We start from the raw sequence: 72,089 nt of genomic DNA on the forward strand, positions 1-72,089 counted from the left end.
GTATAGGCTACGGTGCGCCATTAGTATGCCTCCCAGGGGCCATGTATACCCAGGTGCTTTGGCATACTAATGGCGCACGACCACGAGATGCGCCATTAGTAACCGCGGCATACTAATGGCGCACTGCCCAGTGATGCGCCATTAGTATGCTTTGTCATACTAATGGCGCACTGTCATGTGATGCGCCATTAGTATGAATATTAGGTTTCTTTTTTATTTTTTATTTTCTGTTTTTTGCACAGGTTACAAAATGTATAATTTGACAAAATATAGACAGCACACATCAACAACAGATTCATCGAATACAATAGAAGATTAGTCTTTGAATACAATTCATCATATTAGTCTCCGAATACAATTCATCATATTAGTCTCCGAATTGAAAAGACCGAACAAAGATAGAACATTATATTACAAGTCTCGAGACCGCGAGTAGCGAGTTTGTCTTCACATTACAAGTCGATATCGATCATCTAAACTACCATCACATAGAAGAGAGCTGCGGTCATCACGATGAGCATCATCACGATGAAACTCGTCTTCATCCGGTTCCTCCAACGCTCCCTCCCCTCTCCCGCTAGATAGCGGGCGTATCTAGATTCGGCCTCGGCCCTAGTGGTGTACCCTTTGTAACTGTTACCGCTGAATCGGTGAACCTGTCTCCGACACTCCTCCCAGTCATCGTAGACTCCGGGAACCTTACCCTTGTACACGACATACGTCGGCATCGCTATGCACTAGCCAAACGAAACGTTAGTACCAATTCACAGACAATACATAAGCAATATATAAGTATGCAACAGAACGATCGGAAGAGAAAAGCAAGACATTAATAGCATCGATTACATCTAAGTTGAACGACTCTCGAAACCAAAGAGACATACTACAAGTTCATTAAAGTTTAATTACAACATGAGCCAATCGATGTTTCAGAACTAGACACAGCATCACTGCTTTCGACTCGACTCAAGGGACCGGAGCGTGGATGAAGCCGCCGTCTATCGTGGGAGTCATGAAATAACGGTCGTTGTCAGCCTGCATTTGTAGCATTGTGTCGATGTCACTGTTGGACGGTTGATTGTTGAGGTAGAACTGCCCCGAGGTACGAAGGACATCTTGATGGATGATTTCCGCAAACTCCGACTGGATGCGAAAGAATTCTTGTCGGAGGTCCGCGTCCTGGATTGCCGACACGCTCTTTGCCCAATCTTTGAGTTTACTCGGTAGCAGAAGTTGATGATGGTCCCGTACGATCGCCCGCATGTGATGGATGGCGTAGTAGGCACCCTTCTGACCGCCAGGCGGCTGCTTGACGCAGCAGAACGTCGTATTGTGGGAGAACACGTGCTTGCCGTACTTACGAATAGGCCTGGTGAAGGTGCCTCCAGATTTGGCGTAGCCGGGGAGAACATCATCAAGAACCTTCTTGACATTTGTGTAGTCTACGTTCGACTGACGGTCCGGGTCGAAATACGTGGCCATGGAATATTTGGGGCTTAGGAGGATGAGCGTGCAACGTGTGTCACTGCAGAAAACACGGAATGTTAAAAGAAAAACGATCGAAATGTAAGAATTCATATGTTACGGGCCGGTTGAGGGGAGGACTTACTCGGGAAAGTAAGGCACGAGGAAGTTATCCTTATCTTGGTTTGCCAGAATGACGCCTTCGAGGTAAGAACTCGCGACTTGCCGGTCCCCAGCGCTGCCCAAGATCTTGGCACGCATGTAGAAGGGGTCGACTATCACGATGTCCGGGGTCTTGTCGCGAATGATCCGCATCTCCATACTCAGCGAAAATAGCCGAACGAAGGTGTAGTGCAGCGGATGAAGGTTCAACATAGCGTGGATGTCATCAAAACGCAGGACGATCGTACGCCCGATGGAGTTATCCACAAAGCCCTTGCCCTCTGGCACCTTGGCCGCGAAAACTGGGTATGCCACATCCTTCTCCCTGAGACGCCGCTTCTCCAAAGAAAGAACACTGTCATGCAGACTCCGCATAGCACCGGTTGCAGCATTGAGCATATTTGTCGGTAGCATCGCCCTACCCGCCACATGCACCCTCCTCGAGATATCCTGCGGTGAAGGTGGCCCGTCCTGAGCACGGATCGTACTCTGTGCCGGCTGGCTCGCACCCTTCTTAGTCTTTCTTTTGCGTGCCTTCTTCTTCTCCTGTAATGGGACCGAGTTTTGCTCACAGACCGCCTTCTTGAGTGTGTTGGGGCTGATAATATTTCGCACCTCGCCTATCTGAGGCTCGGTGAAGTCGGCAGCTGGAGGCGTCTCCTGAGAGCTGAACGCCAGACGGCGCCTGTTGCAACTTGGCTTCTCCGCGGTACGAGCTAGATCGCACACGTCTTTTGTTGGGTTTGGTTCTTGAGAAGGAGGCCCCATGAAGTCGCCATCGTACCCATGATCGGCAAAGTACTGATCGACGTTGCCAAATGTATCATCGTCGTCGTCGTCGTCGTTCTGATCCTGTGCCATATGCATGTTTGGATCCAGTGGCATAGGGATGTCCGGCACCGTTGCGGCGGTCTTGCCATGGGGCCGACTTGGCGCCGGCACGACTGGCGGTGTTGTCTTTGGGGTGGTGTCCCCCGCCCCCAAACGAATCTGGCTCTTCGGCCAAAGCAGGGGCCAGCTCAAGCATGCGCTGAGGGTCATCACGTCATCATCGTCGGCCCCGACGGGTCGAATCGGAGGTAACAACTCGTCGCAGCCTGGCAGCACCCGAACCAGTTGAACCCTAAACAAGTTGGGTGGCATCTGGGTACCGTGGAACAAGGGGTTGCCCGGTTGAACTATTTTGCCCTTGGCGACATCGACCAACTCGTTGTTCACGAAGTGGAGGAGAGTGCACGGAACGTCGGCGGCGCCCTGCGAAAACATGTAGGGCGTCAGGGATGCCCAGTCAAAGGCAAGGAGATGAAGTCCTCGGCCGAGAGAGGCTTAATTAGTTACCGTGATGATGGCGTCGAGCTCGGCTAATGTAGAGGCACCGCCAACGGCGGGCGTGCAGTTGACGGAGGGGCCGCTTGCTGCAGAGGTGCCGGCCGGCGTACACCCGGGTGCATTAAGCTCCCGTGCCGGCGTCGGAGACACCAATGCCGCCTCCGCCGGAGGCACCAATGGCCCCGCCATCGCATTATGCGAGTTGCTAGCCGTGAAGCTAGGAATCGGGGGCGGCCCCTGTTGGCCGCCCGCAATCCACGCACTCAACCCCGAGATCAAGGTAGGCACAATGGCGGTGATCGTCGCTCCGAGTCGTTGTTCCACTTGCTCTTGGACAATCTCCGGAATCCGCGCCACCTGTGCCTTGAGTTCTTGAACCTCTCGCGCCTGGCTTTCCGAGCTGGTCTTTTTCTCCTTCCGCACACCAGCGGTATAGTATGACCCCCATTTTGTCGACAAGCCTTTGCCGGCCACACGACCAGCTGACGTCGGCTTACTGAGCTTATCCTTGTTCTTCATTACATTCAACCCCCTATTTAGAGTGGTGTCCCAAGGGTTGCTCTTAGTCGACCCCGCGCTACTGCTTTCAGTCGCCTGCGGAAGGAATGTGAACCATTTAGAAATTTGGCTTCATTAATTAGAATGCAACCATATGGAGCTAATTACGCGGGGGTGTATTCCTTACCAGAACAAGCTCAAGCTGCCTGGTCTTCGGATCCGTGGTAAGCTCCTTTGTTTTCGGGTCCTTCTTGTACCGGGCCCTGACAAAGTTCCTGGTCTGCTTGTCACCGTATTTATCGAAGAGGGGCGGTAGGCCTTGCTCGGCACGGTCCGCCTCCTCCTTGTCCCATATAGGCTCCGCCACTCTGTAACCGCCGGGACCGAGTGTGTGTTCCCCTATGTTCAGCTCCCGCATTTGTTTCCCCCACTCACTTGATTGGGAGTTTGCGGTGCTCGAGCAATTGATCTTGAAGTCGTTGTAGTCATCTTCGGTGATCGAAGGATTTTTCTCCTTGATCTTCTGATAACTCTCACCTTTCTCGATCATTCTTTTCACATTGCTTTTCCAAGTAGACAGGGCCTTGCTCATCTTCGTGAGGGCAGCATTGTTCACTTTATTCCCTTTGAGGCTTGTGTTTGCAAATTCAGCGGGGAACTTGTATCGTTCGTGCAGCTTCGTGAAGAGGAGGTTGCGCAAATTCCCTCTGTCAGGATGCCTCAGGTTCTCGGTGTTGATCGAGACGGTGCTCCGGACAATGCACCCGAGCTGAAGCGAGTACCCCTTGACTATTCGTTCGGGCGCCGTTGGATTCCCGTTGGAGTCCACTTCAGTAACTTCCTCCTTGAGGGTGCGGAGCACGGTCGGGCGCCGGTCCTTCCGTTGCCTCTTCGGTTGGCTGCCATCTGTGCGTGCGCCGCCATCATCAGTGGTGGCATCCTCGGCGGCACCATCAGTGGTGGCATCAGTGTGGTCATCCTCGGCGGCACCATCAGTGGTCTCAGGATCGGTGGGGAAGGCGGCGGCCTCATACAAGTGAGGTTGTTCCTCCATCTCCTGGGACAGCTCCCAGAATGCCTTGCCGCCCGAACCCCCGGCCTCATCGTTGTGGGCCATGTTTCTCTCTAAATAGAAACAAAGCTTGGTCAAAAAGTTGGTTATTGTCAACGAACAAGATCATGGTCTCATCATTTAGGGTTTGTCGACACCGAGGCATCCTAAAATCTAAGCTTTTATCATTGAGGGTTTTTCGACGCCGAGGCACCCTAAAAGCCTAAGCTTTCATCATTTCGGTTTTTATCGACACCGAGGCACCCTAAAAGCCATGCATTAGTCACAAGTACGCCGGGGCACTTGATCCTACTTAATTAACTACTACGATACCCCGGCCCATGCATTAGTCACAAGTACCCCATATGTCCTATTTTTAGCAAAGTCATGCTAAAATTCACGGAAAATTTCAGCATGACCTTTGCTGAAAATAGGACATATGGAGTACCCGAATTTGCCGGAACGGAAGTTAATCGACATTCCGGCAAACTCAAGGGCCTCTCGGGGTACCTGCAAAATCATTATCCCAGGTGGACATGGATGCAATGTCACATGTCACATGGATCCCACACCCACAGGAGCTGGTGAAGCTTCATGTGTATTTCACGAAAACCAGCCTGACTAAAGAGCTTTATGTAGAAAACAAATCACTCCACCAGCTCACACAGGATCATCCCTCTAAGCAATTACTCAAAATGGGCACTAGCTGCAAAATGAACATTTTACAATCTGAACTTTTTTGTAACTGATGTTTTTTGTAACCCCTAATCCCATAATGTCACATACCTGACGTTTATGGGAGAAGTATGTCACATACCTGACAAATACTCCCTCCATCCCATAATGCAAGACATTTCGACACACTGTCAAAAAAATGTATCACATTACAGGACGGAGGAGCATTGGTCACAACCCCTTTAATCTCTCTCGTCTACTTTTTCTAAAACCTAACAGAGTGCATCCTAAACTTAGGAAAAAACAAAGGCACAAATAATTCTGCAAGACATTACAAATAATTCAAGAATTTGAGAATAATCAGAGGAAATTAATCAACTTGTAAACTGATAAAGAATAATATATTGAGAATATCGACTCGACACGCTTTTGACAAAATCATCAGAGGTGCATTGCTTATAGGAAGTTATTAATACAGAACAAGAAACCAAAATCTTCCTCCTCTCATGCTGCCGTTACAAATAATGTCATTGTCCAACAGGTTCTGAGTTTTAGAACAATCAAGCCAATGCCAATAGGAACAAATAGATTTTAGCTACTAGAAACACGATAGTCACGGGCTTGTCCTGAACCTTAACAACAGTACAAAAACTCCATGCCATGGACAACCGCACTTCTGAAGATGCAAAAATGTAACGCAATGTTCCACATGAGCAGAGAACAGCAGCTCGACGTTGACTGAATTAGAAAAATTTTCTTTTGGGCTTAGATTATCATTTGCATCAGATTCAGTGACATTAACAGAGAGCAACATTAAAACAACCATTCATGCTTCTGGTCATAAGAATTTGGATTTTATACTCTACTAGCTAAACACAGATGCAAGATCCAGTAGTTCAAGAGTTGAAACAACAAACCATAAAGAGTTCAGGAATCAGTAGTCTACGAATTGTGATTTGATTAAATGGCAGCCGCTGAGCCGACACCAATCATCTCTGAAATAAGTACACACCACTCACACTGTTTGTGCACTGCTGCCATTGTATGAAAATCAGTTGTCTTAACCAGTACAACAATTTCTCTCAACCAATATTGCTTTTTAATTGCATTATCACGTCAAAGACATTATACCGGAGCAGATGCAGGTGAGCATATACAAAATAGAAACTTGAAGTATAGAAAAACTATAATATCATTCGTATTTTTTATCCCTCGGTGATTACTATTAGCGATGCTATTTTCATACAAAGTATAGAGCACAAAGACGCTGACAACTTGTTCTGAACCTTGCACAGGCTGACAACGGCTCTAGCTAGCACAGGAAATGGCCATGATCTTGTTCTTGGAACGAATTTATTCACTGATGAATCACCATGAATCTCCATAATCCATCGAACCCTAGCCTAGTTTACCGAAAAAAATCAATCTGGCCATGACAGGGGACGAACCAGCCGCATACCTTGCTGCGAGAGCTGGAATCGACGATGTCGACGACAGGTTGAGGACGAGGATGGCCGCCTTCTCCACTCGTTCGCACGCCGGCCGCGCTTCCGCTCCCTGGTTCGGGGCGGCGGGGCGACGGACGGTGGTGTCGGGGCGGCGGGGCGACGGTGGTGTGGGGGCGGCGTCGAGGGCGGCGGGGCGACGGTGGCGTCGGGGCGGGGTTGAGGGCGGCGGGGCGACGGTGGTGTCGGGGCGGCGCTGGGGCGGCGGGGCGACGGTGGCGTCGAGGGCGGCGGGGTGACGGTGGTGTCGGGGCGGGGCGACGGTGGCGTCGAGGGCGGCGGGGCGACGGTGGTGTCGGGGCGGGGCGACGGTGGAGTCGGGAGAGGAGATCGGGGAAGGGGATCGCAGGCGAGGGCGAGGGAGAGAGAGGGGATCGGTACGAAGTAGGGGCGCCACAATACTAATGGCGCACCACCCCTCGGTGCGCCATAAGTACATACATACTAATGGCGCATCAGGGTGAGGTGCGCCATTAGTATTTTTTTTATTTCTGCTCGAGCCAACAGTTATCTACCACCTGACCTGATACATGTCAAGTCTTCTCTACTAGCTCGATTGGTTAGCAGCTAGTTCTCACACTAGGAGGTCTTGGGTTCGATTCCCAGGCTCCACAATTTTTTTTATGCATTTAAAATACTGTTTGATACTTATTTGTGTTTAAATATGTTCAAACTTGTTTAAATCATAACAGTAATATTTTTTTATAAGACAGTAATAATTTTTTAAAAAATATCATCAAACAGTAATGCCGGTGGAGCGGGGGAGGGTGCGGGGGGTGCGGGGGGTCGGCGGCGGCGGTTGAGTAGGGGAGGGGTGCGGGGGGTCGGCGGCGGCGGTTGAGTAGGGGAGGGGTGCGGGGGGTCGGCGGCGGCGGTTGAGTAGGGGAGGGGTGCGGGGGGTCGGCGGCGGCGGTTGAGTAGGGGAGGGGTGCGGGGGGTCGGCGGCGGCGGTTGAGTAGGGGAATCGAGAGGGTGCGGGCGGTCGGCGGCGGCGGCCGGTGGACCGGATCTGGGGTGCGGGGGGTCGGCGGCGGCGGTTGAGTAGGGGAATCGAGAGGGTGCGGGCGGTCGGCGGCGGCGGCCGGTGGACCGGATCTGGCGAGGTGGGATAGCGATCGAGATGGAGGAGGATCGAGATCGAGTGTCCATGAAATTAAAAAATATTCATGATAGTTCAAAAAGTGCCCATGAAATATAATCGAGAAATGAAGTCTACGATTTAAATACAATCGATCTTAGCTAGCTATCTGTTCACAATCTTCTTGCCCTTCTTTTTCGCAAATGGAGTTCTTCTATGGAACGGACGTCCTTTAGGTAGGGTGGTCCTGCTTCTTCTTGTGGTGTATGCTGCTACTTCATCATCGTCGTCATGTTCGATCCTCGGGTCGCCGTACTTGTCGAAGTCTTGCTCATTGGCTACTCCATCCATTCCGATGATCTTCCTTTTGCCTCTCCTCACGACAACACGACTGGGCTTTGGCGGGTCGGTAATGAAGAAGCATTGGTCCACTTGGGAAGCCAGTACCCATGGCTCATTTTTCGCGGTGACGTTTGCGCCCGCGGTCTTGGATTTGGCTTCGGGTATAACCATGGTGGTGAAATACCGGTCTTCTTTTATGACGTTCTTGGCCCATCTGACACGGAACATCGGGACCTTCTCTCCAGCGTAGCTCAGCTCCCAGATCTCCTCGATCCTTCCGTAGTATCTGTCCTTGTCGTTACCGGTGTAGGATTCCATCGTTACCCCGGAGTTCTGATAACCATCGCTCTTCATGTCCTTGGCCTCGGTGTAGAATGTGTAGCCGTTGATATCGTACGCCTCATAGGTCATCAGGTTGTGCTCGGCGCCCTGTGACAAGGCGAATATGAGTTGTTCTTCCGCGGAAGAATCCTCATGTAAAGGGTACGACAGAAGCTTCTGCTTGAACCAACGCGTGAAACATGAGTTGTGCTCTTTGAGTATATCTCCGTCCGTCCTCTGTTGGCCTCGGTCATTGTACGTCTTCTTAATAAAGGTTTTGTGCTCTACCACCCAAGGATCGACCACGTCTATGTGTTGTAGCGCGACTAGGTTTGCTCTTTCAAAGTCGGCGAGTCGACCCTCGAAGTCGACATGCATTTCGCGGCGACCCTCACGGTGACCCCATCCAGCGAGCCTGCCGAGGTGCCTGTTGACGGGCAGACCAACGGGGTTCTCGATGCCTAGATAATTCGTGCAGTAGGAGATGCACTCTTCGGTCAGAAAGCCCCTGGCTATGCTTCCCTCTGGACGTGACATGTTGCGAACGTATCCTTTGATGACACCATTCATCCTTTCGAACGGCATCATGCTGTGCAGGAACGTCGGCCCGAGTTGGATGATATCCTCCACTATATGGACCAGCAGATGCACCATAACGTCGAAGAATGCGGGCGGGAAGTACATCTCAAGCTCGCATAGTATCACCACGATCTCTTCCTGTAGCCTTCTGAGTTGCCTCACGCCAATCGACTTCCGAGAGATGACGTCGAAGAAGTTGCATAGGCCAAATAGCGTTTCACGGACGTGCGCGTCCATGATCCCACGGATTGCAACTGGAAGTATCTGCGTCATCAGCACGTGACAGTCGTGAGACTTCATCCCGCTGAACTTCTGCTTCGCTGGGTCTAGGTATCTGCTTATCTTCCCCGCGTAACCGTAAGGAAGTTTTACTCCTAGGAGGCAGGTGAAAAACTGCTCGATCTCCTCCTGACTTAGAGTGAAGCACGCGGGAGGGTAGTCATTTCCGGTCTTCTTGGCCTTTTTGCCTTTGCGACGACTTTCTGTGTCCTGCTTCGCCTCATCATCATCATCATCATCATCATCATCATCATATAGCGTGAAGCTCCTGCCTGATGCCCATTGATTTCAAGTCTGCCCTTGCTTTCGGCCCATCTTTGGTCCTCTCTGGCATGTTGAGCAGGGTACCAAGCAGACTCTCGCACACGTTCTTCGTGATATGCATGACATCAAGGCTGTGAGGCACACGGTGGATCTTCCAGTACGGCAAGTCCCAGAAAACAGACCTCGTTTTCCATACCTTCAGCAGCGGCTCTGGCGCCTTTTGCTTCTTTCCCGGCAGTGGGCAGTCTTTCCAATTTTTCAACAGCTTGTCTATTTCCTCGCCGCTCCTCGTACACGGGCGTTTTCGGGGTTCGGTTTCACCATCGAACAGATCCTTGCGTTTCCTCCACGGGTCATCGTCGCGAAGCCACCTTCGATGTCCCATGAACACGGTTTTCGAAGACCCGGGATCTCTATCTAGCTGGCGATACGTTGTGTCATCCATGCACCTTACGCATCCAGAAAATCCGTGGACTACCTGCCCCGCAAGATATCCGTAACCGAGATAGTCGTGCACCGTCGTGAGCAGTGCGGCTCTCATAGGGAAATATTCTTTCTCTGCGGCGTCCCACGTATTGGCTGGCGTTTTCCACAGCGTGTCAATCTCCTCTTTCAGCAGCCCCAGATACAGATTGATGTCGTTCCCTGGTTGTTTCGGCCCTTCAATTAGCATACTCATGTGAATGTACTTCCTCTTCATGCACAACCAGGGGGGAAGGTTGTACATCCACACAAACACAGGCCAGGTGCTATGTGTGCTTCTCTGGCTGCCAAACGGATTGACTCCATCGGTGCTCGCGCCCAGCACGATGTTCCTTCTATCGTTCCCAAATTCTGGGTATTCGAAGTTCAACGCTTGCCACTGGCTCGCATCCTTAGGGTGACTCAGCATCTTGTCTTTTTTATCTATCTCCGGATCATTTGCGTCATCTTCTCGCTTCTTCTCCTCCCTATCCGCGTGCCAACGCAGGAGCTTTGCTACCTTAGGGTCCGCGAAATACCGCTGCAGACGAGGAGTGATCGGAAAGTACCACACCACTTTTCGAGGAGCTTTCTTCCTCTTCTTGTATCGAGTGACACCGCACACCGGACATATGGTAGACTCCGCGTGCTCGTCCCGATAAATGATGCAATTGTTCATGCACACATGGTATTTCACGTGCGGTAAATCCAGAGGACACACGATTTTCTTCGCCTCCTCCAAACTGGTCGGGCACTTGTTCCCCTTGGGAAGACGTTCGTGCCAGAATGACATGTTCTCGTCGAAGCATGCGTCGGTCATTTTGTGTTTTACCTTCATCTCCAGAGCCATGAGCGTTACTTTCAGGCGGGTATCCTCGGGCCTGCATCCTTCATACAATGGAGTAACCGCGTCTAACTCAAGTTGATCCATCTTGGCTTTCTCTCGGGCGGCAGCTCTTGCGTTATCCGTCTGCTTGAGAAGCAGCTCTTGAATATGAGGGTCCTGCACCCAGCCCATCGATGGTCCAGCTTCGTCTGCTCCGCCAGCATCATCATCATGTCCTGCATCTTCTTCTACATGATGACTGTGTACAGCATCACCGTCGTGATCATCTCCTGGGGATTCTTCGTCTTCTCGCCCGCCCGAGCAGCGGTGGTTGTCTTGCTGCCCTTCCTCATTTCTTGCCCGGCCCCCATGGACGACTTCGTAGTCATCTTCATCACCTTGCCACCGATAGCCATCCATGAAACCACGCAAGAGCAGGTGGTCCCGCACCTGCCCGGAATCCGGGTCCGCAATAAGGCTATTCAGCTTGCATCTTCGACACGGACATCTTATCTCCGTCTCGTTCTTTTGAAGCATCTCGGCCTTCGCGGACCTCAAAAACCTATTCACGATGCCTTCGGTCATCGTGCGGACCATGGTCGCCTGCGGGGTAGAGCAAAACGATATTTTAGAACCAAGAAAAAATTTGGCATGACTTTCCCTAAAAATAGGACCAAAAAGAATGCTTAATGCCAAAATTCTCGCCGAAACGGAAATGAATCAACATTCCGGCAAAATATTGGCAACTATCGCATTTCAAATACCGGTACACCTCCAAACACAAACACATATGCAAAACCACAAACATATGCAACACCACGAACATACATAGATCTAGCTAGGCCATAAAAAGTGCATGTGCACATTGTTGTAGGGAGAACAACATAAATATAGCTTCCGCCCTTACTTACCTAGCAAAACAAGGTAACTTAACCACTTAATTTGAATGAATTTATGGTGGAAATGAGGTGAAAAAGAGGAGGCACCCGAGACAAGGAGGAGGCGGTGGAGAGAATGAAGTGGGGAGAAAGTGAGTGTGGGAGGAGAGGCTGTCCAAAATATCTTGTTGCTGCCCACTTACTAATGGCGCACCAACCACAAATGCGCCATTAGTAATCCAGGTTACTAATGGCGCACCCCCTGGTGGTGCGCCATTAGTAGTTTTGCAAAAAAAAACATACTAATGGCGCACTACACCACGGTGCGCCATTACTAGTTTAAACTAGTAATGGCACCGCGTGCGAGTGCGCCATTAGTAGTTTTGCAAAAAAAGGAATAAAAAAATAATAATAAAAGAACATTAGTGGCGCACTCTCTGGCAGGTGCGCCATTACTAGTTACAACTAGTAATGGCGCACTGCCTGTGGATGCGCCATTAGTATGTTTGGACAGGCGCACTAGTTCAAATTTTTTTTTTGATACTAATGGCGCACCGTGTGCCAGGTGCGCCATTAGTAGTTTCAACTCTAATGGCGCATCAGAAGGTGGTGCGCCATTAGTATATACTAATGGCGCACCCCTTGTCTGGTGCGCCATTAGTGTCAATCCCATCTATAGCCATTTTTCTAGTAGTGCCTTCCACAGCTGGGTCCATGAGTTTTTGTCAGCAATTAGAATGGCATGGTCAATGTTCAAGCCAATCTTCTCTTTGTGTTTTGATAGCACGAATCAATCTGTATGCTGACCTTACCGAAAAGATACCTCGAATATCGTAATGCCAAGCCTAGAAGTCCTCCTGTTGCCTGGTGCTGAGTGGTATATTAAGAATGACCTCAACATTAGCAGGGATGAAATGATTAGTTAGGGCTTGCTTGTTCCATGACTGGGTGACAGGATTAATAAGGTCTGATACCATCATCATAGGGTCCATTGAACGGGCACAAATGGGGCTCAACTTATAGTCCCTCGACAACCAGTTATCATGCCAAACATTAGTGCTTGCACCGGTGCCGATTCTCTTGATAAGCCCCAAGGACAGAATGTCCCGCCCCTCCAAAAGAGAACGCAAGACCTGGGAAGGGGCATTTCCTAATGTGGCATTCAACAAATCTATATTTGGGTAGTACCGAGCTTTAAGAACTCGAGCACTCAGGGATTCCGCTTACTGCATTAACCTCCAAGCTTGACGGGCAAGTAGAGCCAAGTTGAACAGCTCGATATCTCGGAAACCCAGGCCACCCATAAACTTCGGTTTTGACATCGTTCTCCACGACACCATGCTGTCCTCTTCTCGCCGTTTTTACCCCCCCCCCCACCAGAATTTCCGGATCAAACTATTGATGTGCTCGCATAAACCCCGAGGTAGTTTAAAACATGCCATCGAATATGTTGGGATGGCTTGGGCTACATATTTGATAAGGACCTCTTTCTCTCCAGCTGACAGACACTTCTCCATCCAACCTTGAACCCGTTTCCAGATTCTGTCTTTTAAGTATTTGAAAGATCCTTCTTTTGCTCTGCCTACATCCGAAGGCAATCCCAAATATTTCTCAGTTAGCGACTTGTTGTGTACGTCGAGGATAATCTTGATCACAACCTTTGTTGAGTCTGCTACCCCCTTGCTGAAAAAAATCGAAGATTTGTCCACATTTATCCTCTGACCGGATGCATCACAATAAGCTCTAAGGAGCCCATTAACACGTGTAGAAGACGTCTCGTTAGCCTCAAAAAAGAGTAGATTGTCATCGGCAAAGAGGAGGTGATTAACCAACAAGGCTTCCGATGCCACTGCTATTCCCTGAACACCATTTTGGGACTTCAACAAGCAAGAAAGTCCCTCCGCTGCAAGCAGGAATAAATATGGCGAGATCGGGTCTCCCTGCCGCAGCCCACGTGAAGGCCTGAAACCATCCAAACTACCACCATTAAACAAAACAGAGAAATAAACCGAAGTCACACACCTCATAATAGTCTCCGTGAATCTGGGGCTGAAACCCAATTTGATCATAACCGCTTTCAGATATGGCCACTCCAAGCGATCATATGCTTTCATCATATCAAGCTTAAGCGCACAAAACCTATTACCCTTCACCCTCCTAGTTTTCATATAGTGCAAACACTCATAGGCCGTGATAAAGTTGTCTGTAATAAGTCGTCCAGGGAACAAAAGCAGACTGCTCTTCAGAGATGATGTCGGGGAGAATTAACTTCATCCGGTTAGCTAAGACCTTCGACGCAATCTTGTAGATTACGTTGCAAAGGCTTATAGGCCGAAATTGTCCTAAAACTTTTGGACTGGACATCTTGGGAATTAATACGATGAACGTGTTGTTTATCTCCTTCGGGGAATCAGCTCCATCAAGCACTCGGATGATCATCCTTGTAACCTCGTCACCATACAAATACCAATTGTCGTGGAATTAACACGTCAGATGTCCTCATGAAAGGACTTAGTCGTGGAGCCATCGCTACGGGTTAGCTTGAAAGGGTTAATTCGGACAAGGGACACGGGAGTTTTACACTAGTTTGGCCCCTTCACTGAAGGTAAAAGCCTACGTCTAGTTGTGATGGGATTGATTGGGTTTCGATGACCAGGGAGCAAATACGCTTTGCCTGAGTCTCGAGTTGTTGTTCGTCGTCCCCTGAACCGCCGCCGGGTCGTCCCTTTATATACACAGGTTGACGCCCGGCTGGTCTACAGAGTCCCAAGGCCGACTCATACAAGTGTCCGCCTCGGTCTCTCCTTTCCTAACTTACAGTACAAGTTACATAACCATGGCGGTTTAATACTGTGGGCCCTAATCCGCCTTTGGCCTCCGGGCCTCTAAGCTCCATTAGTAAAGCGTCATCTTCTAGGTCTTCGTGGGCTTTAATGTAGCTGAGGGCGAACCGGCCCCTCCTGGGCGGTTTAAACCCAGTAATTATATCCCCAACATTAGGCCCCAGATTGATTTGAACCTGTTCATGTCAATCCTTAATACTTAAAGAATTTTTACGAACATCTCATTACATTTCTAGTAAACCGCCGTAATATCTTCTCCTGCAACTTTTGTTGAACCGCCGCCGTGACATCATCCTCTGGACACAGCAACGGGTCACCATGACGTCATCTATATAAAAGATTAAAAAGATTCCCTTCATTTAATGGTATCCCGGAAATCTAGGCGACAACTACGCCCTCGTTCGCCGCTTCAGGCTCCTCGATCCCCGTGCCTGCCACTTATCCATTTTCCTTTATAAATAGGCTTGGGGGCCCTTTCTTTCTTCCCCTTCCATGATTCTTCTTCCTCCTCGTGACTCCCAAGCTCTGAAGCTCTGCCGCGGCCCTCAACCTTCGAGTACTGCATCACCACTGGCCGCTGCATCAACCTGACTATACCAGAGATCTTCCGCTTTTCCTCCGCTATCCCCGCGCATCCGGTAAGTTTCTCCCTCTCAACCCTAGATCTATACTGTGGGTTCCTGTATTCATCCGTGTTCATAGCTGTTCGTCTCGGTTTCTTCATACCCGCTTCTGCCATAGTTTCTTTGCTCTAACTGTAGCATAAATCTCGCGCGGCAGTTGCTTCGCATCCAGTTTTAGCACTAGTAGATCTTCTTTCTCTGTTCAAAATCCTTAGTGGAGCGCACAAACTTCTCTGTTCTTTTTTAACGCCTTTATAGATCACAGAAATTTTTTCTTACTGAAGCATTGGTAGATCCAAATAAATTTCATCGTTGTGTGAAACCTGTTTCTATCAACACTTAGCAAATTTTCATCTCTGTCTCCTCCACCTAAGGGCGGTTTAACTCTTTAGTAGATGGTAATCCGCCATACATCATTAGCCCTCACTTAAACCGCCGTCTGGTCTTGAACAATAAACTCCGGTTTAACTCACTTGTATGCTTTCATCAGTTTCCCCGATTTAACCCCGATTGGTACACACCAACCATTTGTCGTAAACCGGCCTTATTTTTCCTTTTACAGTTTGTTTCCAAAATGGCCAAGCAATTCACCTCTTGCAACTGGGTTCCGTCCCGGATCACGGAGACGCAAATCAACGGATATGTTGTAACGGGCGCTTTGGCTCCAAAAAATGTCCTTCACTGGCGAGTTCCTGGCCCTGAGTGCCCTCCTGAGCCTCAAGATGGAGAGGTTATTGTTTTTGTGCAGCACCTAGACCGGGGTTTCAGCCCTCCCGGATCAAAAAATTCCCGGGATGTCGTCGCTAGTTTTCAACTCCATCCACAAGATATTGGACCAAATTCCATATCAAATATATGCAACTTTCAAGTATTTTGCGAAGTTTACCTTCAAGAGGAACCATCCATTGAGCTCTTCCGGGACTTTTTCCATTTAAACCGCCGGACTGAGTTTTCTGATGGTCCTAACACAGAACTTGGTGGGGTATCAATCCAGAAGAGGAAAGAAGTCGACTTCCCACATGCAGCACACCACAACCATCCCAAAGACTGGAACCAAACTTGGTTTTACTGTCAGAACACTGCCCTTGCTGGAGAAAATCCCTTGCTGGGTTACCGCCCTCACCGGCTTACCAACAGCCACCCTTTACCTCGATGATTAACTGCCAAAGAACGGCAAGCTTATGCACCTCAAATCGCGAAGCTCCGGGCCTTCTTGGCTAACGGTTTAACTGGTGTTGATCGTGTTCACTGCTGGGTCAAATGGCACATCCTGCCCTTAAGTCGCCGCTCCGGATTAATGCATGAGTATACCGGCGACACCAAGGACCCTCAACGGTTTAATGAAATAGAAATGACTGACGATGAAGTCACTGAATCTGTGAAGATGTTAGACATAACCATCACCGCCTGCAGCCAAACCGGGCTAGCCCCCTTTTACACCACCAACAAACCACCAGCGGTAAAGATTTTAACTCTGTGCTTTCTTTGATCCATTTCCGCTTTTAACCATGTGCTAATACTCTGTTTTAATTTCACAAGCTACCGGCTCTTTCTGGAAGAGGAAAGCCCAAGACAAACCGGCTAGGGCTCCCCGTGTGAAGACCAAAGCTACAAAAAGAGCTGGCAAGAAGAAAACCGCCGAGTCTTCTAATCCGCCAGAAGATATTGACAAGTCGGATCAAGAGGTAGAACTTGACTCCCTTGGTTCCTTTTTCATACACCTTATTGACAATGACTATTCCCAGGATGACGCGGAGGCCAGCCATGCGGACCATGTTGATGTAATCTCTCTTTCCTCCGATTCAGATATTATGCCGGTTCAAAGATTTCGCCATGCAGTTCAGAAAGTAAAATGCTCTCACCCTCTTGCTTACTTGGATCCGCAATTTTCTTTGAAGACCCAGCAAACTGAAGGGCGTCGCACAACCCGACACAGTGGCCAACAGGTCACTTCTTCCGGTTTACCGGATACGCCAACCCGGAAATGTCGTCCAGAGGTGACTTGTTCTCCTGAAAAACTTTATCCTTTGAAGGGTTTCTTCCGATGCCCACTCAATCCGTCTGATCCGAATTATCAGGCATCTTCCAATTCATCTGGCGGTTCATCAACCACTCAGTTGCCTCCCCTCAAGACCGTCGCTGGGTAAGCGTATTGCTTTTTGATTTGTTCTCTTCATGCGTCGGTTTATTATATTATTCCTTACTTTTGATGCTGTAGCGCCAAGGCCCGATTGAGCAAGAAAGCTAAGACCAGCGGTCCTACTGACGATGTTGATCCGGAGAAGACCCCAGAAAATGCTGGTGAAAATCTTGATATTGGCATAGATGACTCTGCTCCACAAGACCCAGCTACTGACGCTAATCCGCCGGAGGCTGATCCGGTTACACATGTTGATACATCAAGTCCACATGCCACACCTCCAAGTCCAGTTGTTGATCCGCGGACTTCAGCTGCTGATCCGCCAAGCCCTGCTGCCAATCCGCCAAGCCCTGCCAAAGATAATATCAATCCAACGAGCCCAGCCAAAGATGATAATGATGTTGTTGTTACTGGCACTGCTTATACCGCCCCGGGCAATCCAGTTGTTTTGTCAAAACATTCCGCCAAGGATGAATTTGCTTTTATGGGCAAGGGGAAGGGGAAGACCAACTTGTCAAGCTATGCTGATCTGTCTGCTCACGATCTTCATTCCGGTTCCTTGAACCGCCTCTTCACAAGCCGGGATTATGAGGCCGGTTTGGTAAATCTGTTGAAGGAACGCTATGAGGTAAACCCTTTTATCCTTATTCTGTACCTTCATTGTATTGTAGCCCCAAGGGCCGGTTTGTCTTGCAAAGATAAACCGGGACTTCTATATACTGTACTTTGTTGATTTTCCTTGTGTATTTTTTGATCAAACACACATTAGCCCCCAAGTGCCAAGATTAAAACTTGTATTAATCCTTGAGACTTCAAACAATCAGTAGAAAAAAAGCCATCCGCATTAGTCCCCAAGTGCCAAGTGTATAACTGGTTATATGCTTGGGACTTTCGATAAGATATTGACATGCTCTTCTGACTGTTGCAGACTGAGATAAAACAACAAGCCCTCAAATTGCCGATCTTCAAGAGAATATAAAATCCCAACAAGCAGAAACTTCCAAGGCTAAGGATGAGTTGAAAACCGCTTTAACCACCATGAAGCAACTCAAAGAATGGTTCAAGACTGAGCATGTCAACTGGGATACTAAAAAGGCTGCATTGCTGAAGCGGGCTGAAGACGCCGAGTCGGCTCTTAAACCGGTGGCGGAAGAGCTTACTGGATTGAAACGCCAAGTGAATGCCATGACCTCTGCAATATTTGGTAAGTACTTTTTGCCAAGGCTTCTTGAATGACCATCTTTGAAATTTGCCGGTTTAACATAAAATCCTTAAATCGCTGTAGGTGGCCGCATTACGCATCTGGGCTCTGATATGCGATGAAGCTGAAGGCAACATATACTCTGATTGAACAGTTGTATACCGGTGCCCAACGGGTTATCTACGCAACCTCATATGACAATTCGGCCCCAACATTGATCAAGGACACTCTAGTCAGGTTACCGTCGCGTGCTGGGATTGCTTGGACGTCTGAATGGTTCAGGCTCGGTTTATCCATCTCAGAGTAAGGATGGGAAAGAGGCAGCTGATTTGGACTTGAACGAATGAACGGGGCCGTAAAAGCTGAGGTACAAGGGTGGCTGGGGAGGTCCAGCTGATGCTAATATGATCGTCGAGGAAAAACATGAGGAACAAGAACCAGCCGACGCTACAATCGAGTTGAAGTTCAGACGTGTGGTCGTACCAACTCAGATGTACTTTTTTCTTGTGTGACTAGGTCTCATTCAACTAAGATTTAACCAAGTCCCAGTCAAGTGGCATAACATGCAAGTGAGAAAAAAAAACTGAATTCCTTTTGCAACTAACATCCCACGGAGATAGCGTCGACTGACTTTGTTAAGTCTCAGTCCACTGAGACTTAGCAAGACTGTTCTTTTTTATTTTGGCAATGCTCTACGCCGGTCCACCAACAGAGCATTGGGCCAGTCCATCATGGATCGTTGGATGGTCTTGCATGAAGCTGTTAGATCGAGATCTTTTCTTTCGTCCACTCGTTCTCCTTGCATGCACCTCTTATCCTCAAAAAAACAAAAATCCTCATACCGAAGCTTTCGTCACGCTGCGTCCTCGCCCGACCTCGCCGCTGATGCAGCTCGTGTCCCCCTCGCAGCAAGCTTGTGCTGGTTTGCCACATGCCCACAACACAGTGCCCACCGGCTAGCTCGCAGCACCGTCGTGGCCACTCGCACCACTTGTGGAGGTCTTCGTTATTTCTTCCCACTGTCTCGCCCGCACGTCTCAGCCATGGACTCCAGATCCAAACAACATCTCTGTCATTGGACGGTTGCAGCCCAAAACAGCACACCTCTCTGCCTGCCGCTGCTCATTGGCTCGCTGCAACGCTCACTACCGATGCTGTACGTGGGTGCAATAACGTATGTGTGCATTGTCGGCTCATCCCTCGATTCCATCTGGTCTTTCTATCGCTTGTTGAAGCGTTTTCCATTTGTGATTGAAGTTTTTTTGTGAACGGTTGTAGCTTTCTTTCCTTTCACGGTGCTTCGGTTGAAGCTTTCTCTATCACTGGTTGAAACTTTTTCATCTATGGTTGAAGCTTTTTATGTGAACGGTTACATCTTTTTTTCGTTTCGCAGTGCCCAGTTGAAGCTTACTCTATGACTGGTTGAAACTTTTTTCATCTACTATTTACGCTTTTTTTGTCAATGGTGGCAATTTTTTTCCATTGCGTAGCGCCCGGTTGAAGTTTTTTCTGTCAACGGTCGCAACAACCCGCAACCACGATTACAGCTTGCCATAGTGCAACTCGTCAGAAGGCTGAGGTCGCCGTTTGTATCAACACGTGACCACAGTTCCAGCTCGCCGCGGTGACCGTCATTGCTCGCCGCCATGGGACGTGCAGCTAGGTCGGACACTGGTAGTCGCACCTAGGGTTGTCTGGTTGCAGCAACCCGCGACAGAAGGCTAAGGTCACGACTGTATCAACACGCGACCACGGTTCCAGCTCGCCATGGTAACCTTCGCCGCTTGCTGCCGTGCGAGATGCAGCTTCATCGGACGCCAGTCGCAGCACCTAGGGTTGTCCGGTTGCAGTGCCGGTTCATCCTTCTTGCACGACCGTGGCGATCGGCTCCGGTCGCATTCGCAGCAGTACGTACAGAGGACGTGAGAACGGGACATGGGGCATGTAGCACTACACTCCCATCGCGGGAGATGTGGATGAGAGATATAATAAATAAATAAGTTTTTTTAGGGTAACTAGGGATTTTATTCAAAGTTCACGACATTCGGAATACAAGCAATCTATGGCAAAACCCCTAGCCACACATGGCGGCCCACCGCAAGAGACGCATCTCCCTTAGCTAGCGAGTGGGCCTCAAAATTATTGTCTCTACTCTTGAAACGGAACTCAACAGAAGAAAAATCATTGCTACTAGTTTGAATCTCTCTAAGGATAGGAGCATAAGAGGGAGAGCCTGCATATTTGATGTTTGAAATCACTTCTGCACAATCTGAGGCAATGGCAAGATCTTGCAGATTCAAATCCCGGGCTAGGGCTAGTGCCTCGCTGCACACTTGTGCCTCCAAACCAGCCGGGTCGGTGAGGCCGTCAAAAACCATCGCTGAAGCACCCAAAAATTTCCCAAATTTTTCACGGCATACTACTCCCGCTGCACCCTTGTCTTCTAACGTTGACAGGCCCCCATCATAGTTGAATTTTGCAGCCTCGCCCAGAGGCGGTAGCCACACTTTTGCATTTGGCCGAACCGCTCGTGCTTCACTTGCGCTGGGTCTGTGCGAGTTAGCTATGTCTAGCTCATGGTGGAAAGTGGGCTCTGATATTCATTCTCATGGATAGCCTTCCTCTTAGCCCACCATATCGCCCACATGATCACTAAAATTCGAGCTAGGTCTTGTTGATTTGTTGTCTCAAAAAGCCAGAACAGCCAAAGCCTTACATCTTTGTTTTGGTTTGAGATCACATGCTCGAGCAGCTCATCGTCCTCCAAAGCCCAAACACATCTTGCCATGCGGCAACTTAGTAGCGAATGGTGCCAAGTGTCCTCCTCCGCTCCACAGATAGAGCAAGATGGAGAATCTGCCATATGCCTTTCATGTCTAACCAAGGCTGTTGGAATTGATGTATGCGCCAAACGCCACACAAAAACTCGGATTTTTGAAGGAACCTTCACCTTCCACAGCTGGGTCCATGAGTTTTTGTCAGCAATTAGAATGGCATGGTCAATGTTCAAGCCAATCTTCTCTTTGTGTTTTGATAGCACAAATCAATCTGTATGCTGACCTTACCGAAAAGATACCTCAATTATCGTAATGCCAAGCCTAGAAGTCCTCCTGTTGCCTGGTGCTGAGTGGTATATCAAGAATGACCTCAATATCAGCAGGGATGAAATGATTTGTTAGGGCTTGCTTGTTCCATGACTGCGTGACAGGATTAATAAGGTCTGGTACCATCATCGTAGGGTCCATTGAATGGGCACAAATGGGCCTCAACTTATAGTCCCTCGGCAGCCATTTATCATGCCAAACATTAGTGCTTGCACCGGTGCCGATTCTCTTGATAAGCCCCAAGGACAGAATGTCCCGCCCCTCCAAAAGAGAACGCCAGACCTGGGAAGGGGCATTTCCTAATGTGGCATTCAACAAATCTATATTTGGGTAGTATGAGCTTTAAGAACTCGAGCACTCAGGGATTCCGCTTGCTGCATTAACCTCCAAGCTTGACGGGCAAGTAGAGCCAAGTTGAACAGCTCAATATCTCGGAAACCCAGGCCACCCATAAACTTTGGTTTTGACATCGTTCTCCACGACATCATGCTGTCCTCTTCTCGCCGTTTTTACCCCCCCCCCCCACCAGAATTTCCGGATCAAACTATTGATGTGCTCGCATAAACCCCAAGGTAGTTTAAAACATGCTATCGAATATGTTGGGATGGCTTGGGCTACATATTTGATAAGGACCTCTTTCCCTCCAGCTGACAGACACTTCTCCATCCAACCTTGAACCCGTTTCCAGATTCTGTCTTTCAAGTATTTGAAAGATCCTTCTTTTGCTCTGCCTACATCTGAAGGCAATCCCAAATATTTCTCAGTTAGCGACTCGTTGTGTACGTCGAGGATAATCTTGATCACAACCTTTGTCGAGTCTGCTACCCCCTTGCTGAAAAAATCGAAGATTTGTCCACATTTATCCTCTGACCGGATGCATCACAATAAGCTCTAAGGAGCCCATTAACACGTGTAGAAGACGTCTCGTTAGCCTAAAAAAAGAGTAGATTGTCATCGGCAAAGAGGAGGTGATTAACCAGCAGGGCTTCCGATGCCACTGCTATTCCCTGAACACCATTTTGGGACTTCAACAAGCAAGAAAGTTCCTCGCTGCAAGCAGGAATAAATATGGCGAGATCGGGTCTCCCTGCCGCAGCCCACGTGAAGGCCTGAAACCATCCAAACTACCACCATTAAACAAAACGGAGAAATAAACCGAAGTCACACACCTCATAATAGTCTCCGTGAATCTGGGGCTGAAACCCAATTTGATCATAACCGCTTTCAGATATGGCCACTCCAAGCGATCATATGCTTTCATCATATCAAGCTTAAGCGCACAAAACCTATTACCCTTCACCCTCCTGGTTTTCATATAGTGCAAACACTCATAGGCCGTGATAAAGTTGTCTGTAATGAGTCGTCTAGGGACAAAAGCAGACTGCTCTTCAGAGATGATGCCGGGGAGAATTAACTTCATCCGGTTAGCTAAGACCTTCGACGCAATCTTGTAGATTACGTTGCAAAGGCTTATAGGCCGAAATTGTCCTAACACTTTTGGACTGGCGATCTTGGGAATTAATACGATTAACGTGTTGTTTATCTCCTTCGGGGAATCGGCTCCATCAAGCACTCGGATGATCATCCTTGTAACCTCATCACCATACAAATCCCAATTATCGTAGAATTAACACGTCAGATGTCCTCACGAAAGGACTTAGTCGTGGAGCCATCGCTACGGGTTTGCTTGAAGGGGTTAAACCAGACAAGGGACATGGGAGTTTTATACTAGTTTGGCCCCTTCGAGGAAGGTAAAAGTCTACGTCTAGTTATGATGAGATTGATTGGGTTTCGATGACCAGGGAGCAAATACGCTTTGCCTGAGTCTCGAGTTGTTGTTCGTCGTCCCCTGAACCGCCGCCGGGTCGTCCCTTTATATACACAGGTTGACGCCCGGCCGGTCTACAGAGTCCCGAGGCCGACTCATAAAAGTGTCTGGCTCGGTCTCTCCTTTCCTAACTTACAGTACAAGTTACATAACCATGGCGGTTTAATACTGTGGGCCCTAATCCGCCTTTGGGCTCCGGGCCTCTAAGCTTTATTAGTAAAGCGTCATCTTCTGGGTCTTCGTGGGCTTCAATGTAGCTGAGGGTGAACCGGCCCCTCCTGGGCAGTTTACACCCAGTAATTATATCCCCAACATTAGGCCCCAGATTGATTTGAACCTGTTCATGTCAATCCTTAATACTTAAAGAATTTTTACGAACATCTCCTTACATTTCTAGTAAACCGCCGTAATATCTTCTCCTGCAACTTTTGTTGAACCGCCGCCGTGACGTCATCCTCTGGACACAGCAACGGGTCACCATGACGTCATCTATGTAAAAGATTAAAAAGATTCCCTTCATTTAATGGTATCCTGGAAATCGAGGCGACAACTATGCCCTCGTTCGCCGCTTCAGGCTCCTCGATCCCCGCGCCTGCCACTTATCCATTTTCCTTTATAAATAGGCTTGGGGGCCCTTTCTTTCTTCCCCTTCCGTGATTCTTCTTCCTCCTCGTGACTCCCAAGCTCTGAAGCTCCGCCTCCGCCCTCAACCTTCGAGTACTGCATCACCACTGGCCGCTGCATCAACCTGACTATACCAGAGATCTTCAGCTTTTCCTCCGCTATCCCTGCGCATCCGGTAAGTTTCTCCCTCTCAACCCTAGATCTGTACTGAGGGTTCCTGTATTCATCCGTGTTCATAGCTGTTCGTCTCGGTTTCTTCATACCCGCTTCTGCCATAGTTTCTTTGCTCTAACTGTAGCATAAATCTCGCGCGGTAGTTGCTCCGCATCCAATTTTAGCACTAGTAGATCTTTTTTCTTTGTTCAGAATCCTTAGTGGAGCGCACAAACTTCTCTGTTCTTTTTTAACGCCCTTATAGATCGCAAATTTTTTTTCTTACTGAAGCATTGGTAGATCCAAATAAATTTCATCGTTGTGTGAAACCTGTTTCTGTCAACACTTAGCAAATTTTCATCTCTGGCTCCTCCACCTAAGGGCGGTTTAACTCTTTAGTAGCTGGTAATCCGCCATACACCATTAGCCCTCACTTAAACCACAGTCTGGTCTTGAATAATAAACTCCGGTTTAACTCACTTGTATGCTTTCATCAGTTTCCCCGATTTAACCCCGATTGGTACACACCAACCATTTGTCGTAAACCGGCCTTATTTTTCCTTTTACAGTTTGTTTCCAAAATGGCCAAGCAATTCGCCTCTTGCAACTGGGTTCCGTCCCGGATCACGGAGACGCAAATCAACGGATATGTTGTAACGGGCGCTTTGGCTCCAAAAAATGTCCTTCACTGGCGAGTTCCTGGCCCTGAGTGCCCTGCTGAGCCTCAAGATGGAGAGGTTATTGTTTTTATGTAGCACCTAGACCAGGGTTTCAGCCCTCCAAGATCAAAAAAATTTCGGGATGTCCTCGCTAGTTTTCAACTCCATCCACAAGATATTGGACCAAATTCCATATCAAATATATGCAACTTTCAAGTATTTTGCGAAGTTTACCTTCAAGAGGAACCATCCATTGAGCTCTTCCGGGACTTTTTCCATTTAAACCGCCGGACTGAGTTTTCTGATGGTCCTAACACGGAATTTGGTGGGATATCAATCCAGAAGAGGAAAGAAGTCTACTTCCCACATGCAGCACACCACAGCCATCCCAAAGACTGGAACCAAACTTGGTTTTACTATCAGAACACTGCCCCTGCTGGAGAAAATCCCTTGCCGGGTTACCGCCCTCACCGGCTTATCAACGGCCACCCTTTACCTCGATGATTAACTGCCAAAGAACGGCAAGCTTATGCACCTCAAATCGCCAAGCTCCAGGCCCTCTTGGCTAACGGTTTAACCAGTGTTGATCTTGTTCGCTGCTGGGTCAAATGGCGCATCCTGCCCTTAAGTCGCCGCTCCGGATTAATGCATGAGTATACCGGCGACGCCAAGGACCCTCAACGGTTTAATGAAATAGAAATGACTGACGATGAAGTCGCTGAATCTGTGAAGAAGATGTTAGACATAACCATCACCGCCTGCAGCCAAACCGGGCTGGCCCCCTTTTACGCCGCCAACAAACCACCAGCGGTAAAGATTTTAACTCTGTGCTTTCTTTGATCCGTTTCCGCTTTTAACCATGTGCTAATACTCTGTTTTAATTTCACAGGCTACCAGCTCTTTCTGGAAGAGGAAAGCCCAAGACAAACCGGCTAGGGCTCCCCGTGTGAAGACCAAAGCTACAAAAAGAGCTGGCAAGAAGAAAACCACCGAGTCTTCTGAACTGCCAAAAGATATTGACGAGTCGGATCAAGAGGTAGAACTTGACTCCCTTGGTTCCTTTTTCATACACCTTATTGACAATGACTATTCCCAGGATGACGCGGAGGCCAGCCGTGTGGACCATGTTGAGGTAATCTCTCTTTCCTCCGATTCAGATATTGTGCCGGTTCAAAGATTTCGCCATGCAGTTCGGAAAGTAAAATGCTCTCACCATCTTGCTTACTTGGATCCGCAATTTTCTTTGAAGACCCAGCATACTGAAGGGTGTCGCACAACCCGGCACAGTGGCCAACAGGTCGCTTCTTCCGGTTTACCGGATACGCCAACCAGGAAATGTCGTCCAGAGGTGACTTGTTCTCCTGAAAAACTTTATCCTTTGAAGGGTTTCTTCCGATGCCCACTCAATCCGTCTGATCCGAATTATCAGGCATCTTCCAATTCATCTGGCAGTTCATCAACCACTCAGCTGCCTCCCCTCAAGACCGTCGCTGGGTAAGCGTATTGCTTTTTGATTTGTTCTCTTCATGCGTCGGTTTATTATATTATTCCTTACTTTTGATGCTTTAGCGCCAAGGCCCGATTGAGCAAGAAAGCTAAGACCAGCGGTCCTACTGACGATGTTGATCCGGAGAAGACCCCAGAAATTGCTGGTGAAAATCTTGATATTGGCATAGATGACTCTGCTCCGCAAGACCCAGCTACTAACGCTAATCCGCCGGAGGCTGATCCGGTTACACATGTTGATACATCAAGTCCACATGCCACACCTCCAGTTGTTGATCCGTGGACTTCAGCTGCTGATCCGCCAAGCCCTGCTGCCAATCCGCCAAGCCCTGCCAAAGATAATATCAATCCAACGAGCCCAGCCAAAGATGATGATGATGTTGTTGTTACTGGCACTGCTTATACCGCCCCGGGCAATCCAGTTGTTTTGTCAAAACATTCCGCCAAGGATGAATTTGCTTTTATGGGCAAGGGGAAGGGGAAGACCGACTTGTCAAGCTATGCTGATCTGTCTGCTCAGCATCTTCATTCCGGTTTCTTGAACCGCCTCTTCACAAGCCGGGATTATGAGGCCGGTTTGGTAAATCTGATGAAGGAATGCTATGAGGTAAACACTTTTATCCTTATTCTGTACCTTCATTGTATTGTAGCCCCCAAGGGCCGGTTTGTCTTGCAAAGATAAACTGGGACTTCTATATACTGTACTTTGTTGATTTTCCTTGTGTATTTTTTGATCAAACACACATTAGCCCACAAGTGCCAAGAATAAAACTTGTATTAATCCTTGGGACTTCAAACAATCAGTAGAAAAAAAAGCCATCCGCATTAGCCCCCAAGTGCCAAGTGTATAACTGGTTATATGCTTGGGACTTTCGATAAGATATTGACATGCTCTTCTGACTGTTGCAGACTGAGATAAATGAACAAGGCTCTCAAATTGCTGATCTTCAAGAGAATATAAAATCCCAACAAGCAGAAACTTCCAAGGCTAAGGATGAGTTGAAAACCGCTTTAACCACCATGGAGCAACTCAAAGAATGGTTCAAGACCGAGCGTGTCAACTGGGATACTAAAAAGGCTGCATGGCTGAAGCGGGCTGAAGACGCCGAGTCGGCTCTTAAACCGGTGGCGGAAGAGCTTACTGGATTGAAACGCCAAGTGAATGCCATGACCTCTGCAATATTTGGTAAGTACTTTTTGCCAAGGCTTCTTGAATGACCATCTTTGAAATTTGCTGGTTTAACATAAAATCCTTAAACCGCTGTAGGTGGCCACATTGCGCATCTGGGCTCTGATATACGGATGAAGCTGAAGGCAGCATATACTCTGATTGAACAGTTGTATACCGGTGCCCAACGGGTTATCTGCGCAACCTCATATGACAATTCGGCCCCAACATTGATCAAGGACACTCTAGCCAGGTTGTCCATGATGCCAGCACAGATAGAAGAGGTGAAGCAATCTGCTGCCAGGGCTGGCGCTTTGTTGGCACTTAGCCGAGCCAAAGCATGGATAGTTGATCTAGATCCGGTTGACATTGCCAAGGGCTTTCCCAGTGAACAAGAAAACGGGGCAGAGTTTGATAACGAAGCCCTCAAAAAAGTGACAAGGGAGATGCGTCCTCTGGCGAGTCAGTTGGCAGAAGAAGCTAACTTGACTGTTCACCGGTCCTTCTATGATGCCAACAACAAACGGATTGAGGCTGTCATTCCAGCAGTGCAAAATCTTATTCCGCCAATCCGTAAGCACACTTACGCCCCTGACGTTGATCCGACTGAACTTAAGTGAAGAGGCTATCTTTCAGGCTTTAACCCGGATTGACTGGACCACCACTGACTTCCAGCCACTGGATGGGGAGGAGGAGGCTGAACCGACGCCAGATAACCCATCAACTTCACGGCAATATGGTGATGAGGCTTGATCCGGCAATCTGGTTGACGCTTCATAAACTTTGTCCTGTTGGAAGAAACAATTCCATATTTTGGGCCTTAAAGCGCCTTGTAATAGGCTAGCAAAAATACTTTGATCTGCTGCCATCGTACACTGGGATATACTTTGTGTGATCCGCCATGATAATTTCAGTGTTGGCTTATATATCATAATATAGTATGCAATCCCTATGTCTGCATAAAAAGAATTGTCCTGGCGGTTTACCGCCGGACGGGTCATAATGCCCAAGATAAAGCCTGACTAATAACCAAAGTAGAATAAATATGAAATAACTCATACCTGTGATATGAAATCACTTAGTCGGTTTACCAACTTTTATTGTAGTAAGGGTGGAAACCCAAATCTTGAACTGTTTGACCTCTCACCATGTAATAATGTAAGTAAGAAGCCATGTCGGGTTACGATGAACACCAGATGATCAAAGTGGCGACACATAGTCAAAGCCAGACCGGGTTAATAAACACCGGTTTACAGTTGGATTTGGTTTTACAACTTATAGTTGAAACCAAGCCGGGTTAACAAACACCGGGTTAATATAATGACTAAAAAGTCATACGGGTCAAGAGACACCGGTTTAACTGAAAACCGTTAACAAAGGAGAGAAATTTTAGAAAGCAAATAAAACTTGTAGTCGAGGCTTTTCAAGGGCTCCCAGGCCCAAATTCTAGGCTTTTCATGGGCTGCCAGGCCACTGAGTTGAACCATTTGACAAAGCCTTTTAAGATGGGCCTCCAACTAACCAATCATAGTTTTAACTTTGACAAGTTTAGGGTCTCAATGAGAGTAACTGTCAAACGTTCGACGGGTCATGCCAGGGTTACCTGGATAGGAGTGGCTTACTTGATGAAGGCAGGTTAACCCGGGGTTTTAGGTGAATACACCAGGCTTCCAAGCCGTGGGTCGATACCCAGCTACAAGGGTCCTTTCAAACTCCTCGGTATTTTACACAAGGAGCCCCCAAGTAACTATGTGAGCTGTGCTCATGGGTGCCTATGTTTGAGTTGTGCATAGCATCCAGACTCTCTTTGGCCCCTTGGGTGTGAAGCTCCCAAGATGTATTATGGCATGATAGCCGGTTTAATAGGTAGTACTCCGCTTTGTCAGCTAAAGCCCCCATGTAACTCAAAGGATATTTGAGAAAAAACAGCAGAAGCCCTACTTATAGCAAGGATGCTGGTTTATTATATTTGATCATAATATATACATTGTCGAAATATGTACATAAGAAAAGCCTATGGCTCAAGTGTAGTAAGGCCGAAGGAGAACTATGTTCCAAGGCCGCCAGGTCTCCTCCTCAGAACCGCGTGAGTCTTCTCGAACGTCAATGAGGTAATATAATCCGTTGTGCAGATTTTTGCTGACCACAAAGGGTCCTTCCCAAGGTGGGGATAACTTGTGCATATCGGTCTGATCCTGGATGAGCCGGAGCACCAAGTCGCCTTCTTGAAAGGTTCGTGTCTTAACCCGGCGGCTGTGATAATGCCGCAGGTCTTGTTGATAAACTGCCGATCGAGCCAAAGCCATGTCCCGTTTCTCATCTAACAGGTCCAGCGCCTCTTGGCGTGCTTGCTCATTGTCCGCTTCAACATAATTACCAACCCGGGGCGAGTCATGATGAATATCACTTGGGAGGACAGCCTCAGCCCCGTAAACCATGAAGAAAGGTGTATAACCCGTGGATCTGTTTGGGTGGTGTTTATACTCCATAACACAGATGGTAATTCTTCCACCCAACAACCCGGCGTCCGCTTCAAAGGAACCATAAGCCGGGGCTTGATACCCTTCAGGATTTCTTGATTCGCCCTCTGTGCTTGACCATTAGACTGGGGATGAGCCACGGATGCTATATCAAGCCGGATGTGCTCTCGCTGACAAAACTCCTCCATCTCGCCTTTAGAAAGATTTTTGCCATTATCTGTGATGATCCTGTGTGGAAAACCAAAACGGAAAATGACCTTTTTGAGGAATTGAACCGCCGTGGCTGCACCACACTTGTTGACGGGCTCCGCTTCATCCCATTTAGTGTACTTGTCAAGCGCCACCAACAGGTGGGTCTTCTTATCTTTGGAACACTTAAAAGGGCCCACCATATCAAGCCCCCAAGTGGCAAAAGGCCAAGTGATAGGAATCATCTGTAGTTCTTGAGCCGGAACATGAGCTCAACGTGAAAACTTCTGACAAGCGTCGCACCGCTTTACCAGATCCTCCGCATTAGCATGAGCTGTCAACCAATAGAACCCATGACGAAAAGCTTTAGCTACCAAGGATTTTGAACCGGCATGATGACCACAATCCCCTTCATGGATTTCACATAGAATCTCTTGTCCTTCTTCAGGAGAAACACAACGTTGAAACACGCCTAAGACACTGCAACGGTGTAACTCACCATTGTGAACAACCATGGACTTGGACCGCCGGATTATCTGCCTGGCAAAAACCTCATCATCTGGTAGCTCGCCCCGGTTCATATACGCCAAATATGGAACCGTCCAATCCGGAGTGATGTGTAAAGCAGCCACCAATTGAGCCTTTGAATCAGGAACAGATAAATCTTCCTCTGAAGGCAACTTAACAGACGGGTTATGTAGGATATCTAAAAAGGTATTAGTTGGTACCGGTTTAAGCTGAGATCCCAGCCGGCTTAAAGCGTCTGCTGCTTCGTTTTTGCGTCGGTCAATGTGCTCAACCTGGTAACCCTTAAAATGACCTGCCACAATATCCACCTCACGTCTATAAGCCGCCATGAGTGGATCCTTAGAATCCCAAGTACCATAGACTTGCTGAGCCACCAGATCAGAATCTCCAAACCAACAAACTCAACTTAAGTTCATCTCTTTAGCCACGCGGAGACCATGGAGCAAAGCTTCGTACTCAGCTGCATTGTTAGTACAGGGAAACATCAAGCGAAGAACATAGCAAATTTTATCACCTCGAGGGGAAGTAAGGACAACTCCAGCCCCCGAGCCCTCCAATTGCCTGGATCCATCAAAATGAATAGTTTAGTATGTGCTGTCCGGTTTGTCCTCTGGTGCCTGTAACTCGGTCCAATCGTTGATGAAGTCGACAAGCGCCTGAGATTTGATGGCCGTTCGAGGCATATACTTCAAACCATGTGGACCAAGCTCGATTGCCCACTTTGCAACCCGGTCAGTTGCTTCCCTGTTCTGAATTATATCGCCCAAAGGAGCAGAACTAACCACTGTAATGGGATGGCCTTGAAAGTATTGCTTGAGCTTTCGACTTGCCATAAAAACTCCATACACCAACTTCTGCCAATGTGGATATCGTTGTTTTGACTCGATCAAGACTTCACTGATGTAATACACGGGTCGTTGAACCGGATACTCCTTCCCGGTATCCTTACATTCAACTACAATTGCCACACTGACCGCCCGGGCATTGGCAGCCACGTACAATAGCAAGGGCTCATTGTCAACCGGAGCAGCAAGAACCGGCGGTTCAACCAACTGCCGCTTTAACTCCTCAAAAGCCGCATTAGCTGCATCACTCCAGACAAAATCGTCCGTACTTTTTAACATCTGATACAAAGGAATCGCCTTCTCTCCCAAACGGCTGATAAACCGGCTAAGGGCTGCAATCCGACCCGCCAGACGCTGAACATCATTGATACACTTCGGTTTAGCCAGAGATGTAATCGCTTTGATTTTTCCGGATTAGCCTCAATGCCTCTGAAGAGCTTGCCTGCCGGAACACCAAAAACACATTTGTCCGGATTAAGCATCATTTTGTAAACCCGAAGATTGTCAAACGTCTCCTTGAGGTCATCTATCAGGGTTTCCTTCTTCCTGGATTTTACCACAATGTCATCCACATAGGCATGAACATTACACCCAATCTGCGTGTGAAGACAGTTCTGCACACAACGCTGATAAGTTGCCTGGGCACTCTTGAGCCCAAAGGGCATAGAAACATAGCAGAAGGCTCCAAAGGGAGTGATGAAGGCTGTCTTCCCCTGGTCCTTAACTGCCATCTTGATCTGATGATAACCTGAATAAGCATCCAAGAAACTCAGGCGCTCACAACCCGCTGTCGCATCAATAATCTGATCAATACGCGGGAGAGCAGAGGGATCGGCCGGACAAGCTTTATTCAAATATGTGTAGTCCACACACATACGCCAAGTGTCGTTTTTCTTGAGAACAAGCACCGGATTAGCCAACCACTTGGGGTGAAATACTTCAATGATAAACCCAGCAGCCAACAGCCGGGCTACCTCTTCACCAATGGCCTTGCGTCTTTCCTCGTTAAAGCGGCAAAGAAATTGCTTGGCCGGTTTAAACTTGGGATCAATGTTGAGAGTGTGCTCAGCGAGTTCCCTCAGTACACCTGGCATGTCAGAAGGCTTCCATGCAAAAATGTCCCGGTTCTCACGGATGAACTCGATGAGCGCGCTTTCCTATTTCGGATCTAGATTGGTGATGATGCTAAACTGTTTGGATGAATCGCCAGGAACAAGGTCAACGAGTTTAGTCTCATCAGCGGGTTTGAACTTCAGTGTCGGGTCATGCTCGGTGCTGGGCTCTTCAGAGGGGTCATGTCTGCCGGATCAACATTTTCCTTATAAAACTTCAGCTCCTCTGTAGCACAAACCGACTCAGCATAGGCCGCATCACCTTCCTCACAATCCAAAGCGATCTTTCGACTTCCATGTACTGTGATAGTCCCCTTATGACCTGGCATTTTGAGCTGTAGATAGATATAGAAGGGTCTCGCCATGCAATTGGCATAAGCCGGCCGCCCAAACAGTGCGTGATACAGGCTCTGGATCTTCACCACTTCAAAGGTCAATGTCTTAGACCTAGAATCAAGCTCATCTCCAAACACAACTTCTAAAGCGATCTTGCCAACAGGATATGCCGATTTACCTGGCACCACACCATGAAAAACAGTGTTTGATGGTTTAAGACTCTTGTCTGTCAACCCCATGCGACGGAAAGTCTCATAGTACAGGATATTGATGCTACTTCCTCCATCCATCAGCACTTTGGTGAACTTATAACCTCACACCTGAGGCGCGACCACCAAAGCGAGGTGACCCGAATTATCAACCCGGGGCGGATGATCCTCTCTGCTCCACACAATGGGCTGCTCGGACCACTGCAAATAACGTGGCACCGTCGGTTCAACAGCATTAACTGCTCTCTTGTGAAGCTTCTGATCACAATTGCATAAACTAGTAGTGAACACATGATACTGCCCACCATTCAACTGCTTGGGGTGACTTTGATAACCCGACTGCTGCTGATTCCCTTGATTATTCTGTTGGCTGCTACCACCTTGGTTGTTCTGGTTGCCCTGATTATTCTGAAATCCAGAGCTTGAACCGCCGCCACCATGAAAACCTGGTCCTGAACCGCCCGACGGGCCCTGATCATACCGGAATAGATCAGTTTTTTTAAACTCTTTCATAATGTGGCAATCCTTCCAAAGATGTGTTGATGGAGCTTCCTTGGTCACGTGCTTCGGGCAGGGCTGATTTAACAAACGTTCCAAATTCATCCCTCCGCCGCGCTGGGGTGGTTTACCTTTACGACGCTGCATATTGGTGTTAGCTACAAAATCTGAAATATATGCTTTGTGTTTACCATTACCTCCGTGGCCTCCTTGGTTGTGATGCTGACCTTTTGCACGGCCGTTCTTCTTTCCCTTCTCCGGTTTCTCTTCATCAGAATCGGGATCCTTGGTATTATCAGAATCGACATATTTGACCAAGGCTGCCATAAGTGTTCCCATGTCATTGCAGTGGCGCTTGAGCCGTCCCAACTTCATTTTTAGTGACTTAAACCGGCAATTGCGCTCCAGTGTTATGATCGCTTGGCCAGCATTAATCCGGTCCGATGAATGCAAAACTTCTGAAACCCGGCGCACCCAATGAGTTGTTGACTCGTTCTCCCTTTGAACACAGGCATCCAGATCCACAATGGACATAGGCTATTTGCATGTGTCTTTGAAATTGGCTATAAACCGGGCCTTCAACTGGTCCCACGACTCGATGGAGTTAGCTGGTAGGTTTTTTCAACCAAGTACGGGTTGTCCCTTCCAACATCATCGTGAAATACTTTGCACAAGCCGCTTCATCCACATCCAGCATCTCCATTGCCATCTCATAACTCTCGACCCACGCCTCAGGTGGCTGATCAGCAGTGTAATTCGGCACCTTACATGGACCCTTGAAATCTTTAGGCAGTCGCACATTAGGTAGAGCCGGAATGAGACAAGACACTCCCCAGGAACTGAAGGCTAACCCGGTACCGCGGTCTACTGATGCCGCAGGCTGAACCGGGGCGGGTTGATAACGACCCGTATATTGTGCTACCAAAGCGGCCTCCCTTCGCGCCCTGCCATTATCCACCACGTCTTGAGCATTTACCTCGCCACGTGCCAGATTGGGTCCTTGGGGAACATTGCGATGCCGCGCACTGCTAGACACTTCCGGTTCATCCATGTGCCTGCTGTAACTTTTGCTCAGACGGGGAGTTGAATAAATTCTATCCCGGCTATAGGAATAAGCCTGCTGCTGCACTACGGCGGTTTGAAGAAGATCTCTGGCCCGCCGTGTCTCAATTGCTGCCAGTGAATCACCCTTCATCGGAATAGCTGCTAGGCGAGATGTCCCAGCAATCATGTTATCCAAAGGGCTCGAAAAGTGACCCGGCGGTGTTGACACGTATTGTGGCGGCTTATCCGTTCGTCGAGGTGGTTCCATCATCCGCGGTTGATCCGGTGCTGCCCTCGGCGCGTCGGTCCGGTTTGTGGCTACCGGATTACTCGGCCCAGCCCCCGGCTTATTGAAAAGATTTACTCCCTCGAAGACTGGTGGCATACGTGACCGATACTTTCTCCGCATTACATCATTTGATGCATTTTGATCCAGCATGAGCCGGTAGTTCTGCGCCTATATCTGTTGTGACTGGGTATCCAAAGCAGCCTGTTCTTCAGCCAACCTAGCATCCTCAGTTGCTAGGTCCTCCTTAGCCTGTGCTATCTGGTCCTTCAGCTTCGCAATATTCGCATTATGTTGATCCTGCGTCTCCGGGGTAACTGCCGTGGTTAACAAGGTTTCCCAGGCATCCATCAAACCGGAGAGTACTTGAGCCGGTCGGCACGCCGGGCCTCCTGCCGCGGCGGCTGATCCGGTATTCATTGCTGCTGTGGATGAAGATTGCAGAGTGGGCTATGTTCCGGCCATGAAAACAGCAACCCGACTTGGCGGTTCAAGGAGGTCCGGAATACTATTGCCATCGGAATATCCTTCGAACACACCATCATGAATTCGGTACAGGGACTCGGTTTCACCAGTGGATGACTCGCCATCGGAATAAACAACCGTCTCGCCTTCAGACACCGGTTCAGATCCGATCCCATGGACACATCCTACGAACGCACGCTTCATGGCGGGTTTCACCTGGGCAGGACTCGCACGCTGAGCCGTCTCGACGAGGTCGGTGTAGATGTCTGGCTCAGGGCCTGGTTTGCCAATCTTGCCAATGAAGACATGAATTCCGCCAAAGGGAACCCGGTACCCGTACTCGATTGAGCCGGCCTCGGGGCCCCATCCTTCATCGTCGATGTAGAGCTTGCCGCGACTACCCTTGGTCATCCGGCCGACTACGTACCCCTTAAGTCCTTCAGAGCTGCCCTTCAAGAACTCGAAACCATCGCGTGATAGCCCCACGGTGGGCACCAACTGTCGTGGAATTAACACGTTAGATGTCCTCATGAAAGGACTTAGTCGCGGGGCCATCGCTACGGGTTAGCTTGAAGGGGTTAAACCGGACAAGGGACACGGGAGTTTTATACTAGTTCGGCCCCTTCGATGAGGGTAAAAGCCTACGTCTAGTTGTGATGGGATTGATTGGGTTTCGATGACCAGGGAGCAAATACGCTTTGCCTGAGTCTCGAGTTGTTGTTCGTCGTCCCCTGAACCGCCACCAGGTCGTCCCTTTATATACACAGGTTGACGCTCGGCCGGTCTACAGAGTCCCGAGGCCAACTCATACAAGTGTCCGGCTCGGTTTCTCCTTTCCTAACTTACAGTACAAGTTACATAACCATGGCGGTTTAATACTATGGGCCCTAATCCTCCTTTGGGCTCCGGGCCTCTAAGCTTCATTAGTAAAGCGTCATCTTCTGGGTCTTCGTGGGCTTCAGTGTAGCTGAGGGTGAACCGGCCCCTCCTGGGCGGTTTACACCCAGTAATTATATCCCCAACACCAATGCTTCTGAAAGAAGTGCGCGGGAAATCCGTCTGGGCCTGGTGCCTTGGTTGGAAACATTTGAAAAAGGGCCTATTTAACTTCATCTTTGCTATATTCTGCATTGAGGCGAGCATTCATATTTCCATCCACCCATGTAGGTATATGGGACAAGACCTTCTCCATACCAGCCAGCTCGCTCGTGTCAGTGCACACCGTGCGATCAACACATTCAAGTTTCACAATCCTATTTTTTGCCTGACGAGCACTCGCTTTCCGCTGAAAAAACTTTGTATTACTATCGCCTTGAGCCAACCAAGTGATTCGAGAGCATTGTTTTGCCATGATTTCCTCCCTGTACGCTAACTCGATCAAGCGATCCATAACCTTCTTCTCTTCCTGTCCTGGGCACGTCGGCATTGGTTCCGCTCGGAGCTCGGCGAGCTGCCGGCGAAAAGCCCTCATCTCCTGACGTACAGAACCAAAAGTTCTCTTACCCCACCATGACATAGAGGCCGAAACAGATTGCAACTTGTTGGCCAAGTCAGCCACTGTCATCGCCGGTCCATCTCCAATCCATGCTTCGTCCACCATCTCTCGGAAACGATCATCAGTCTCCCATGCACAGTCATATCGGAATGGTTTCTTTCCAATCGTTTGTTGGCAGCCTGTATCTATGTCAGTCTTGAGAAGAATCAGACTGTGGTCACTCTTGGCAGCTGTAAGGTGTTCCAGAGTTGCAAAAGGAAATAAGATTGACCAACTCGGTGAAGACAAAGCCCAGTCTAGACGAACCCTACAGAATTGATCACCTGTCACTCGCTTCTCAAACGTCCAATCAAGGCCCATATATCCTATATCCGACAAGCCACATACATCCACCGCATCTCTGAATCCCGCCACTTGTGCACTGTCACGGGTATTAGGCCCCATCTATTCCTCCTGACTAAGTATCTCGTTGAAATCGCCAATACATAACCACGGCAGGGTACGCTCCCCCCTCAACCTCGTCATAGTCTCCCATGTTTTGTACCGCAAGCTTCTTTTTGCCTCCCCATAGAAGCATGTGAGTCGCCACTGATCCGAACGTGGACTCAAAACCCAGGAGTCAATGTGATACTGCGAAAAGTTTTTTGTTATAAATTTAATATCTAACTTCCAAAAAATACAAAGACCTCCACTCCTGTCACTACTAGCTACTGCAAACCTATTATGAAAACCTAAAGACACCGCCAAACCCTCCACTCGATTCTTTGCAATTTGCGTCTCCACAACACAAAGGGCCGACAGCGCACTTTCCTCCACGAGAGCATGGAGCTCGTTAACTGTCGCAGGGTCGCCAATCCCACGGCAGTTCCAGCATAAAGTTCTCATCAGGCTTGGCGGCCCTCCTCGAGGGAGGCCGCCTTATTCATAAGCTCCATATCTTCACCCTCTTCTCCCTCCTGTCTCCTCTTCTTTACGATGTGTACCTTCTCCGGCGTAGAGACCACTGTGTTGCTGGGAGAAGATGAAGATGCCCCTTCAATCAACAGAACGGTCCCTGCAACCTTGTCTGCCAGATGAGAAAGTTGTTATCCTCTAATATTTAGTGAGCCATCCGCAGCTACCAACCTCTTCCGAGATCCCTTCTCTACTCCATCACCAGAATTTTCCCTCCTATCATCCACATCCATCTGCTACGACCTATGCGTATTTGCTCCTCCAGCTTCTCCCCTTCCTCGACCCCCGGACGGGCCTCTACCTCCTCGTCCTCTAGCCCCTCTTCCACCATCGCCTCCCCGATCTCTGCCAAAACCATCTCCTCGACCTCCACCCCCGTACGGTTGAGCCGCTGGCAGCTCCGGCTCCCACAGCATCCAATCACCCCATTCGAATGAGTCTGGGTCATGTATGCCGTATCCACATTCATCAGCCAGATGACCGATCCGACCACAAGCAAAGCAAACCGGTAGCTTTTCATAGAAAATGCTGAACTTTTTGTGCTCCTTCAAAGTAATTGGAACAAACCTGACCAGTGGCTCGTAAACATCCACAAAGATCCTGGCTTGTAACGTACTCGCCGGATTTATCCTCCCCTTATTCACTACAACTGTAAACGGAGGGTCTCCCACCTTTGCCGCAACCTTCTTCGCCAACTCCCTTCTCCTTGTAAGTCCATTCGGCAAGCCCTTGACTCGAGCCCACAACGGGATCTTGTTTAGTCTGTAACCATTAACATCAGAGAACCCATCGTACTCCTGAAGCACAACGGGCGCCCGCCGGAACAGTCACGACCCTCCATCCATGATCTTCCTCCAATCTCCCAAACAGTGGCACTGGACAAGAAACAGGTTGGCCCCCTTGATATTGAAGGCGACCCCCTGCGCAGCCGACCAGGCATTACGCATCTGTGTTAAGAGCGACGCGTGGCTAAACGGCTTTGTCGTATGAACACGAAACAGGGCCAACCAGCGAACATCCTTGATCAAATCTTCCACCTCCTCCGAGAAATCAAGATCCTCCCCTTCCTTCCCATGTAGCTTCATCCCGGCGAACTTATCCTCAAGATCATGCCCCGGCCCAAAGAACGCGCGGTGCTCATCTCCCCCCCCCCCCCCCCCTCAGATGCGTTCCTTCTTGCCTGCAAGCTATGACTCCCCCCATCCGCAGCCCTGGAATTGACTTGGCTGCCTCTTTTCTCTAGAACCCTTAGGCGCTTCAGATCCAATCGCCTCCCCTACACCCAGACCTACTTCCACCGCCATCTCTTCCCCCTGACCCCTGGCTTCTGTTGCGTTTGATCCGCCATGCAAGCGAACGTGCGCGACGGGAATAGGTAGATCTCACCGGCAGCCGGATGGAACCGGCGATCGGCAAGGTTTTACATGGACTCTAGCGAAAATCGCCAGAGGAAGGGTGGAACCCTAGAAACCTAGGGGACTGTCGCTGTAATAAATAAGTAAGTGAAGGATGGAAGAGCGTGGTGGGCGAAAAGGAGAGATGTGCGTGCTTGGGAGGACGTGACCGGTGGGAAGCGTTTTCCTTTATTTTTGTTGAGATGGCTATTCGCTTATTCCAAGCCGAGGATGTAGTATGTGATGCGTGTGTACCTTCTATTCACATGCTACGTACCGGCCCTCAGACATGAGGCGGTCTTCTCTGCAATTCAGCTCGAAGCTTGTTTTGGTCGTTGTCTCGATATAAAATGTAAACAGCTTTGCGTCTCGATCAACGGATCCATCCAGGAAAAAAGTTATCTATAATAATCGCCGAACAGACCGAAAAGTCATGGAGAGAACCGCCATTGCCCCGTTACATTTCACCAAGTTATCCTTGCTTTTGCGCGTCTCTCTCTCTCTCTCTCAAAAAATAAATTGCTAGCTAATAGATTCCGTCTTTGGTGCCAGGGACATGGCAGATCGCTAGAGCTTTATCACATGAGTGTCAATCAGTCTTGTTGAGTCGGTTATGCATGTCATTGCAAAAAAAAAAAAGTTTGTTATGCGAGAAGTTCGTGAGGATACACACCTGCGCAGCCGTCTACAACCATGGGTTGCGCCGTGATCCGGAAACTTGTTTCGGTTGAAATTGTCTGAAAAAGAGATGAAAACTCGATTCGAAATGTCGATACGACACAATATACATGTTCATCATCTACTAAAATACTTCTTCCAACCATTATTGTACATCATTTTCCTCCACGTTCTGTCCTGTTCGTCTCCTTCTTCGATCGGTTATTATTTTCAATCATGTTCCACCCATTCTTACCATTCATCTTCTTCTTCCTCGGTGCCCTGTTACACTGTCATCTTTCAATACTCTTTCCTTTTGTGTCAGTTTTTCTTTCCAATCCTTTCATTATATTCTTGTTAACTCAAAAATCATGGCATGCCTTTTTTCCTTTCAGTACTTAATTTGTTTTCCGTTTGTCCAATTATCTTGTTAACTCAAAATTCATGGCATGCTTTTTCCTATCGTCAACCATGCACTTTTTATGTGACGTCCTTATTCATCTGCCAAACATACACTATTTATGCAACGATTCTTCCAGCTGTTTTCATTCTTAATCCTAATATATTGAATCTTGTTGTCTCAGGTTATGTTCGAAACCTGTATTTGTTTGTTTTTTAACATAATCTTTTACAGTCAATTGCCTTAAAAAAGGAAACTTGTTTGCACACGTGTATGCACACATCTAGGTTCTGCTTTTTCCAAACTAACAATGTCAGCAATGTGTGGGTCAGTTTGGTCCTTCCATACTTAAATTCATAATTTCCTTTTCGCCGTGATCGCGCACCGCGTACGTCCTTGGATCAAATTACAAGGAAATTAATTCTGTGTTGGAAATTCCAGTTGGCCTGCATACGCATGAACTTCTTCCTTCCTGCACTTTTCCGCCTAGGGTCTTCGTTCCCAATTGCGTCCTACATATCTGGTTTCTTCTCACTTGTACCAGACGCAACAATCCACTGTCGCAATGATTGCCACCCACGACACCTACTGGATGTCCTCGTTTGTTGTACCCACTCATGGTAGGCGAGAAAACCCTGACGGAGGTGGATATATTGGATGAAATAGAGATAAATTTCCATGTATCGCTCTTAATATCGTTCAAAACAGGGTGAATGCTTCTTTGCTACTGAATCAACTATTTCTATTCATAGTGACCTTTCTGTTATGAGGATAGGTGCATGCAGGGACGGAGCATGCACTTATGCGAGACGAACCTGGTTGCAAAACCATACTAAAACTTAAACACAACAGGGTGCCGTCAGGAGGGAAGTAATAACACGGACACATAAAATGTATCCATCATTAATAATCATCAAAATAGCATGATAAATACATAAATGAATGCATCCATCCATATTTCGTCAAAAGAGCGTAAAAATTACATCCATTTATTAATCATCAAAGGAGCATTAAAATATATAAATGCATCCATCTATCCATAATAGATCAGAAGGGCATAGAACTACATGAATGCTTACATTTACAATCATAAACCAAAAATAGTTCCAGCAGAGTGCATAAATTCATCCACAACAACTTGCCGCAACAAATAAATAAATAAATTCATCCACAACAGTACATCGAGCTTTAAATTATGGCTGAACTCTCGTTGTGGAAATGGAATCTAGTTGTGGTTGTCTGGCTGAATTCCGCCGAAAGATCCTTGAGTTGCTCCACGAGCGTTGGAGTTCCACAATAGAAAACACCTAGAGATTCGAGTACGTAGTTTAACTATTGTGTGTTCTCGTAAAAGAAGAACTATTGTACTTCATGACAAAGTGTTTATGGAGAATTTAGCTCACCTATACGAGAGTTCTTGTGGGCATTGGCCAAGCAAGAGAACACCGTCCTCCAATTAGGTCTTGCAAAATGCGTTCAAATCTACAAGAGATGTATATGAAGGAAATACCAGAAAATTTAGCAAGCAAAGCCATGCGCGATGGGATGAGAAGTCATAGGTGAGAAAATACCTTGCTTCCAGAGATGACATCAACGCCAATTTTGGCGTGTTGGAGTGACTGAAGCACGGAGATCATCGCTGACCTTGGATCGCCTTCTTCATACATGCTGGTGAGGTAATTGTGCATCTCTATTACATTCTGCAGTTGCCATATTCTTAGCCCACTCCCTGATTAATCATGTGACTGAACATCTTGGTAAAATGGAAGGAAGCTTAAGATCTTGAGTGAGATAAGTACGCTGCGGTCGAGGTAGGCAATGCCATTCATGATTCCTTTGAACCAGTCGAAGGATTCTTGCTCTCTGGTGACCCAGTAGAAGTAAGCTCTTTCTGGCCAGTTGTTCTTGACCTCAGAACCACGTGTGCTTTCCGCCTCCTATTTCCACAAATCATTTTGTCAGTGACATCCTTCTCTCCTGAAGCTATATATATACTATGAGCATAATGTTGGGAATTCTCTACAGTGAAAGAAATTTACATCGGTGGGATAAACATTGTTCATGATATCTATTAGTACGCTGATAAAAGCAGTGACGCCGAACCCAAGACCGATAAATAAGACAATGTCGTATTTCTTGTAATTCTGCCCCGGTGCACCATAAGGACCGTCAATAAAGACCATGGGAAACCTGAATGAGACACGTCAATGATGATATGTTAGTAAAAGTCTATACTGAAAATTTGTTGAATTTGCATATTAAAAGAAATGAGCTCGAAATAGGCTTTTGTTCTACTTATATAAAGCCCAAATGGCCAAAGTGATACAAAGTGGTGAGAAAATCAAACATGGAGTTTTGGCTCTGGGGAGCATTTGCTCTTGTGATGAACAATAAATTCAAAACAAAGGCTAAACAAGTTTAAAAAATCTTTTTTTTCTGTGTACATGTGCATGTTAAATGTCCAAGGCATGCATGGCAATTTTCAAGCGAAAACAGAACAGTACTATTTCATCAATGAAAAAACAAAGTTAATTAGCAGAGAAAATTTGTTGTCCAACTTGCCTTTTTGCACGATCAAAATGCTTGGCCATTCATCTAAACATTTGCGCATAACATTTAGACATGAATACGTGCATGTATAATTTTTTCGCATATTTTTGGCATTTAGAAAGGTATTTTTGATGGGTAGGAGCCAATGCTCCCGAGAGCCAAATCGAGTATTTGGAGAAAACCCGCATACAAGGCGGTGGTGAAAGAAATGAGCTTACCGGGCGATTTCGTTCCGGGCAGGTGGCTGGCAGCACTGTATGAATATGAAATTTAATTCTTCAATTTTGGATAATCCACATTAATCTCGCTCTCTATTATAATTGAATGCCCAAACTTATTGCTCTTGTATGTATATTGGCTGAACTGACCTTTGCGAAAATGTTCACGAGCTGAGATGCCCAGTCACCATTACCAACGGTACGGATATACACGGTTAGATTGTCATCTCCAGGTGCAGAGGTGATGGGGAAGGGATGCCTGCAAGATCATCAACTGTAAGCAAGAAGCCCATGTAAAATTATACAAGTATCCTGATAGTATAAGTGGGTAAGGGGTAAAGTGACAGTAGTACCATTCAGAAGTCGAGACTTGAGTACATTTGATAAACAGGTGCATCCCACTCTTGTACTTGAAACCCTGTGGCTTATGCATGCCAAGACAAAGCACATTTCCTGGATAAATTGCAACCTGTATATATAGTAGTAAGAAAGAGGCAAACCATGCATGGTGTCCATGTTACTAGCAAGAATGAAATAAACTAGAGCCATGTGAATCGAGTAGACACCTAACCTTGAGAAATTTCATCTGCTCATTGTTCCAACGAACCTTTCTAATAATTCCCTGGCAGGCAGACAAGAGGACAGGGACTATCAGGTGCATCCAGTTCCCGCAGGCCGTTTGACGGGACCAGCCGCGACCTCCTCTCCAGCTTCCCCTCGTGGCCGAATTCACTGTTTTGACCCTTTTTCGTTAGTTTAGCACGATCTGACCCTATATACAAAAGTTTTTCAGATCTGACCCTTTTTCTACCGCCATTGTCCATGGCGGTAGGGTAACACACCTTACCGCCAAGGCCTTTGGCGGTAGGACTTACCTACACCGTCGCTTTCATTTTTTGCAGAAAGGACCCTACCGCCGCAGTCGATGGCGGTAAGACGTGTAACTCTACCGCCATAGCCTATGACGGTAGGGTCCTTTTTGTAAAAAATGAATCTTTTATTGCATGCGTGTCCTTATTATAATTACATGCATGCCCCTACCGCCAAAGACCATGACGATAGGGTCCTTTTCACATCGAACGGACGTAGGATGTGTTATCCTACCGCCAAAGGCCTTGGCGGTAGGATGTGTTATCCTACCGCCATAGACAATGGCGGTAGGAAAAGGGTCAAATCCGAAAAACTTTTGCACATAGGGTCAAATCGTGCTTAAGTTAAGGAAAAGGGTCAAAACAGTGAATTTGGCCTCCCCTCGTACTCCGGCGCCCGCGCGCTCACCGTCCCACGCAGCAACGTCTCCAGCTGCCACATCTGCAATGGAGCAAGCACGTACACGCACACCTTGAGCAACCTCTATATATGTATCGCTTCCTTTCGTTGATTAGATGGGATATAAATGCTTGCTAGTTACTACGAGTCCACGACCTCGATGTAGCCACGGTGGTCAGAGTCGAGCCCTTCCATGACCAGTAGCGCGTAGGCGGCGGCGTCGATCTTCAGCTTGTTCGCCGACGCGCTCAATATAATAGCCTACAATATATATAGTAAGTAGGTAGCTGGGTAAAAAATGGTTACCAATGCTGGACCTGCTTCATTTGTTAAGGGTTTATCAGTTCATTATTTCCACTAGACGAGTGCAGCTGATGAGTGTGAGATCCAATCGGGCAAACCCTCCCCACCTCTTTGACCTCGTCTTCCGTGAGCCTCCCATCGCCGTTCTTGTCACATCTGTTATGTTTGCGTGATTATAACCACAACTTTGGTGCATTCGGAAAACTCAAAAAAGAAAAGAGAGAAGAAGCTAGCTAGCTTACATGTCAAAGAAAATGCGGAGGCGCGAGTCGAAATTGCGGTCGGTGACCTCCTCCCACAGCTCCTTGAGCTGATCCTTGTTGACACCCTCGTCTGGATCGAGGTTGCTCCGCCTCGACATTGCCACCAACAGCTCCGCCGCGAACTCCTCCGAGTCCCCCATGCCTTGGATGCAGAAGCATGGCCGTTAGTTAGTCTACCATGGATCGTTTTCTTCTTCTTTGTGTTTTTTTTTCGAATGCTTTATGGATTCTTTTTAAGATAGTGTGCCACATAAGGGTCCAACTCCAACATTGGTTGCTTGATACTCCCTCCGTTGCTAAATATTTGTCTTTCTAGAAATTTCAACAAGTGACTACATACGGAGCAAAATGAGTGAATCTACACTCTAAAATATGTCTATATACATCCGTATGTGGTAGTCAATTTAAAATCTCTAAAGACAAATAATTAGGAACGGAGGGAGTGAACATACACGGGCATGATTTGCCAGCCAGAGATCCATGTTAGCAGCGCGGGCTAGCTACTTTGCTAGTAACTATTCAACTGTTACTGCTAGTACTACTAGTGGTCAGTGGAGTACTCGATTTCTGAGTTCCTGACCAGGGAACGTTTGGGATAACAGGCACTATTTCGAGGTAATTCTTGTGGGCCAAATACTGGATCTCGGTTAGTTAAGCCAACTCTTTGGGCAGATTAGCTAAAAGGCACAGTTCGTGAGAACAAGCAAACAGCAGTGGCATGCAAATTAAGCATAAAAACGGTGGATTCGACTCCAGTAACCTACGATCCCCATAGTTGCTGCCACTTCGTCCGAATAATTCGCGCACAGTTCTTGCTCAGAACCACCTGCTATCCCGTCTACAGATTTGCCACTCCGAAAATCGCACCATTGCCAAACGTAACATTTTTTCGACAAAGTGCCAAACGTAACATGATTAGCACAGCAGCTTGGCACTCACCGATCACTTGCCAAAGCTCTCCTTTGGGATGCGCCCGGCCTTGTTCATCTCGTCGAAGCGGCGCTCCACATCCTTCCAGCCTTCCTTGCCGTCCGAGCTCTCGTCGACAAAGTGAGACCCCATTTTCACGGTAGCTACACTGCATCTGTCTCCACTCCCTGTTGTGGGATATACTCCTACTTCTCATGTGGGCCACGAGTTGCTGAAATTAAACTCTTTTAGGCCGCCAAACCATGTGCGAGAGACCACTGTTTACTAGGGCTATCTATCTATCTATCTTCTATTATATATATATATATATATATATATATATATATATATATATATATATTACAGAAGTTAAAGAAGCCTTCACGTTCATCCACATAGATTAAATTATCTTGACCATCAATTTTATATATTAACGGTTAAGATTTAATACATGTAGCGTTACATACAAATATAGGTGCGTCAAAACAATTTGGCCTGACATGTATAAATAAATCAGCACATCTTTCGTGCAAGTCATATGTTTTTCTATTATAAAAGTCTCTCCTAGACAATTGAAATTGTACGTTCGTTGGGATTGTAAACCAATGCTGCCATCTGCCTAAAAAAGTACGACTCCCAAAAAGCTAGAAAAAGGCACAGCTGCCAAGTATAAGTATAAAGAGTCCGAGCGCCACCCAGAAAAACAACAGTCCGACCGCAACTTCCGACGAAGTTATATGTTTTTTCTATTAAAAATACTGACCTAGACAATTAGAAGTGAGCGTGTGTTAGTTGTCAGAAAAAAGTGAACGTGTGCTGGGGATTGTAAAGCAAGGCTGCCCGCTCCCGTAAAAGCAGCATGGCTACCCAACAGCTAAAATAGGCACGGCTTCCAACTATAACAAGTCAAAGTGGCCTGCAAAAAAAACAAGAGTCCAATCTTATTCTTTTTTTTCTGCTTTTGAGGTGAAAAGCATCAGATCATAATACTACTTTTAGTGACATCATTTATGATCTCAGCCAAAAAATTGGGATATGATTTTATGAAAGTAATCAATCTGGACGGCTACATTAGTGCTTCACGTGGAATAAGAAACTTTCTCTAAGTCACAAAAAAAACTTTCTCTACCCATGGGCGATAACATACTTTCTCAACCTAGATAAAAAAGAGTGCATGTGTACGCACATAGCATAGAGTTTCGGGGAAGCAAATTCTCAATATACTCTTGATCCAGAAAGACACGTCATGAGGCATATCCACATGATCCAAGTATATCATATTGATTCAGAGTGTTGACCTCATGAAGATACGATATTAATAGAGAGAACATAAATAATTCTTTATGTTTATTATATGATGGGTCCTAATTCCGATAGTTGAGATTAAAAACTGGAACTAAAAGTTATATGTGTATTAGTAGCCAAATCAGCTATGATGAAAATCAATCGGAAGCAATCCATATTGCATGAAGTGCATGCAATACCATAATTGCAGATGGCACCAGTTAACCAAGTAATCAGTCTGATCGGTTTTATATAGATTATGAGAATCAATCTTATTTGATAGCCATAAAATAACATCTGAATATGGTTTTCCTCGCAAGCACATGCAAGCAAGAATGCAACAAAAAAGTTACTTATATGTCATGATAAAATTTATTCTCTAATTTTGGTTAAATAGTCCACAATGATGGCACTTTGCAATTTCTTCATGTAACAAAAGAACACTACTAATTGAAAGACATATGTGGTAGTAAAATATTTAGTGGAGACTCAATAGAAATATAAGTATGATTTTGATAAGGATATTAAAAGAGTAGTGCCGTGAACAGAAGCCTAAAAATGAATATATCTAGCTAAGTAACACGTCTCCTTGGAATTCAATTTTGCAGAACTTCCCTATGGACAATGTATAGGTGAATATAATCAAGCTAAGTAACACTACTAATTATTGACAAAAAAAACTATGTACAACAATATGTAATAAATTTACGGCCACAAATGCACGAGCCACCATGCCGGTAATGTTGAGTCCTGCGGAGGACGAAAACCTATGATAGGATGTAAGAAATTCATATTTATATTTATTCCAATGTTGGAGTTTATTTATATATTGAAAATATCAAAAAGACTTATGCCTCCTTTGAGGTCATTGCAAATCGACGATGAATGTAAAATAGACCGAGAGCGAGAAGAATGTGTGTTGCCTAACTTTCTAATATTAGCTGCTAATATATTGATGATATTTTGATTGTCAATGAAAATAGTGTCCATTTATCATTTATTTCCTAAATATACCAACATCCTATGTGGCATATTCATATGAAAGTAATGAACAAATTAGTTACAAGTTAAAAATCTAGCCGCGCGAATGCGCGGGACACTCTGCTAGTTAGTTTATTAATCTAGCAGCGCTCTGAACTTTACACATGAGAAATGAGATGTTTAAACCTCGCAAACGGTGGTAGTAGTCAACGAGAGGTGCGAGGAAAATACCAGGTTAGCTTCCACTATAGAAAAGAAAAGCCGAAAGGAAAAGGAAGGAGAGAAGATTGAAAATATCCATCTCACTGTATCTTTTCAGTTGTGGTCGCACCATCTTTGAATCCTTGATAGAGATTGTTCTGGTCTTGGCTTCTGCAGAAGTGTTGCTTTTGCAATGGAGAGCAAACCATTCAACATTGGTTCATCTCTTGCCCGTTAGCACCACTGGTGTGGTGGGTGGTTTTTATAGCCTTCAACTTGCCACTCCAAATAGTCAAATCGGGATGGGAGTTTGTGCTATATGAAGAAGTCATAATGATATTATTTTTAACAAACAAAGGGTTTCCAATTCTTTTGCACGTTATCCACTGACCACGTTTTAGATTTGTACACGGTTCTCGCTTCAACATGTAGATGCGTGGAATTCTCAATTACTCCCTCCATAAAGAAATATTTGGATTACTAGGTGCAACCACTTAAAGACAAGTGTAGCGACCACTATGTTCGGCCTATTTGGATGGTAGTCTAGCCGATTTGTTTCCGCACTTTTTACCCTATTGTAAGACCTTGATACTTCACAATAAAAGATGATTGTGTGCATAATTTGATGCTAAAGGGGGTTAATTATTGTCTTAAAAAATAACTTCTTGCTGGTGCTATCCAAGAGCATCTCTAGCTGAATCTTCAAAGTTTAACTCCTCAAACACCTTCTCAAACCTTAGAGCATCTCGAAAAGCCCCCTTATAATTTAGGTCTCTATATGACATCTTATCCTTTAACTTCTTGTGTTTGCTCTGTTGGAAATATGCCCTAGAGGCAATAATAAAAGGATTATTATTATATTTCCTTGTTCATGATAATTGTCTTTTATTCATGCTATAATTGTATTATCCGGAAATCGTAATACACGTGTGAATACATAGACCACAATACATCCCTAGTAAGCCTCTAGTTGACTAGCTCGTTGGTCAACAGATAGTCATGGTTTCCTGACTATGGACATTAGATGTCGTTGACAACGGGATCACATCATTAGGAGAATGATGTGATGGACAAGACCCAATCCTAAGCATAGCACAAGATCGTGTAGTTCGTTTTGCTAGAGCTTTTCCAATGTCAAGTATCTCTTCCTTAGACCATGAGATCGTGTAACTCCCGGATACCGTAGGAGTGCTTTGGGTGTACCAAACGTCACAACGTAACTGGGTGACTATAAAGGTGCACTACAGGTATCTCCGAAAGTGTCTGTTGGGTTGACACTGATCGAGACTGGGATTTGTCACTCCGTATGACGGAGAGGTATCACTGGGCCCACTCGGTAGTGCATCATCATAATGAGCTCAAAGTGACCAAGTGTCTGGTCACGGGATCATGCATTACGGTACGAGTAAAGTGACTTGCCGGTAACGAGACTGAACGAGGTATTGGGATACCGACGATCGAGTCTCGGGCAAGTAACATACCGTCCGACAAAGGGAATTGCATACGGGGTTGATTGAATCCTCGACATCGTGGTTCATCCGATGACATCATCGAGGAGCATGTGGGAGCCAACATGGGTATCCAGATCCCGCTGTTGGTTATTGACCGGAGAGCCGTCTCAGTCATGTCTGCGTGTCTCCCGAACCCGTAGGGTCTACACACTTAAGGTTCGGTGACGCTAGGGTTATTAGGAAGACTTGTATGTGATTGCCGAATGTTGTTCGGAGTCCCGGATGAGATCCCGGACAGCACGAGGAGTTCTGGAAGGGTCCAGAGGTAAAGATTTATATATGGGAAGTTGTCATGCGGACACCGGAAAGTTTCGGGGGCATATCGGTATTGTACCGGGGCCACCGGAAGGGTTCCGGGGGTCCACCGGGAGGGGCCACCCCTCTTGGAGGGCCACATGGGCCGCATGGGGCAGGGAACCAGCCCCTGGAGGGCTGGGCGCCCCCCCCCCCTTGGGCCCATGCGCCTAGGGTTGGGGGGGAACCCTAAAGGGGGCGCACCCCCTTTGCTTGGGGGGCAAGCCCCCTCCCTGGCCGCCGCCCCCCCTCTAGATCTCATCTAGAGGGGGCCGGCCCCCTTCCCCCTTCCCCTATAAATAGAGGGGCGAGGGGAGGGCTGAACACCTGATCCAAGGCGCAGCCCCTCCCCTCCCCAACACCTCTCCTCCTCCGTTGAGCGCTTGGCGAAGCCCTGTCGGAGTACTGCCTCTCCACCATCATCACGCCGTCGTGCTGCTGCTGGAGCCTTCTTCCTCAACCTCTCCTTCCCCCTTGCTGGATCAAGAAGGAGGAGACGTCGTCCGTACCGTACGTGTGTTGAACGCGGAGGTGCTGTCCGTTCAGCACTTGGTCATCGGTGATTTGAATCACGGCGAGTACGACTCCATCATCACCGTTCCCTTGAACGCTTCCGCACGCGATCTACAAGTGGTATGTAGATGCAATCTCTCTCCCATGACTCGTTGCTTAGATGAACTCATAGATGGATCTTGGTGAAACCGTAGGAAAAATTTTAATTTTCTGCAACGTTCCCCAACAGTGGCATCATGAGCTAGGTCTATGCGTAGTTCTCTATTGCACGAGTAGAACACAATTTTGTTGTGGGCGTAGATCTTGTCAACTTGCTTGCCGCTACTAGTCTTTTCTTGCTTCAGCGGTATTGTGGGATGAAGCGGCCCGGACCGACCTTACACGTACGCTTACGTGAGACAGGTTCCACCGACTGACATGCACTAGTTGCATAAGGTGGCTAGCGGGTGTCTGTCTCTCCTACTTTAGTTGGAGCGGATTAGATGAAAAGGGTCCTTATGAAGGGTAAATAGAAGTTGACAAAATCACGTTGTGGTTATTCGTAGGTAAGAAAACGTTCTTGCTAGAACCCAATTGCAGCCACGTAAAAGATGCAACAACAATTAGAGGACGTCTAACTTGTTTTTGCAGCAATTGTCATGTGATGTGATATGGCCAGAAGTTGTGATGAATGATGAATGATATATTGTGATGTATGAGATCATGTTCTTGTAATAGGAATCACGACTTGCATGTCGATGAGTATGACAACCGGCAGGAGCCATAGGAGTTGTCTTTATTTTTTGTATGACCTGCGTGTCATTGAAGAACGCCATGTAAATTACTTTACTTTATTGCTAAACGCGTTAGCCATAGAAGTAGAAGTAGTCGTTGGCGTGACAACTTCATGAAGACACAATGATGGAGATCATGGTGTCATGCCGGTGACGAAGATGATCATGGAGCCCCGAAGATGGAGATCGAAGGAGCTATATGATATTGGCCATATCATGTCACTACTATATAATTGCATGTGATGTTTATTATGTTTTATGCATCTTGTTTACTTAGAACGGCGGTAGTAAATAAGATGATCCCTTATAATAATTTCAAGAAAGTGTTCCCCCTAACTGTGCACCGTTGCTAAAGTTCGTCGTTTCGAAGCACCACGTGATGATCGGGTGTGATAGATCCTTACGTTCACATACAACGGGTGTAAGACAGATTTACACATGCAGAACACTTAGGGTTAACTTGACGAGCCTAGCATGTACAGACATGGCCTCGGAACACAGAGACCGAAAGGTCGAACATGAGTCGTATGGAAGATACGATCAACATGGAGATGTTCACCGATGATGACTAGTCCGTCTCACGTGATGATCGGACACGGCCTAGTCGACTCGGATCGTGTAACACTTAGATGACTAGAGGGATGTCTAATCTGAGTGGGAGTTCATTAAATAATTTGATTAGATGAACTTAATTATCATGAACTTAGTCTAAAACTTTTGCAAAATATGTCTTGTAGATCAAATGGCCAACGCTCATGTCAACATGAACTTCAACGCGTTCCTAGAGAAAACCAAGCTGAAAGATGATGGCAGCAACTATTCGGACTGGGTCCGGAACCTGAGGATCATCCTCATAGCAGCCAAGAAAGATTATGTCCTAGATGCACCGCTAGGTGAAGCACCCATCCCAGAGAACCAAGACGTTATGAACACTTGGCAATCACGTGCTGATGATTACTCCCTCGTTCAGTGCGGCATGCTTTACAGCTTAGAACCGGGGCTCCAAAAGCGTTTTGAGAAGCACGGAGCATATGAGATGTTCGAGGAGCTGAAAATGGTTTTCCAAGCTCATGCCCGGGTCGAGAGATATGAAGTCTCCGACAAGTTCTATAGTTGTAAGATGGAGGAAAACAGTTCTGTCAGTGAGCACATACTCAAAATGTCTGGGTTGCACAACCGCCTGTCCCAGCTGGAGATCAACCTCCCGGACGAGGCGGTCATTGACAGAATCCTTCAGTCGCTCCCACCGAGCTACAAGAGCTTTGTGTTGAACTACAATATGCAGGGGATGGTGAAGACCATTCCTGAAGTATTCTCAATGCTGAAGTCAGCAGAGGTTGAAATCAAGAAAGAACATCAAGTGTTGATGGTCAATAAGACCACTAAGTTCAAGAAGGGCAAGGGTAAGAAGAACTTCAAGAAGGACGGCAAAGATGTTGCCGCGCCCGGTAAGCCAGTTGCCGGGAAGAAGTCAAAGAATGGACCCAAGCCTGAGACTGAGTGCTTTTATTGCAAGGGGAAGGGTCACTGGAAGCGGAACTGCCCCAAATACTTAGCGGACAAGAAGGCCGGCAACACTAAAGGTATATTTGATATACATGTAATTGATGTGTACCTTACCAGTACTCGTAGTAACTCCTGGGTATTTGATACCGGTGCCGTTGCTCACATTTGTAACTCACAGCAGGAGCTGCGGAATAAGCGGAGACTGGCGAAGGACGAGGTGACGATGCGCGTCGGGAATGGTTCCAAGGTCGATGTGATCGCCGTCGGCACGCTACCTCTACATTTACCTACGGGATTAGTTTTAAACCTCAATAATTGTTATTTAGTGCCAAGTTTGAGCATGAACATTGTATCTGGATCTCGTTTAATACGAGATGGCTACTCATTTAAATCCGAGAATAATGGTTGTTCTATTTATATGAGAGATATGTTTTATGGTCATGCCCCGATGGTCAATGGTTTATTCTTAATGAATCTCGAACGTAATGTTACACATATTCATAGCATGAATACCAAAAGATGTAAAGTTGATAACGATAGTCCCACATACTTGTGGCACTGCCGCCTTGGTCACATTGGTGTCAAGCGCATGAAGAAGCTCCATGCTGATGGACTTTTAGAGTCTCTCGATTATGAATCATTTGACACATGCGAACCATGCCTCATGGGTAAAATGACCAAGACTCCGTTCTCCGGAACAATGGAGCGAGCAACCAACTTATTGGAAATCATACATACTGATGTGTGTGGTCCAATGAGCGTTGAGGCTCGCGGAGGATATCGTTATGTTCTCACTCTCACTGATGACTTGAGTAGATATGGGTATGTCTACTTGATGAAACACAAGTCTGAGACCTTTGAAAAGTTCAAGGAATTTCAGAATGAAGTAGAGAATCAACGTGACCGAAAGATAAAATTCTTACGATCGGATCGTGGAGGAGAATATTTAAGTCACGAATTTGGTACACACTTAAGAAAATGTGGAATCGTTTCACAACTCACGCCGCCTGGAACACCTCAGCGTAACGGTGTGTCCGAACGTCGTAATCGCACTCTATTGGATATGGTGCGATCTATGATGTCTCTTACCGATTTACCGCTATCATTTTGGGGATACGCTCTAGAGACAGCTACATTCACTTTAAATAGGGCACCGTCTAAATCCGTTGAGACGACACCGTATGAATTATGGTTTGGGAAGAAACCTAAGCTGTCGTTTCTAAAAGTTTGGGGATGCGATGCTTATGTCAAGAAACTTCAACCTGAAAAGCTCGAACCCAAGTCGGAAAAATGCGTCTTCATAGGATACCCTAAGGAAACCATTGGGTATACCTTCTACTTAAGATCCGAGGGCAAGATCTTTGTTGCCAAGAACGGATCCTTTCTGGAAAAAGAGTTTCTCTCGAAAGGAGTAAGTGGGAGGAAAGTAGAACTCGATGAAGTACTACCTCTTGAACCGGAAAGTAGTGCAGCTCAGGAAAACGTTCCTGTGGTGCCTACACCGACTGGAGAGGAAATTAATGATGATGATCAAGGTACTTCTGATCAAGTTGCTACTGAACTTCGTAGGTCCACAAGGACACGTTCCACACCAGAGTGGTATGGCAACCCTGTCCTGGAAATCATGTTGTTAGACAACGGTGAACCTTCGAACTATGAAGAAGCGATGGCGGGCCCAGATTCCAACAAATGGCTAGAAGCCATGAAATCCGAGATAGAATCCATGTATGAAAACAAAGTATGGACTTTGACTGACTTGCCCGATGATCGGCGAGCGATAGAAAACAAATGGATCTTTAAGAAGAAGACGGACGCGGATGGTAATGTCACCATCTATAAAGCTCGACTTGTCGCTAAGGGTTATCGGCAAGTTCAAGGGATTGACTACGATGAGACTTTCTCTCCCGTAGCGAAGCTTAAGTCCGTCCGAATCATGTTAGCAATTGCCGCATACTATGATTATGAGATATGGCAGATGGACGTCAAAACGGCATTCCTTAACGGGCATCTTAAGGAAGAACTGTATATGATGCAGCCGGAGGGTTTTGTCGATCCTAAGAATGCTAACAAAGTATGCAAGCTCCAGCGATCCATTTATGGGCTGGTGCAAGCATCTCGGAGTTGGAACATTCGCTTTGATGAGATGATCAAAGCGTTTGGGTTTATGCAGACTTATGGAGAAGCCTGCGTTTACAAGAAAGTGAGTGGGAGCTCTGTAGCATTTCTCATATTATATGTAGATGACATACTTTTGATGGGAAATGATATAGAATTCTTGGACAGCATTAAGGCCTACTTGAATAAGTGTTTTTCAATGAAGGACCTTGGAGAAGCTGCTTACATATTAGGCATCAAGATCTATAGGGATAGATCGAGACGCCTCATAGGTCTTTCACAAAGCACATACCTTGATAAGATTTTGAAGAAGTTCAAAATGGATCAGTCCAAGAAAGGGTTCTTGCCTGTACTGCAAGGTGTGAGATTGAGCTCGGCTCAATGCCCGACCACGGCAAAAGATAAAGAAGAGATGAGCGTCATCCCCTATGCCTCAGCCATAGGATCTATTATGTATGCCATGCTGTGTACCAGACCTGATGTAAACCTTGCCGTAAGTTTGGTAGGAAGGTACCAAAGTAATCCCGGCAAGGAACACTGGACAGCGGTCAAGAATATCCTGAAGTACCTGAAAAGGACAAAGGACATGTTTCTCGTTTATGGAGGTGACGAAGAGCTCGTCGTAAAGGGTTACGTCGACGCTAGCTTCGACACAGATCTGGATGACTCTAAGTCACAAACCGGATACGTGTATATGTTGAATGGTGGAGCAGTAAGCTGGTGCAGCTGCAAGCAGAGCGTCGTGGCGGGATCTACATGTGAAGCGGAGTACATGGCAGCCTCGGAGGCAGCGCATGAAGCAATTTGGGTGAAGGAGTTCATCACCGACCTAGGAGTCATACCCAATGCGTCGGGGCCGATCAAACTCTTCTGTGACAACACTGGAGCTATTGCCCTTGCCAAGGAGCCCAGGTTTCACAAGAAGACCAGGCACATCAAGCGTCGCTTCAACTCCATCCGTGAAAATGTTCAAGATGGAGACATAGATATTTGCAAAGTACATACGGATCTGAATGTCGCAGATCCGTTGACTAAACCTCTCTCGCGAGCAAAACATGATCAACACCAGAACTCTATGGGTGTTCGATTCATCACAATGTAACTAGATTATTGACTCTAGTGCAAGTGGGAGACTGTTGGAAATATGCCCTAGAGGCAATAATAAAAGGATTATTATTATATTTCCTTGTTCATGATAATTGTCTTTTATTCATGCTATAATTGTATTATCCGGAAATCGTAATACACGTGTGAATACATAGACCACAATACGTCCCTAGTAAGCCTCTAGTTGACTAGCTCGTTGGTCAACAGATAGTCATGGTTTCCTGACTATGGACATTAGATGTCGTTGACAACGGGATCACATCATTAGGAGAATGATGTGATGGACAAGACCCAATCCTAAGCATAGCACAAGATCGTGTAGTTCGTTTTGCTAGAGCTTTTCCAATGTCAAGTATCTCTTCCTTAGACCATGAGATCGTGTAACTCCCGGATACCGTAGGAGTGCTTTGGGTGTACCAAACGTCACAACGTAACTGGGTGACTATAAAGGTGCACTACAGGTATCTCCGAAAGTGTCTGTTGGGTTGACACGGATCGAGACTGGGATTTGTCACTCCGTATGACGGAGAGGTATCACTGGGCCCACTCGGTAGTGCATCATCATAATGAGCTCAAAGTGACCAAGTGTCTGGTCACGGGATCATGCATTACGGTACGAGTAAAGTGACTTGCCGGTAACGAGACTGAACGAGGTATTGGGATACCGACGATCGAGTCTCGGGCAAGTAACATACCGTCTGACAAAGGGAATTGCATACGGGGTTGATTGAATCCTCGACATCGTGGTTCATCCGATGACATCATCGAGGAGCATGTGGGAGCCAACATGGGTATCCAGATCCCGCTGTTGGTTATTGACCGGAGAGCCGTCTCGGTCATGTCTGCGTGTCTCCCGAACCCGTAGGGTCTACACACTTAAGGTTCGGTGACGCTAGGGTTATTAGGAAGACTTGTATGTGATTACCGAATGTTGTTCGGAGTCCCGGATGAGATCCCGGACGTCACGAGGAGTTCCGGAAGGGTCCGGAGGTAAAGATTTATATATGGGAAGTTGTCATGCGGACACCGGAAAGTTTCGGGGGCATATCGGTATTGTACCGGGGCCACCGGAAGGGTTCCGGGGGTCCACCGGGAGGGGCCACCCCTCTTGGTGGGCCACATGGGCCGCGTGGGGCAGGGAACCAGCCCCTGGAGGGCTGGGCGCCCCCCCCTTGGGCCCATGCGCGTAGGGTTGGGGGGGGACCCTAAAGGGGGCGCACCCCCTTTGCTTGGGGGGCAAGCCCCCTCCCTGGCCGCCGCCCCCCCTCTAGATCTCATCTAGAGGGGGCCGGCCCCCTTCCCCCTTCCCCTATAAATAGAGGGGTGAGGGGAGGGCTGAACACCTGATCCAAGGCGCAGCCCCTCCCCTCCCCAACACCTCTCCTCCTCCGTTGAGCGCTTGGCGAAGCCCTGTCGGAGTACTGCCTCTCCACCATCATCACGCCGTCGTGCTGCTGCTGGAGCCTTCTTCCTCAACCTTTCCTTTCCCCTTGCTGGATCAAGAAGGAGGAGACGTCGTCCGTACCGTACGTGTGTTGAACGAGGAGGTGCTGTCCGTTCAGCACTTGGTCATCGGTGATTTGAATCACGGCGAGTACGACTCCATCATCACCGTTCCCTTGAACGCTTCCGCACGCGATCTACAAGTGGTATGTAGATGCAATCTCTTTCTCATGACTCGTTGCTTAGATGAACTCATAGATGAATCTTGGTGAAACCATAGGAAAATTTTTAATTTTCTGCAACGTTCCCCAACATGCTCCTCTAAAAAATTGTGGTTCCTAACCGATCCCCTAACCTTAACTCCATATCTTTTTCTAACAAATTCATTTATGTTTGGGTCATCCAGATAAACTTCACTACTCAATTATTTCATTAAATGACATCTTGACCACATACTTCACCAGTTCTTTGCTAAGAGAACAGATCCAAAAAAAACTTCTATAAAATGATTACACACTTCAATAGAAACACCACTTCCTTAACTACTCCCTCCTACTAGTTAGATCAATAGCTTCTCCATCTCTTCGTTGCCTAAAGTTTTTGCTTTACTCTGTTGGATTCTCAAGCTTGCACACTTTTTTCTTCTCTGCCTCCTCATACCTGGACATTGTGTCTTGTGTAGTCCCATCTTTAGCATCCAGTGCATCAACATCTAGCAGATTTATCACTATCAATAGATCAATGTACTCTTTTTCCCAATACTAAAACTTGCATCCTTCCTACTTACAACTTTAAGCAAAAAGTGAGTTTCGAATAGCGATAAAACCGAAGAATCAAACAACCGTACAAATTTACACCCACTCCTTCCTTTTCACAGTTGTAGAAAACCCATCCAAGATGTTTGGGTGTGCTCGAGATGAGGCGCACCAGCAGCCGCCGACAGTCATGACACTTGATGACTGGTAGAGGCTCGATGACGAGCTGCTGGGCGAGGGCTAAGCCCGGACGATGGACGGACTTGGCTGTGTCGGCAGTCGTTCAACAAGTGAGATGCAAGCGCCGAGAGGAGGAGGACATACTGCGGGAAGCAGTTGAGGTGGGAAGTGAAATTTTAGGTGTCGGGGCCTCGGTGCGTCAAATCCGGTGACGTTTTTAGGCACCAACGACGTGAAGGGACCGAATCTAAGTGGGGAAGGAGCGTGACTAGTGCTACGGGGTGTCGGCGATGGCTGGTGGCGCATGGTGGCCGGCGAAGGCAGGTAGGGCGCTGCCTTAGTGGATGTGGCGCGGGGTGGGGAGGGTGCGGCCGAAAAGGTGTACTCCGACGGCGGGTGGTCGACTATATTTAGGAGTCAGGGATGTCGTGGAGTAAAAAGATTACTCCTCTAAAGATTATAAGGGATTGGTCGGGTGCGGTTTGGAGGAGGAAACCCCTTTTTTCTCTCCTCTAAATATTTATAGGGGCCCGGTTAGAGATGCCCTAAATAGTTTTGAAACATGAACATAACCAAATTCTCAAAGTTAACTCAAACAAATTAGACCCCACATGGAAGCCTCTCTCTTCTTCTTCTTCTTCTTCTTCTTCTTCTTCTTCTTCTTCTTCTTCTTCTTCTTCTTCTTCAAACATACACAAAGCAGGTAACGGTGCGACAAAGGATTAACCACTAAGGTTAGATAACGGAACAACAACCAAAAATCATCCGTTCAGCAAAAAGCAAAATAACGAGGTTCCCTTTGCCGCCTACTGCTAGCGGGCGAAACACTGACTCGAGAGTAGATACAACCTTTAGTTTAAACTTAAGGTGAGAAATCGATGCCACACATCTCACCAAACTGAGATTCTGCGTTCTGTGCCTCTAGCCGGAACCGGGGACATAGCAGCTGGTAGAGCTTTATCACCGCAGGGATGTCGATCAATCAGTTTGTTGTTGAGTTGGTTATGCATGAACCCGACGTAGTAACTTGTTCATGTGGCAAGAAATCACACGTCGCTGATCGACGAGCTGGCCTCTCGCCTTCTTTCTATCCCTCTCCTCTCAGTCCTACGTCGACTTAACGTGTGTTTGCGGTCCGAACTAAGCAGCCCACATCACTATCCGGAGCCTCTCGGAAGACTTGGTCGGTTAACGAAACGTGCGCGCTGGTAGTAGCAATTAACAAATTGCTACTCCCTCCGTCCGGAAATACTTGTCATCAAAATTGATAAAAGAAGATGTATCTAAACATATTTTAGTTCTAAATACACTTTCTTTTATCCATTTTGATGATAAGTATTTTCGAACGGAGCAAGCACTTGCCGGCGCAATGGTATGCATGGCAGAAGGCCGACACGAAAGACCAAAGGAAATTTCAGGCGCGCGTGGGTCGTCAGAGATTTTTTTCTTCAGAAAAGGAGGATGTACCCCTGGCCTCTGCATCTGAAAGATGCATGCTGCCATTTTATTAATTACTACCTCCGTCCTGGTTTATTGGTCCCCATTGTATTTCATGCTAAATTTTGACTATAAATTTAACTAATAAAATGTTCACGCATGTCAACAAAAACTATATCATTGAAAATTATGTTCAAATACGAATCCAACAATATAATTTTTGTTGACATGCATTAACACTTTGTTAGTCAACTTTTTGGTTAAAATTTGGCACGGAATACAATGGGGATCAATAAACCACGACGGAGGTAGTATTCACAAAGACCATACAAGATGATACATCAATAAGCATGAAGTCACCATCTTGGCAACACCTGTTGCTACTCCTATCCCCTCGATGAAGGTGTGCCGAATGTCCGGGCCTAATACCAAACATACATCCTATCAAAACCTAACATCTAAAGCCAGATGCCCCATCCAAGCCACTACCTGGATTGGGCCACACACCGGTCCGGCACTATCCCAGTAAGCACCACACGCTGCAAGAGCCGTCACCTCCATCTTTCATCTATCCATCCTCAGATCAGAACTGATATACCGACCTTGCCAGACCTCTCTGTCAACGACGCCACCACGACGCCAAACAGCGCCGTCCTCCTACGCGAGTCCGCCAACCTGCATCGGACGCTGGGACTCCACTGCGCCACGCTGTCGAGATCCGTCGGCGTCGATGCGTATGATGAAACACCGCTCCACCTCCTAATCCAGATCACCGCCAACGCCCACCCAATTATGTCCATAGTCACACAGCTTCCAAGGTGGCGCCTTCAAGAAGGGAACGACGCCGAAGGCGTCATCGCCACCCACCACAGTTAGGGCTTTCACCCGGGAGACAAATGACCACGCTGTCGAGATCCCTCGGGCGTCGCCGTGGACGAAAAGTCGGCGAGGGATTTCTCCCGATCTGAATCCTCACCTCCAGCTCTGTCCGCATTGAGGATCGGCAAGTCTTGCGACCCAGATCCGTACGGTGAAGCACACCTAGCGGGGGACGAAGGCTACAAGGCGTCCCGATCCAAATCAGGCATCTCCGGGCGAGCCCAACCGCCAGTGTCCTGAACGGCCGGAAGTATCAGACGGAACAGCCAGGTCCGATCCATGGGCTTATCCGGGATTGCCGCACCGGCTGACCACGCAGAGGCAAAGCTCCTCCGAACGGCCGGACGGATCAGGTGTCCGATCCATGTGCCTGCCCGAGCGCGAGAAGCTCCCCGCCGCCACCTTCCTTGGCTGCGTCCAAGGCCTGCCCGGCGCCAACCTCTGACAGCGGCGAGGAAAGGAGTCGACGCGGGGAAGCCTAGCGGCAGCGGCGCGAGATCGCCCCTGTGTCGCCCTAGCGGGGCGGCGCCGGGGCCCGAGGCACGGCTATCTCAGAGAGAAATAAAATCCCGTCATGCAGTGAAATCCCGTGTTACCGTCGCGTGCTTTGACGTCTCGACGGTTTAGCCTCCGTTTATCTATCTCGAGTCAGGATGGGAAGAGGCAACTGATTTCTTTTTTTTTTGGAGCATCAGTACAGACACAAGCGCTCATATACACGCGCATACACTCATCCCTATGACGCACACACGCACACCCTACCCCTATGAGCACCTCCGAGAGACTGAGCCGGCATATCATCTTGAGATTTACGAAGCCACCATAGACGCCTCGTCGTCGACGGGAACGTCTCCTCCCACTGAAAGCGCATCGCCGGAAATCCTGAAATAAATCCAGCGAGCACCAGGATTTGAACTCTGGTGGGTTGGGGATACCACTGTCCACCTAACCAACTCAACCACAGGTTGATTCGCGGAAGAGGCAGCTGATTTCGACGGGGCCGTAAAAGCTGAGGTACAAATACAATGAGAAACATTTATAATCGGCGGACCGGCCGAAGCTTGGGCTGGTCACGCCTCGCTCGCTCAGGAAACTACCACCAGACTCAGCCCGCTCGTGACACAAACGACAGGAAAGAGGAAACATGCATCGCGGGACCCACACACAATCTATCCCCACCTTATCTCTTCCTCCCCTCTCCCTTCTCCTCCCAATTTCCTCGTTCTGCTCATCCCGATCCCCCGCCACCGCGCCGCTGTGCTCCTCCCGACGAGCTTTTTATCCTTGGCAAGATGAGGGCGAGATGTTGTACGGTGACGACAGGGTGTGCGTCCTGAGCAGATGACGGTGGTGCTGCTAAATAGGCACTGGACGACGACGCATGGTGAGCGCGAGCGACGCCATGGCCGACGAGTGCAAGTGATGCGGCCGTCGATTGTGATGGGCGCGATGGTGCTGCAACCGCAGTTCGCCGGGGCTGCAACCGTGGCCGGGAAAAGCTGGAATCGTGGTCTGGCGAGCTGTGAGGCTCCTACATGTTGGAGAGGGGGTTGCTACAACTGCAGCCAAAAAAGCTGGAAGCACTGTCCGGCTGTGCTGGAACCATCGCCCGGTGGAGCTGCAAGGCGATGCGCCTGCTGGCTGCATGCTACAACCATGTTTTGTCAGCGCTAGATCCATAGACTGGCGGAGCTGCATTTCTGCAACCACAATCCAGCGAAGCTATGAGGCGATGCCCCGTTGGCTGGAATGCATCGGTGGAAGAACAAGGGCGTGAGTTGTTTGCTACAATTTTTTGTGTTTTTTGCTGGAAACAACATTGATTTTTGCTGGAATCAACCAGCTGTTTTTGTTTCAACCCGTGAGATAGTGCTGGGCGGCGACGGCGATGACCGCGTGATTTTTTGCTGCAATCTTTTTGTGTTTTGTTGGAAATAGCATTTGATTTTGCTGGAACCGGCTAGGCGATTTGCTTCAGCCGGCGAGATGTGTTGGGCGGCGATTTTTGCTGGAACGGTGGCTTTTGCTGCAATCTTTGTGTTTTTTTTGCTAGAAATAGCTTTTGATTTTGCTGGAACCAGTTAAAGCAAAGATCTTGTTGCAACTGTCCAGCGGGATGAGTGGCCACGGCGAGCTGTACCTGTGAGCCGGCGAGCGGCCACGGCGTGCTATGCCTGCGAGCCGAGGGGCGGAGACGGTGTGCCGGCGAGCGGCGCAAGGGGCTCAGGGCGACAATCAAAACACATGGAGTACGCTGGATCTGACGCGAGGAAGGAGGAGATGCGCGTGGGGGATAGCTCGCTAATCGGGCGGTTAAGGATGCCCTAATCGTGTGGCTGCGCGGCGACCGGCCGAATTTGGGCCGGTCGGACGGCGCCTATCAGCTGCCAAATACTCCCTCCTTCCCAAAATACTTGTCGAAGAAATGGATAAAACTGGATGTATGTATAACTAAAATACATCTAGATTCATCCATTTCTCCGACAAGTATTTTCGGACGGAGGGAGTACAATCGAGTTGAAGTTTAGACGTGTGGTCGTTACCAACTCGGATGGATCTGATGCGTACAATATAGGAGGAGTACACAGTTGCTGTGCTGTTTGTATTGACATGGTAATCGCTCTAGTACCTTTTCTTTCTTTGTGCCTTTCTCTCAAAAGAAATGAAACAAAGAGAAAATGATTCTGCCTTTGGTGCCAGGGACATGGCAGCTAGAGCTTTATCACATGAATGTCAATTAGGTTTGTTGAGTCGGTTATGAATGTCATGGCAAAGAAGAAAATGTTTGTTGTGTGTTGTGCATGAATAATTGGGCGTAACTTCTTATGCAGCAACTACGGGAAATGTGCACCAGGGCTCTCAACGATTGCTTCAAGATTTTGGGGACCTGGCACTCGCTACTCAAACGTATAACTAGACTGCGCACCGGAAGGCCATGACTTCCCTCACTACTAGACTACGCACCGGAAGGCCATGGCTTTCCTCATCATGCTTTGTGTGTTGAGTTGTTTGAAATGAGAGAAATGCTAGCGTGTTTAGAAAGAAGTTCACGCCTCCCTTCTCCCTCCGTTCCAAAATAGATGACTCAACTTTGTAAATCCTCAAGCTCATCCAAGACGAAGCCAAACTATGGATCGCTTCAGGGGCTAGGCATCTGAGTGTCATCATGCCACGAGAGTAGTCCTACTTTTTTTGGTGGTGGTGTATCTTCTGTGACGGGCTATGTTGTGAAGCCGATGTATTGCACTACGAACTCTCTTTCTCTCTTCATTTGAATGAGGCAAATCTTTTGTCTTGGTTTTAAAAAAAAAGTATAACTAGACTGCTTCAAGATTGTACTGTATATTATAGATGTGTGGCGGGGCAGGGAATTTTGCAATCACTCACTGACTTGTTATAAGGATTTGGTATGAAATAATTAAGTGTAAAGTATATTTTTACACTATCTTACAACAAGAGTATATCCCTAAAAACAAGATAATTTAAACCAATAATGAGGCTGGGAAACTCGCTCCCAGGATGCTCCCCCGAATTCATCCTTCGATAGCCGTTCGATCCCGGTCAACGCAGTCTTTTTTTCGCTACTGCCCGTTGGATCCTCGTCGGGAATTCCTCTGTTTTGTTTTGACCGCGTGGTGAAACCTGGACGGGTATGACCTGTGGGCTCGGGCTGGATCGAATTGACTGGGTGCCAGTTTTTCGGGTGATCAGGCAGCCTCTCCTACCTCGCTGCGTGCGCGCGCACGCGTCGTGGGCGCAGCGGGCACAACCGCACAAACCCTACCCCCAATCCACAACCGCCACCCGGTCCCTCCTCCTCCTCCTCCTCCTCCCTCCCTCGTATGCCGCCGCCACTCCCTCCCTCCTCCCTCCTCGTCGCCCCTGCCTCTACCCTAGGAGCTCCGCCACCTCCCACGCGCTCGTCCTCTCATCTCCCATGTCACGCCGTCGGCCCCTGCCAAGCCATAGTGGTGCTCTACTTGCGCCCTCGCCTCTGGTATCACCAGGCCCTCGATGCCGGCCTCGTCGGCTTGCCGCCGCGCTCGAAGTTGTGGCCCTGGCTGCGCGTCTCGTCGCGCTCGGGATTCACCCATGCGCCCTCCCGCCCTGGGGAACGTGCAAAAGGGTCAAAACCCTAGCCGCCAGCAGTTCTCGTCAAGCCTCCTCCGCCTCGTCTCCTCCCTGCTCCCTCATCTCCCACGTCGCCGCCTTCACCTCGTCTCCTCCCCGCTCCCTCCTCTCCAACGCCGCCGCCCTCGATGCACTGTAAGGGACGCCGTCGACAGGTCGGGGATACGCAGCGACGGAGCTCAGCCAGAGCAGAGCACAACCCCACTCCTAACCCTATTCGCTTGATGACAAGAGCAGGGCAACGGATTGGATCGAGGGCGCCCTGGCTTGGCCACCGCTGCCACCTGGATTCGCTAGCCGCTGCGTGGAGTTGCCCTGGCCGCCGCCTTGAGTCACCTCCGTCGCCGCCTTGAGTCAACTCCACCGTTGCCGCCAGGAATCCCATCCCGGCAAGGTAACTTCCTCCAAATCCCCGCTCTCCCTGGTCCTTGATGCGTGTGTGTTGTGTGCGTTTAGCCATGATCTCCTACTTTTACAGGTACCCTACGCCTACCTTCCGATCTTCAGATCTCCATATTTGGTGAATGCGATGTTTTGGTTTCGTCAGATTACTATCTATATTTGGGGATTAGCTACGAATTGATGTTCTTAGTTGGAGCGAGGATACTCGACAGTGCTGATTTAGATCTTTTTGTAGAACAGAATAATTAACTTGGTCTATTTCTGGAGAACTGCAGTGTAGATAATATATGCATGAACGATCGTAGCACTGAAAATGCAAAATTTACAGTATGGTGTAATGATGGTCGGGTGTGACTTTTTTGATGGCATTGCCCAGTGCAGTTTTCGGATTTCTACTGAGTGGTACCGTGTTCTGAGATATTTTTTTTGTGTTGCTATCCGCAGGAAAATTCCTAGGGATTTGATTGATGGAGGCATCACTATTTGGCGCTGGATTATCCATTTTTGCAGCACCAGCAATGTTGTTTTTGTTTGGAATGGTCAATTCTCAATTTCTAAATCAGCTATACTATACTTCTTGTCAGGTTACATTATCTTGCTTGGTTTCAGTCTATATGTAGCACAAAAATAGATGACATGGTTGGTTTGTAGGTTACATTAAGGAACACCACCATAAGGAACGCCGCTCTCGCATTGCACTTCTTTGTTTATATTTGATCTGTTCCTATTCGGTTTGCTGTAGTACTTAATTGATACACCATTTCAATTCTCTTGCCGTTTTCTTCTTGCTGCTTCATTGTATTCAGTTATGATATATTTTTCAACTGTACAAGCACTTGGGGAAGTCAGGAAAACTGAACCAAAGACAAACACTTTTACTGGAGATGTTGGGGCTTTTTTTAACTGAGATGTGACAGATGCATCTTATTCCCTGAGATATATTGCCTTTAATTTCTTGATTTTTTTCCCCGACATGCTAATATAGAGCCAGATATGCATGATTCATCATACACATTACAGTCAATTATCCATTGGAATCTTTTGTCCATAGAGGTGATCTTGTTTGGACCATTAGTCTAGGTAGTGACATTTTGATTGATAAGGCACAAGTTTATTTTCTTTTTCACTCGGGCTACACTAAAGTAAGCATCATCATCAGTGAAAAGAAGGCATACAAATCATGAAGTTTTTGCCTTGGCTGTGTGCCTCGTTTAGTTGCCACTTATTTATTTCTAGGAAGTTATTCAATTCTCATCGAGCTTTCCTTATGCTTTCCATTGCTAAAGAAGAAATTTAAATACGCAATATTTTTAATATCTGAGGAGGCGACAGGGGATGAAAAAAGGTTGTAAGGTCGTACTTTGGTGCGTCTTTGGCCAACGATGGCTGGATCCATCTGACGCTCTTCCAAGCAGAGCAGTGCAGATTTGCTGACTGGTACAAACATCTAAGCCTATGCATGATTCATCATACACATTACAGTCAATTATCCATTGGAATCATTTGTCCATAGAGGTGATCTTGTTTGGACCATTAGTCTAGGTAGTGACATTTTGATCGATAAGGCACAAATTTATTTTCTTTTTCACTCGGGCTACACTAAAGTAAGCATCATCATCAGTGAAAAGAAGGCATACAAATCATGAAGTTTTTGCCTTGGCTGTGTGCCTCGTTTAGTTGCCACTTATTTATTTCTAGGAAGTTATTCAATTCTCATCGAGCTTTCCTTATGCTTTCCATTGCTAAAGAAGAAATTTAAATACGCAATATTTTTAATATCTGAGGAGGCGACAGGGGATGAAAAAAGGTTGTAAGGTCGTACTTTGGTGCGTCTCTGGCCAACGATGGCTGGATCCATCTGACGCTGTTCCAAGCAGAGCAGTGCAGATTTGCTGACTGGTACAACATCTAAGCCTATGCATGATTCATCATACACATTACAGTCAATTATCCATTGGAATCATTTGTCCATAGAGGTGATCTTGTTTGGACCATTAGTCTAGGTAGTGACATTTTGATCGATAAGGCACAAATTTATTTTCTTTTTCACTCGGGCTACACTAAAGTAAGCATCATCATCAGTGAAAAGAAGGCATACAAATCATGAAGTTTTTGCCTTGGCTGTGTGCCTCGTTTAGTTGTCACTTATTTATTTCTAGGAAGTTATTCAATTCTCATCGAGCTTTCCTTATGCTTTCCATTGCTAAAGAAGAAATTTAAATACGCAATATTTTTAATATCTGAGGAGGCGACAGGGGATGAAAAAAGGTTGTAAGGTCGTACTTTGGTGCGTCTCTGGCCAACGATGGCTGGATCCATCTGACGCTCTTCCAAGCAGAGCAGTGCAGATTTGCTGACTGGTACAACATCTAAGCCTATGCATGATTCATCATACACATTACAGTCAATTATCCATTGGAATCATTTGTCCATAGAGGTGATCTTGTTTGGACCATTAGTCTAGGTAGTGACATTTTGATCGATAAGGCACAAATTTATTTTCTTTTTCACTCGGGCTACACTAAAGTAAGCATCATCGTCAATGAAAAGAAGGCATACAAATCATGAAATTTTTGCCTTGGCTGTGTGCCTCGTTTAGTTGTCACTTATTTATTTCTAGGAAGTTATTCAATTCTCATCGAGCTTTCCTTATAATTTCCATTGCTATGCAATATTTTTAATATCTGAGGAGGCGACAGGAGATGAAAAAAGGTTGTAAGGTCGTACTTTGGTGCGTCTCTGGCCAACGATGGTTGGATCCATCTGACGCTCTTCCAAGCAGAGCAGTGCAGATTTGCTGACTGGTACAACATCTATGCGCTATGCATGATTCATCATACACATTACAGTCAAGTATCCATTGGAATCTTTTGTCCATAGAGGTGATCTTGTTTGGACCATTAGTCTAGGTAGTGACATTTTGATCGATAAGGCACAAGTTTATTTTCTTTTTCACTCGGGCTACACTAAAGTAAGCATCATCATCAGTGAAAAGAAGGCATAAAAATCATGAAGTTTTTGCCTTGGTTGTGTGCCTCGTTTAGTTGTCACTTATTTATTTCTAGGAAGTTATTCAATTCTCATCGAGCTTTCCTTATGCTTTCCATTGCTACAGAAGAAATTTAAATACACAATATTTTTAATATCTGAGGAGGCGAGAGGAGATGAAAAAGGGTTGTAAGGTCGTACTTTGGTGCGTCTCTGGCCAACGATGGCTGGATCCATCTGACGCTCTTCCAAGCAGAGCAGTACAGATTTGCTGACTGGTACAACATCTAAGCCTTGGCTACTCTAGCTTCTTTTTACATCTCTTAGTATCTAGAAATAAGTAGGTTACTGTATATACTTGAAGATTGCAGCAGGCACATAATGCTTGGCTAACCAGCTGGTTAATTGAGTTGTGCTTACAAAGGGTCAGTAGAGTTGTTGGTTTTTTCTAAAATAAATGAGGATTAGTTTGGTTGCCATGTGACGGTAAGGCCAGAATGTGGTACTGACAAGTGGTTCTGTAATGGTCATATGTGTTCTAGAGTTGGAAGTTGATTCTTTTTAAGTTGGAGTGGCTAAGTTGTCTATATGTATTGCATTATTTTTCTACGATGTACTGCTCTTTCTAATGATTTTTAAAGTTTAGTATTTAAGTTTACGACATTATTCTTATGCTTTTCAACATTACACGGTTGAAATCTTCTGTATAAGATATTGCGCTTTCAACATCTGCTCATGGCGATGTGTGTATTCTGCTATGAACTGACTACATTATAGAGAGTTGTGGTACCTACATTTGTATGATTCCTTTTAGCTGATGTTGGTTGCTCATACTGACAAAAGGTGTGTTAACAAATGATCGCAGAGCAGTGGAGAAACATGTTTCTATGAATGTGCCAAAACTGATGGATTTAACTACAGGTATTTGCACTATCATTCTACCGGTATATTGTCGTATTGCATTATTCAACTGTAAGTCTGTTCTAAACTCTAAGCCCCATGTTGTAAGTCTGTTCCCTATATAAATCTGATGGAAGATCGGGCCATTTAATTTGAACAAAAAAGGGTAGTATGCTCTCAGTTGCTTAAATCTGTCGAGACCTGAAAATTAGATATACTTTGAAAGCTTGATGTACGAGTAGGAGATAGTTGATAAAGTTGTACCTCTTGTAGGAGATTATTAGTTGATTACCTGCTTCTATGCGGTGAACAAATGAGTAAGCAGTTTTAGTTGATAAAGGTGTAGGCAACACACCTTTTTTGCTTCATTTTTTGGTTTGTAAGTCCAGGATGTTTAGACTTTTCTGAATATCTTAATTGTAAAATAATTTTGATGAATTTTTTGAACCATTCAGTCTGTTTTGTTCATGCAGTTCATGATACCACATCTGCAGGCTACATCTTTTGTAGATTTGGCTACCACATTATATGATGATTTTTCACTTTGCTCAGTCAAAGTTTCAGTAAAAAATTGAATTGAACATCTTTTTGTAGACATACAAAAATGGTCTGCATTTTCTACATCGCCCTGACATCCAATTCAAACTATATTTTCTGCCTAAACTATTGTGTACCTATGATATCATGGGATAACTCAGACATGAGCCAGTGTCCAGTCGCAATTGGGTGCATTATTTGGTGACATCTAGTGCTAACTGTTTTTTCAAGGCCACCCAGTGGAGTGAGGGTTAGTAATGTGGCATCAGCCTATTCTGGACCTCTGTATTATACTCCCTCCAATCCAAATTAAGTTTCGTGGTTTTAGTTCAAAAACCACGACACTTATTTTGAATGGACCTGTGTATTATGCTTCCTCTGATCCAAATTAAGTGTCGTGGTTTTAGTTCAAAAACCACCACACTTATTTTGGATCGGAGGGAGTAGTATTTAAGAGATTCCTTGCATACGCATGATTCATAAAAGTACAGTGTGGGATGCCATTATAAACTCATGAAATCTGATCCTGATAGTGACATGATTTACTCTGTAAAAGCTGTTTTTATTGAATCTGATGATGTCACTGCTGCTTGTTGCTGTAAGCAAGGAGATTGACTACAAGTTTCGATGTCAACTTGAATATTTATTGTGGATGTTTGAGCGTCAACCTGAATTTTGTTTAACCTACTACAAAAATAATTTTTAGGATGATTGGCTGTACTACCGTCACAAATAATCAGGAAAGATTATTTTGTAGGATGATCATTGTCTTCCATAATAATATTATAGCCGCCGGCCGAACAACGAAGGTTGCACTGCAACTACTTGACTACAAGTTTTATGTGGAGTTTCGCTGTACAGTATGCACAAACTCAGTGAGATAAGGAATCATCGTCGCTCACATTTTTTTTCTCTTGAAAGTGAGGTGTCACCGCTGCATTTTTTTTCTCGGAATCAGGGATGTTTCAAACATTGTGTGTGAGCCCACCTTCATAATGTGGAAACAGACCATGTCCATACATGATAAAACAAACCAAACTGACATGTGTATACTGAACCGTCTTTAGAGACTTCAATTTCCACAAAATGGTTTCCGGTATTTCTCCCTCTAATGTGCATTGTTGTGAGTGCAACTGTCTAAATCTGAAGTATTCAGTTCTTCTGAATGCTATGACGTTCAATGTCATAACAAATTTCAGGATCGAAGCAAAACATTTTGCTATGTCTCGGAATTCCCTTTTTGAAGACGATACAAGCTGAGTTTTCAAGGGGAAGATCTTTTACCTACAAGCCCATCCTAATCCCTCTGAGCTGTTAAATGTGAATCGCCCTTCGTGCTGTAGAAAATAGTGCGTCTCTAACTCTTCAACTGTGGATTAATGGAGAACTATTTTAGTGGTAAAAATGCAAATATTTTCATCGTGTGCATGGTTTTAAAAGGGACTCGGTGCCATTTGGCGCAACCGGTCATCTAAATTATTTTTTGGGGCAATGGGTTATACAATTTTTTTTTCAAACTCGGATTTCGCAATGTGATAGACAGTTTCAAAATAGCATGGTTTAATACATGGTCTTTCTACTATTAGTATAGAATATGGTCTTGAAAAATAAAACTATTTTCATTGACAACATGGCTTTAGCAAGTCTCTGCGCCATTTGGCGCAACGGGTCAACCAGTGAATAGAAATATGACAGGAGGACATCATTTTGGAGCTCAAGCTCATCTAAACCCCATTGCAAAAAATAAATTCAAAAATAGCAAGAAAACTTAAAAAACAAGTTTTTTTTTCATCAAAGATGCAAAATTGTGCGAAATGCTAGAAATTTTTCATGACCAGATGACATATGGGGAGCTATGCACAAAATAAATAAAATTAGACCTCTCAAAAGACTTAAAAAATAAACATTTTTAGCACTGATTTTTTGTGTGTCAACAGAGCACCAGGGCAGTCATGTTGGAAGAAAAATAATGGCATATGCATCTAGAACACTTGACCATCATTGATGTACAGGAAATTTAGAAATTTTTTAATTTGTTTACTTTTTCCTAGAATTTACTGCACATTCGGGAGTAGATGAGCTCGAGCTCGGTATGACATCACTTTATTCAATGTGGTGCTACCTTAAAAACTGAAGAGCGCATGATGAACCGCGAATTGCGAACCGAGCGAACCACAAATCCAGCA

At 46.8% G+C, this 72,089-nt stretch overlaps 1 long non-coding RNA gene and 1 pseudogene across 3 annotated transcripts; one reads left to right on the forward strand and one right to left on the reverse strand.

The window, feature by feature from the left end:
- Positions 1–41,642: 41,642 nt before the first annotated feature.
- LOC123067852 (putative respiratory burst oxidase homolog protein H) lies at positions 41,643–46,119 on the reverse strand (annotated as a pseudogene).
- Positions 46,120–64,721: 18,602 nt separating this feature from the next.
- LOC123072289 (uncharacterized) lies at positions 64,722–71,301 on the forward strand. Of its 3 annotated transcripts, none has more exons than XR_006434982.1 (4): positions 64,722–65,231; positions 65,314–65,470; positions 65,923–68,744; positions 69,332–71,301. It is a non-coding gene; the product is annotated as an uncharacterized lncRNA (long non-coding RNA). The 3 variants fall into 3 exon arrangements; XR_006434981.1 differs by having other exon boundaries at positions 64,724–65,470; positions 65,923–68,282; positions 68,594–68,744; XR_006434980.1 differs by having other exon boundaries at positions 64,723–65,470.
- The last annotated feature ends 788 nt before the right edge of the window (positions 71,302–72,089 follow it).

This window comes from Triticum aestivum, chromosome 3B (genome assembly GCF_018294505.1).
Source record: "Triticum aestivum cultivar Chinese Spring chromosome 3B, IWGSC CS RefSeq v2.1, whole genome shotgun sequence".
Lineage (NCBI taxonomy): Eukaryota > Viridiplantae > Streptophyta > Magnoliopsida > Poales > Poaceae > Triticum > Triticum aestivum.